This window comes from Ranitomeya variabilis, chromosome 6 (assembly GCF_051348905.1).
Source record: "Ranitomeya variabilis isolate aRanVar5 chromosome 6, aRanVar5.hap1, whole genome shotgun sequence".
NCBI lineage: Eukaryota > Metazoa > Chordata > Amphibia > Anura > Dendrobatidae > Ranitomeya > Ranitomeya variabilis.
Genome location: NC_135237.1, coordinates 313,904,784 through 313,976,872, shown reverse-complemented (window position 1 = coordinate 313,976,872; position 72,089 = coordinate 313,904,784).

The following is a 72,089-nucleotide window of genomic DNA, read 5'->3' as shown; positions in this document are numbered from 1 at the left end:
TTCCGCCCCTGTGTTGCGTCAGCCTGATGTTGCTCTTCCTTTTCAGGTTGAGGTCGACGCTTCTGAAATCGGAGCTGGGGCGGTTTTGTCGCAGAGAAGTTCCGATTGCTCCGTGATGAGACCTTGTGCTTTTTTCTCGCGTAAATTTTCGCCCGCCGAGCGGAATTATGATGTTGGGAATCGGGAGCTTTTGGCCATGAAGTGGGCTTTTGAGGAGTGGCGTCATTGGCTTGAGGGGGCTAGACATCAGGTGGTGGTATTGACTGACCACAAAAATCTAATTTATCTTGAGTCCGCCAGACGCCTGAATCCTAGACAGGCGCGCTGGTCGTTGTTTTTCTCTCGGTTTAATTTTGTGGTGTCCTACCTGCCGGGTTCTAAGAATGTTAAGGCGGATGCCCTTTCTAGGAGTTTTGAGCCTGACTCCCCTGGTAATTCTGAACCTACAGGTATCCTTAAGGATGGAGTGATATTGTCTGCCGTTTCTCCAGACCTGCGGGGGGCCTTGCAGGAGTTTCAGGCGGATAGACCTGATCGTTGCCCACCTGGTAGACTGTTTGTTCCTGATGATTGGACCAGTAAAGTCATTTCTGAGGTTCATTCTTCTGCGTTGGCAGGTCATCCTGGAATCTTTGGTACCAGGGATTTGGTGGCAAGGTCCTTCTGGTGGCCTTCCCTGTCTCGAGATGTGCGAGGCTTCGTGCAGTCTTGTGACGTTTGTGCTCGGGCCAAGCCTTGTTGTTCTCGGGCTAGTGGATTGTTGTTGCCCTTGCCTATCCCGAAGAGGCCCTGGACGCACATCTCGATGGATTTTATTTCGGATCTTCCTGTTTCTCAGAAGATGTCTGTCATCTGGGTGGTGTGTGATCGTTTCTCTAAGATGGTCCATTTGGTTCCCCTGCCTAAGTTGCCTTCTTCTTCCGAGTTGGTTCCTCTGTTTTTTCAAAATGTGGTCCGTTTGCATGGTATTCCGGAGAATATCGTTTCTGACAGAGGTACCCAATTCATGTCTAGATTTTGGCGAGCATTCTGTGCTAGGATGGGCATAGATTTGTCTTTTTCGTCTGCTTTCCATCCTCAGACTAATGGCCAGACCGAGCGGACGAATCAGACCTTGGAGACATATTTGAGGTGTTTTGTGTCTGCAGATCAGGATGATTGGGTTGCTTTTTTGCCTTTAGCGGAGTTTGCCCTCAATAATCGGGCCAGTTCTGCCACCTTGGTGTCTCCCTTTTTCTGTAATTCGGGGTTTCATCCTCGATTTTCTTCTGGTCAGGTGGAATCTTCGGATTGTCCTGGAGTGGATGCTGTGGTGGAGAGGTTGCATCAGATTTGGGGGCAGGTAGTGGACAATTTGAAGTTGTCCCAGGAGAAGACTCAGCTTTTTGCCAACCGCCGGCGTCGGGTTGGTCCTCGGCTTTGTGTTGGGGACTTGGTGTGGTTGTCTTCTCGTTTTGTCCCTATGAGGGTTTCTTCTCCCAAGTTTAAGCCTCGGTTCATCGGCCCGTACAAGATATTGGAGATTCTTAACCCTGTGTCCTTCCGTTTGGACCTCCCTGCATCTTTTTCTATTCATAATGTTTTTCATCGGTCATTATTGCGCAGGTATGAGGTACCGGTTGTGCCTTCCGTTGAGCCTCCTGCTCCGGTGTTGGTTGAGGGCGAGTTGGAGTATGTTGTGGAAAAAATCTTGGACTCCCGTGTTTCCAGACGGAAACTCCAGTATCTGGTCAAATGGAAGGGATACGGTCAGGAGGATAATTCTTGGGTGACTGCCTCTGATGTTCATGCCTCCGATTTGGTCCGTGCCTTTCATAGGGCTCATCCTGATCGCCCTGGTGGTTCTGGTGAGGGTTCGGTGCCCCCTCCTTGAGGGGGGGGTACTGTTGTGAAATTGGATTTTGGGCTCCCCCGGTGGCCACTGGTGGAATTGAACTGGTGTCATCATCCTCTCTGTTCACCTGTTTCCATCAGGATGTGGGAGTCGCTATTTAGCCTTGCTCCTCTGTCACTTTCATGCCGGTCAACATTGTAATCAGAAGCCTTTCTGTGCATGTTCCTGCTGCTAGACAACTCCCAGCTAAGTTGGACTTAGTCCTTGTTTGTTTTTGCATTTTGTTCCAGTTCACAGCTGTAGTTTCGTTTCTGTGTCTGGAAAGCTCTTGTGATCTGAAATTGCCACTCTGATGTTATGAGTTAATACTAGAGTCTTAAAGTAATTTCAGGATGGTATTTTGATAGGGTTTTCAGCTGACCATGAAAGTGCCCTTTCTGTCTTCCTGCTATCTAGTAAGCGGACCTCAATTTTGCTAAACCTATTTTCATACTACGTTTGTCATTTCATCTAAAATCACCGCCAATATTTGTGGGGGCCTCTGTCTGCCTTTCGGGGAAATTTCTCTAGAGGTGAGCCAGGACTATATTTTCCTCTGCCAGGATTAGTTAGTCCTCCGGCCGGCGCTGGGCGTCTAGGGATAAAACGCAGGCTACGCTACCCGGCTACTGTTAGTTGTGCGGCAGGTTTAGTTCATGGTCAGTTTAGTTTCCATCCTTCCAAGAGCTAGTTCGTATGTTTGCTGGGCTATGTTCTCTTGCCATTGAGAACCATAACAGACAACAAAGTAGTGGGAAAGTGGAAAGACTAAATGGGACACTTAAACTGAAAATTCAAAGGCCATGGCAGACACAGGAAAGAGCGGGGTAGAGTGCTTGTCTCTTGCACTCTTGTCAGTTAGACACACTCCAAATAGAAAGACAGGCTCGTCTCCTTTTGTAGTCCTGTTTAGTAGTTTGCCAGAGACTGGTCTGTACTTCCTACAGGCGCTACAAATGCAACACGGTGCTATGACAGCCCATGTCCAGGCCTGCAGAAAAGACTTAATGTGGTGCATAAACATGTGTTTTCATCCATTCCAGATCCTAATGCCAGTGCAGACGTACATCAGCTGAATCCAGGTGATTGGGTGGTCATACACAGACACGTGAGAAGGAGCCTAGATCCACGGTTTGACGGCCAGTTGTAAAGTCCAGCTCACCACATTCACTTGAGGGAAAGCCCACCTGGATCCATGCCAGTCACTGCAAAAAGATCGTTTCACCAGCAGAATAACTGTTCTCCTAATCACCTTGCTGGCAGTGGTAGGATGTTTGCACCTTACAGAGACACTGGATAAACTTTTAAGTGTTGACAAGGACAACAAACTTATTCAACATCTTGCTTTTCTCATAAAAGATGCAGAAGGACAAAAACTGCTGGACTGTTGGATCTGTATACACAGCCCAGTATCTGCAAGGACTATGCTGTACTTAGCCTTACCCCTGGAGCCAAGGAAGGTATTAACACCACACCGCATACACAATGAGACTTGGACTCAGATTTTCTAGGTTCCTTAAGGTTCTTAATGAGACTAATACAATATAGAGACTCCTTTTTAAATCCAGCCGATTGGATTATTTTTGGTATTTTACAGACTTGTATGCAAATCTTGTTGCTTTGCTTATTGTTTTATGTAGCCGTAAAAGCGCTAATATATGTATTACCTAAGGCTGAACCTTCTGTAGAGTATCATAGGCCCCGTATGGCCACTGCTGACGGGGGAGTTGAGTGTCCACACTGAGGGTGGATGGGCGAAGCAGGTAGAAAGCCCCCTTGTGGGTACTAGACCCATGAGACAGTAGCTCCTTTGTGGACATCAGCTAACCCCGTAGCAAAGGTTATACCATTTACAAAAGGGTGAAATTGTTATAGAAGGGTTAATAGTTTGCCTTTAAGTGCCTCTTGACTTTAAGTGTTAGAATTACTAGAATCTGTTGACTCAGTAGTCTGATGGTCTCCTTTAAAGAGACTATACTTCTTATCAATGTATGTTCTTAATAGTCAGCAACATGTTCTGGGTTATGGTAAATAAAGGATGACCCTGGGTGATGGTGGGGGCTACATGAGTTACATTGAAATGCATTTGTTGTAGATGGTATAAAACATTGCTTTGGCTTTTTATATATCAGATAAAAGTGACTTGCTCACAGGATATGTGTGAGGTGACTTTTTGTCTCCAAGCGCGCTTGTAAAATAACGGGCGTAACTACTTGATTTGGGTCTCACTGGTGATCTGTCAGCTGACATTGGGTCAGAATGAAAACAGCTTCGACAAGAATAATGACATTGATGTTTTTATTGAAGAAATAAACAAGAGTGATTGGGGTCTGTCCTTTTCTCCTATTTACAATTCCAACAGCATTAATTATCTGGATATCACTATTTTTTTAAAAGGAAATACCATTCTGACAAAAACTTTTTTTTAAAGATGTGGATATAAACTGCTATATCAGCTACAAGAGCAGCCATTATATTAAATGGCTTAATAATATACCTGGCAATCAATTGCAGAGAATAATGCGAAATTGTAGCCTGGAAAATAACTATAGGGAACAGGCTAATATTTTGAAAAATAGATTTTTATCCCAAAACTGGAAAAATATTGGCATATTTTACTAGATTACTCAATTATTGGTGCTCATTTACCCAGAAACTCAAGTATCACCTTCCGTAGAGCCCCCACTATTAAAAATATTCTAGATCCTAGTCCTCTAAAACCCCCAATAATTCAATAGGTAGAATAGTGAATATTGCAGTGAGAGGCATATTCAAATGTGGATCCAGAAACTGTCTCTGTTGTCAGACCATTAATCATAGTGCAAGCACCTTTACTTCTACAACTACAAAAGAAAGTTTCCCCATTAAACAATATCTCAATGGCTTGACCGAGAATTTCACAAGAAAAACAATGGTGTGCTGGGTTTTAGCATAACTTTATTGTTTCATGAGTTATTTACAAGTTTTTGACCACTTATAAAATGTGTTCAAAGTGCTGCCCATTGTGTTGGATTGTCAATGCAACCCTCTTCTCCCACTCTTGACACACTGATAGCAACACCACCGAAGAAATGCTAGCACAGGCTTCCAGTATCCATTGTTTCAGCTGCTGTACATCTTGTTTCTTCACAGCATAGACAATTGTCTTCAGGTGACCCCAAAGATAAAAGTCTAAGGGGGTCAGATAGGGAGACCATGGTGGCCATTCAACTGGCCCACGATGACCAATCCACTTTCCAAGAAACTTCATGTAGGAATGCTCGGACCTTACACACATGATGTGGTGGTGCACCGCATTTCTTCTGCAGTGTTGCTATCAGTGTTTCAAGAGTGGGAGAAGAGGGTTGCAGTGACAATCCAACACAATGGGCAGCACTTTGAACACATTTTATAAGTGGTCATAAACTTGTAAATAACTCATGAAATAATACAGTTACGTTAAAATCAAGCACACCATTGTTTTTCTTGTGAAATTCTCAATAGGTTTAATGTCTTCCCATTGAAAAAAATAAGGTTGGATCCAAAATGGCTGACTTCAAAATATACGCCATGGTCACTACCCCTCCCATATACTAATGTGCCACAAATAGGAAGTTGATATCACCAACCATTCCCATTTTATTTAGGTGTATCCATATAAATGGCACACCCTGTGTGTATACTCACACAAGGTAGAAAGTATTTGTAAAGTGTAAAGGAAATGATGAGTAAACTGTGAAATATTTGGATTAGGGAAAATCGCCACAAACACTTTATAATATCTGTGTATTCGTACCGAATAATGGGTTCAATGCAAGTCAATGGGAAAGCCGAATATTTTTCTGCTGGACCCAACAAATAGGTCTGGGGGCATGGGGAAAAGCTGAAATGGATGGGATAGATAGATAGATACTGTAGATAGATAGATAGATAGATAGATAGATAGATAGATAGATAGATAGATAGATAGATTGATCTGAAAAGCTGGCAATTCGTCTGCCGTGTACAGTAAAATCAGAGCACGACAGATTAGAATAGAATAGATAGACTAGATATACACATAGAATAGATAAGTGTATAGGTGTCAGTGGCGCACATACATATACACTGCTCAAAAAAATAAAGGGAACACTAAAATCCCACATCCTAGATATCACTGAATGAAATATTCCAGTTGTAAATCTTTATTCATTACATAGTGGAATGTGTTGAGAACAATAAAACCGAAAAAAGATCAACCTAATTCACAACTAATATCCCACGGAGGTCTAGAGTTGGAATGATGCTCAAAATCAAAGTGGAAAATGAAGTTACAGGCTGATCCAACTTCAGTGGAAATGCCTCAATCAAGGAAATGGTGCTCAGTAGTGTGCGTGGCCTCCATGTGTCTGTATGATCTCCCTACAACACCTGGGCATGCTCCTGATGAGGCATCTGATGGGCTCCTGAGGGATCTCCTCCCAGACCTGGACTAAAGTATCCGCGAGACATGATGTCTTAGATGTGTTCAATCGGATTCAGGTCTGGGGAACGGGTGGGCCAGTCCATAGCTTCAATGTCTTCATCTTGCAGGAACTGCTGACACACTCCAGCCACATGAGGTCTGGCATTGTCCTGCATTAGGAGGAACCTAGGGCCAACCGCACCAGCATATGGTCTCACAAGGGTTCTGAGGATCTCATCTCAGTACCTAATGGCAGACAGGCTACCTCTCGTGAGCACATGGATGGCTGTGCGGCCCTCCAAAGAAATGCCACCCCACACCATTACTGACCCACTGCCAAACCGATCATGCTGAAGGATGTTGCAGGCAGCAGATCCCTCTCCACAGTGTCTCCATACTCTGTCACGTCTGTCACATTTGCTCAGTGTGAACCTGCTTTCATTTGTGAAGAGCACAGGGCACCAGTGGCGACTTTGTCAATCCTGGTGTTCTGTGGCAAATGCCAAGTGTCCTGCACGGTGTTGGGCTGTTAGCACAACCCCCATCTGTGGACGTCGGGCACTCAGACCATCCTCATGGAGTCGGTTTATAAACGTTTGTGCAGATACATGCACATTTGTGGCCTGCTGGAGGTAATTTTGCAGGAATCTGGCAGTGCTCCTCCTGTTCCTCCTTGCACAAAGGCTGAGGTAGCGGTCCTGCTGCTGGGTTGATGCCCTCCTATGGCCCCCTCCATGTCTCCTGGTGTACTGACCTGTCTCCTGGTAGCGCCTCTGGACTCTGGACGCTATGCTGACAGACACAGCAAACCTTCTTGCCGCAGCTCACATTGATGTGCCATCCTGGATGAGCTGCACTACCTGAGCCAGTTGTGTGGGTTGTAGAGTCTATCTCATGCTACCACGAGTGTGAAAGCACAACCAACATTCAAAAGTGACCAAAACATCAGCCAGAAAGCATTGGTACTGAGATGTGGTCTGTCGTCCCCACCTGCAGAACCACTCCTTTATTGAGTGTGTCTTGATAATTGCCAATAATTTCCATCTGTTGTCAATTCCATTTGCACAACAGCATGTGAAATTGATTGTCAAACAGTGTTGCTTCCTAGGTGGACAGTTTGATTTCACAGAAGTTTGATTTACTTGGAGTTATATTCTGTTGTTTAAGTGTTCCCTTTATTTTTTTGAGCAGTGTATATATACAGGTGCATGTCACAAAATTAGAATATCATCAAAAAGTTAATTTATTTCAATTCTTCAATTCAAAATGTGAAACTCATATATTATATAGAGTCATTACAAACAGAGTGATGTATTTGAAGAGTTTATTTCTGTTCATCTTGATGATTATGGCTTACAGCTAGTGTTGAGCATTCCGATACCGCAAGTATCGGGTATCGGCCGATATTTGCGGTATCGGAATTCCGATACCGAGATCCGATACTTTTTTTGTATCGGGAATCGGTATCAGGATCGATATAATGTGTAAAATAAAGAATTAAAATAAAAAATATTGATATACTCACCTCTCCGACGCAGCCTGCACCTTACCGAGGGAACCGGCAGCCTTCTTTGCTTAAAATGCGCGCGTTTACTGCCTTCCGTGACGTCACGGCTTCTGATTGGTCGCGTGCCTCCCATGTGACCGCGACGCGACCAATCACAAGCCGTGACGTAATTTTCAGGTCCTGAATGCCTAATTCTAGGCATTCAGGACCTGAAAATTAGGTCACGGCTTGTGATTGGTCGCTTGCCGCCCAAACGCGCGCATTTTAAGCAAAAAAGGCTGCCGGTTCCCTCGGTAAGGTGCAGGCTGCGTCGGAGAGGTGAGTATATCAATATTTTTTATTTTAATTCTTTATTTTACACATTAATATGGATCCCAGGGCCTGAAGGAGAGTTTCCTCTCCTTCAGACCCTGGGAACCATCAGGGATACCGTCCGATACTTGAGTCCCATTGACTTGTATTGGTATCGGGTATCGGTATCGGATTAGATCCGATACTTTGCCGGTATCGGCCGATACTTTCCGATACCAATACTTTCAAGTATCGGACGGTATCGCTCAACACTACTTACAGCCAATGAAAACCAAAAAGTTATTCTCTCATTAAATTAGAATACTTTATAACACCAGCTTGAAAAAATGATTTTAAAATCTGAAATGTTGGCCTACTGAAATGTATATTCACTATTATGAAACGGAAAAAATGGAGTTCATGTCCACAAATAGTTAAATAGTTTATTCTTTAATTACAAAAATATGCCAAACAACATATTATAATTAACTTGAATAAAAATTAGAACAATTAGACAAGAATGGCTATAGCACAGACCAAAAGAACGATACGTCCAGGTAAACTACTGATTAAGTGCATGGTAGAGGTTGGAAGGGAAGGAGCGCCGTTTGACTTTTCAATGCAAAATTGGCTGGAATTGAAATCAGATGCCATGTCACATTTGCAGAGCCCCTGATGTGCCTAAACATTGAAACCCCCCCCACAAGTAAAACCATTTTGGAATCTAGACCCCCCAAGGAACTTATCTAGATGTGTGGTGAGCACTTTTAACCCCCAAGTGCTTCACAGAAGTGTATACCGTAGAGCTGTAAAAATCAACAAATAGGAAACAGGAGAAATTGGACTTCAATGGTTATTGTGCATTTTGTCCTGAATACACTGATACCCAATAAGTAGGGGTAAACCATTGTTTGGGCGCATGGCAGAGCTCAGAAGGGATGGAGCGCCGTTTAACTTTTCAGTGCAAAATTTTCAGGAATTGAGATCAGACTTCATGTTGCGTTTGCAGAGGCCCTGATGTGCCTAAACAGTGGAAACCCCACACAAGTAACACCATTTTGGAAACTAGATCCCCTAAGGAAATTATCTAGATGTGTGGTGAGCACTTTGAACCCCCAAGTGCTCCACAGAAGCTTATAATGGAGAGCCGTAAAAATAAAAAATCATATTTTTTTCACAAAAATTATTTTTTCTCCTCCAATTTTTTATTTTCCTAAGGGTAACAGGAGAATTTGGACCTCAAAAGTTGTTGTGCGATTTGTCCTGAGTATGCTGATACCCCACTAGTGTTGAGCATTCCGATACCGCAAGTATCGGGTATCGGCCGATACTTGCGGTATCGGAATTCCGATACCGGGATTCCGATACTTGCCGCGTATCGGATACCGGAATCGGAAGTTCCCAGATTCAAACTGCACGAAATCAGCCAATGAGACTGATTCCAAGTGTGGGCACATCCTGTTCAGCATGGAGGGCATGAAACTACTGGCAAGGCTGTGATTGGCTGCTGAAATGATGTCATGATGCAGTTTAAAAGTCGCTGGCGCCATTTTGCGATCACTCTGCTGTGAATTCAGTTAGTGACAGGACGCTGTTTGCTGACTGAGGGCCAGTTTAGAGATAGCGATTTGCTTCTTTGTGCTTTTCCAAGGCTAATTTAGCAACCGCTGCGTTCACCTACTATTCACCTTGCTTTTGCCTTGCAGCGCTGTTTTCACAGCGATCTGCAAGGTCTGTGTGTGTGTGTGTGTGTGAGTGCAGCCCACTCTCTAGTCTGAGTGCAGCCACATAGGCCATCCATAGCTGGTTGTATTCAGTTCAGGGAGGGTGGTTCATTGCCTCATACTGTTCTTTTTTTTTTTTTTTTCAAGTAGTGTAGTCTGCTGCTAATTTTATCAATAAAATCCTATTAGTGTCTTTCCACCCGTCTCCAGCTAATTTGTGGAAAAACACTACATAGGATAACGTAGAGGAGGGTTTTTGGGCCTTGCAGCGCCGTTTACGGCTGTCTGCACGGTCTCCGTGTGACTGCAGCTCGCCCTGTAGTCTGTGAGCAGCCATAGCCTGGTTGTCTCCAGCCCAGGGTTCTTCACTGCGTCATACCGTAAAATCAATTTTCCTTTTCTTTTAAGTAGTGTAGTCTGCTGCTAATTTTTTCAAAAAAATCCTATTAGTGTCTTTCCACCCGTCTCCAGCTAATTTGTGGAAAAACACTACATAGGATAACGTAGAGGAGGGTTTTTGGGCCTTGCAGCGCCGTTTACGGCTGTCTGCATGGTCTCCGTGTGACTGCAGCTCGCCCTGTAGTCTGTGAGCAGCCATAGCCTGGTTGTCTCCAGCCCAGGGTTCTTCACTGCGTCATACCGTAAAATCAATTTTCCTTTTCTTTTAAGTAGTGTAGTCTGCTGCTAATTTTATCAATAAAATCCTATTAGTGTCTTTCCACCCGTCTCCAGCTAATTTGTGGAAAAACACTACATAGGATAACGTAGAGGAGGGTTTTTGGGCCTTGCAGCGCCGTTTACGGCTGTCTGCACGGTCTCCGTGTGACTGCAGCTCGCCCTGTAGTCTGTGAGCAGCCATAGCCTGGTTGTCTCCAGCCCAGGGTTCTTCACTGCGTCATACCGTAAAATCAATTTTCCTTTTCTTTTAAGTAGTGTAGTCTGCTGCTAATTTTTTCAAAAAAATCCTATTAGTGTCTTTCCACCCGTCTCCAGCTAATTTGTGGAAAAACACTACATAGGATAACGTAGAGGAGGGTTTTTGGGCCTTGCAGCGCCGTTTACGGCTGTCTGCACGGACTCCGTGTGACTGCAGCTCTCTCTGTTGTCAGTTCAGCCCCCAAAAAATAACAAAATAATAAAGTTCACCAAACACACCAGTGACACCACTTTACATTTGTGTAGGCCACATTAGCTCATATTAAAGTCTAGTCCACACTTTAGAAAATTAGTTAGGAGTTGTTCAGGAATAAGCACACAAAGCCGTTAGTACTTTTCTGCTTATCTTTATCAGTCAACCAAGATGAAGAAGGCAGTGAGTAAGGCACGTGGGCGTGGGCGCGGAGCAGGGAGGGGACGTGGGGATTCTGTGCCTGCTGCGGGCACCGGTGACTCACCAGCACCCACTTTCACCAGGGAACAGTCATTCATGCGTAGCTTTGTCGCAGAGCGCCGTACACCGCTGTTGCGTGAAGACCAAATTGAAGCCGTTGTCGGATTGATGGCAGCTAATGCATCAACTTCAATTAGTGCCACATCCTCTCAGACACAGAGCACTGGAGAGCAGCCATCTGTCTCTTCACCACCTGCCAAATTGCCCAGGCAGACAGAGAGCCCAGGACAGGAGCCGTCTCTACTTCTGTTCTCTGAATCTCTTGGCTCAGAAACAGGGGGCCAGCCAAGCAGCATTGGAGAAATGGAAGAAGAGGCAGGGTGCAGTGATGCCCAACAGCTTTTTCTCTCTGAGTCTGAAGAGGCGGGTGGGCCAGTGGCTCCGGACACCACATCGCAGGCTGCATCCGCTGATGATGACACTCAGGTGCCACTTACTGGTGCGTGCTCTGCTGCTGAGACTACCCAGGAGGAGCAGTTGGGGGCAGAGGGTAGTGTAGATGATGAGGTCCTTGACCCATCTTGGCGTGAGGGACAGGAAGGTGGTGGGAGCAGCTCTGAGGAAGAGATTCCCCGTACGGCCCAAAGAGGGAGAGGGAGGGGGAAGACTGCGGATCCTGCAGCCTCCGCTTTGGCACCCGTTAGGAGCATGTCTCTTCCAAAAGCCAAAAAGGGCGCTCCCAAGACTTGCAGTGCCTGGGCCTTTTTTGACACAGTTGCAGATGACATTTGCTATGTCAAATGCAAGGTGTGTCATCAGAAAGTCAAAAGAGGTCGAAATGTCAGCAGCCTCAATACCTCCAACATGTGGAAACATGTGCGCAACAGGCACGCGGCGTTGTTAGAAAAACACACTGAAGAGCTAGGCCAACCAACAGCGGCAGCTACCACCTCTTCAGCTCGTGTTGCCTCTTCCTCCAGCTCACACGCAGCTGGTTCGGCTTCCTCCCAGGATCGCCGTGGAAGAACCTCTGGCCCTGTTGTCCAGAGACCTGCTGTAATTCCACCCGCAGCACCACTTTCCCAGTCATCCACACACTCCCAGCCCAGTGTACAGCCATCGGTAGTACAGGCATGGGAGAAAAGGCGGCCTTTCTCGGCAAACCACCCGCGAGCACAGGCTCTGACTGCAGGCATTGCCAAACTTCTGTCACTGGAAATGCTGTCATTCAGGCTGGTGGAGACTGACAGCTTCCGTGACTTGATGTCATTGGCAGTCCCACAGTACAATGTGCCCAGCCGCTTTTATTTCAGCAGGCAAGCCGTCCCTGCCCTGCACAAGCATGTGGAGGGACACATAAAACATGCGCTACTGAACGCCGTCAGTAGCAAGGTCCACCTCACCACCGATGCGTGGACCAGTCAACATGGACAGGGGCGATACCTTTCCCTCACTGCCCATTGGGTTAATGTCGTTGAGCCGGGTACAGACCGTGCGAGTGGCGCAGGACGTGTCCTGCCCACTCCAAGGATTGCAGGAATCCATTCTGTACGCATTGACTCCTCCTCTTACACCAGTTCCTCAGAATCATCGCTGCAGGAGCCGTCACAGTCCACCTCCACATGGACCCGTGATGAACGTTTACCTGTTACGACCGACATGAGCACAGCCGTGGCCAAATGTCAACAGGCCATCTTGAAATTAATTTCTTTGGGGAATCAAAGCCACACAGCGCAGGAGCTCTGGAATGCCATCAAGCAGGAGAGCGATGTGTGGTTTGTGCCAGCGAATCTCCAGCCAGGCATGGTAGTGTGTGATAATGGCCGAAATCTGGTGGCAGCTCTGGGCCTCGGCAACCTCACTCACATCCCTTGTCTGGCACATGTGCTCAATTTGGTCGTGCAGAGTTTTTTGAGGGACTATCCGGATCTTGATGCACTGCTGCACAAGGTCCGCCTAGAGTGTGCTCACTTGCGGCGTTCCACCACGGCAAAAGCGCGCATTGCGGCTCTGCAGCGCCGACACTGCCTGCCGGAACATCGCATCATATGTGACCTACCTACCAGGTGGAATTCCACGTTACATATGTTGGAGCGGTTGTGTGAGCAGCAGCAAACTGTAATGGAGTACCAGCTGCATCAGGCGCAAAGAAGTCGCACTCAGCGCCGTTCAGACTTCACAACCACAGAGTGGGCCACTATGAATGACGTCTGCCAGGTTTTGCGTCCCTTTGATTATTCCATGCGGATGGCGAGTGCAGATGATGCACTAGTCAGCATGACTGTCCCCCTTATCTGCCTGCTTGAAAAATCACTGCAAGCGCTAAGGGATGATGTTGTGGAAGAGGTGGAGGATGAGGATTCACCATTTCCATCATCTTCTGGACAGTCAGCGCCACGTGGTTCCTCACAAACGCATAGGCAGGGGACAGTTTGTGAGGAGGATGAGGAGGAGTCAATGGAGGAGGAAGACATCCGTCCAGAGGAGGGAGTTACAGAATTGTCCAGTACTCAGTGTGTACAGCGAGGGTGGGGTGATGACGAGCGGGCAGAGATCACGCCTCCAGCAGGGGACAGCGTTTCTTGGGCAGTTGGCAGTCTGCAGCACATGGTGGATTACATGCTGCAGTGCTTGAGAAACGACCGCCGCATCGCCCACATTCTCAACATGTCTGAATATTGGGTGTTCACCCTCCTCGATCCTCGCTACCGGGACAACGTAGAAAGCCTCATCACACCGTTGAACCGGGAGCGAAAAATGCGGGAGTACCAAGACACACTGGTGAATTCCATCATCTTCTCCATTCCAAGTGAGAGAAGTCCTGCTAGTGCATTACAAAGCAGCTCAGTGCGTCCAGGCAGTGGTGGAGGCTCTGCACAAAGAGGGAGCAGAAGCAGTGCCTCTGCCCAAGGCAAGAGCAGTATGGCCCAACTGTGGCACAGTTTTCTGTGCCCACCACAAAAGTCAACACCATCACAGACGGCTCCAGTCAGCAGGAGGCAACGATTCCGTCAGATGGTGACAGACTACATGTCTTGCCCACTTGCTGTACTCCCAGACGGCTCTTCCCCTTTCAAGTTTTGGGTCTCAAAGCTGGATACATGGCCAGAGCTAAGCCAGTATGCATTGGAGGTGCTGGCTTGCCCTGCGGCTAGTGTATTATCGGAACGCGTCTTTAGTGCTGCAGGTGGTGTACTAACTGACCGTCGCATGCGACTATCCTCCGATAACGTTGACCGGCTTACTTTCCTGAAAATGAACAAGGCCTGGATCTCGCAGGAATTTGCCACTCCTCTTCCTGATTAAATAATTAGGTGACTGTCTACGTTATCCAGGTCTCCTGTTGTGTTCATCTTTCTACCACCTGAACTTAAATTCCTGGGCTCCAACACCACAAGTTGAGGCTCAGAAGTGCCGTCTGCACAGTCAAAACATACGACCCAGTGTTATTGGGTTTCAGTAACGTCAGCTGATCCCCAGCTGTGTAGCCGGCAAAGTGTCCTGCGACCGCCACGCAGACACAACAACTGAAATGTAAGGGAACCTGTCCCCCCCCCCCAAGGTGTTTGTTACTGAAAGAGCCACCTTGTGCAGCAGTAATGCTGCACAAGGAAAAGGTAGCTATTTTTGTTTAGCTCCTTGCACACGCAGAACTTAACACACTTATAAAATGTGTCCACTGATACCGTAAAACCGTCCCGGAGGTGGGACTTTCCTTCGTAATATGACGCAGCACAGCTGTCATTCCTACCCCCTTGGCGCCGTGCCCCGGCTCCTCAGCGTTGTTTAAATCTGTCCCGGAGCCTGTGCTGTTATGTTATCCCTTGGCCAGGCACACTTAGCGCTTCCCATCTTCTGACATCATTTGGTGTCAGGCTGGCTGCGCCTGTGCGGCTGCGCTGGCCGAGAGCCCGCCTCGCATTGTGTTCTGATTTCATCCCACTGGGGGCCTGAGATCCATGGACATGCGCAGTGCATATCTGAACCTCCACCTCTCACTCATCTCCCTACGCCTTCTTCAGACTATGCGCCGTCAGCTGATCCTTAATAGCATGCCACGGCCGTGAGGCCGCACAGTCTGAAGAAGCCGTAGGGAGGGGAGTGAGAGACGAGGATATGCACTGCGCATGGCCACAGATCCCAGGCCCGCGGTGGGATTACATTAGACGACACTGCGAGGCGGGCTCTCGGCCAGCGCGGCCGCACAGGCGCAGCCAGCCTGACACCAAATGATGTCAGAAGATGGGCAGCGCTAAGTGTGCCTGGCCAAGGGATAACATAACAGCGCAGGTTCCGGGACAGATTTAAACAACGCTGAGGAGCCAGGGCACGGCGCCAAGGGGGTAGGAATGACAGCTGTGCTGCGTCATATTACGAAGGAAAGTCCCACCTCCGGGACGGTTTTACGGTATCAGTGGACACATTTTATAAGTGTGTTAAGTTCTGTGTTTGCAAGGAGCATAATGAAAAGAGCCACCTTTTCCTTTTGCATCTTTTGTGCTGCACAAGCTGGCTCTTTCAGCTACAAACGCCTTGGGGGGGGGTTAAAGGTTCCCTTTCTCCAATCAGGCTTCGGCCTACATTGTGTTCCTCTGCTTCTCCTGCTGTCCCTGGGCTCCAACACCGCTAGTTGTTGCCTGGTAGTGCTGTACGCACAGTCAACAGTCGCTCCTCTGTTATTGGGGTACAGTAACGTCAGCTGTTCCCCTGCTGTGTGTGTGGCAATCCCTCCTATCTCCTCCACCTCCCCCTCCTGTCCCTGGGCTCCAACACCGCTAGTTGCCATCCAGAAGTGCTGTACGCACAGTCCCAACAGTCCCTCCTCTGTTATTGGGGTTCAGTAACGTCAGCTGTTCCCCTGCTGTGTGTGTGGCAATCCCTCCTACCTCCTCCACCTCCCCCTCCTGTCCCTGGGCTCCAACACCGCTAGTTGTTGCCTGTTAGTGCTGTACGCACAGTCCCGACAGTCCCTCCTCTGTTATTGGGGTACAGTAACGTCAGCTGTTCCCCTGCTGTGTGTGTGGCAATCCCTCCTATCTCCTCCACCTCCCCCTCCTGTCCCTGGGCTCCAACACCGCTAGTTGTTGCCTGGTAGTGCTGTACGCACAGTCCCGACAGTCCCTCCGCTGTTATTGGGGTACAGTAACGTCAGCTGTTCCCCTCCTGTGTGTGTGGCAATCCCTCCTATCTCCTCCACCTCCCCCTCCTGTCCCTGGGCTCCAACACCGCTAGTTGTTGCCTGGTAGTGCTGTACGCACAGTCCCGACAGTCCCTCCTCTGTTATTGGGGTTCAGTAACGTCAGCTGTTCCCCTGCTGTGTGTGTGGCAATCCCTCCTATCTCCTCCACCTTCCCCTCCTGTCCCTGGGCTCCAACACCGCTAGTTGTTGCCTGTTAGTGCTGTACGCACAGTCCCGACAGTCCCTCCTCTGTTATTGGGGTACAGTAACGTCAGCTGTTCCCCTGCTGTGTGTGTGGCAATCCCTCCTATCTCCTCCACCTCCCCCTCCTGTCCCTGGGCTCCAACACCGCTAGTTGTTGCCTGGTAGTGCTGTACGCACAGTCCCGACAGTCCCTCCTCTGTTATTGGGGTTCAGTAACGTCAGCTGTTCCCCTGCTGTGTGTGTGGCAATCCCTCCTATCTCCTCCACCTTCCCCTCCTGTCCCTGGGCTCCAACACCGCTAGTTGTTGCCTGGTAGTGCTTTACGCACAGTCCCGACAGTCCCTCCTCTGTTATTGGGGTTCAGTAACGTCAGCTGTTCCCCTGCTGTGTGTGTGGCAATCCCTCCTATCTCCTCCACCTTCCCCTCCTGTCCCTGGGCTCCAACACCGCTAGTTGTTGCCTGTTAGTGCTGTACGCACAGTCCCGACAGTCCCTCCTCTGTTATTGGGGTACAGTAACGTCAGCTGTTCCCCTGCTGTGTGTGTGGCAATCCCTCCTATCTCCTCCACCTCCCCCTCCTGTCCCTGGGCTCCAACACCGCTAGTTGTTGCCTGTTAGTGCTGTACGCACAGTCCCGACAGTCCCTCCGCTGTTATTGGGGTACAGTAACGTCAGCTGTTCCCCTCCTGTGTGTGTGGCAATCCCTCCTATCTCCTCCACCTCCCCCTCCTGTCCCTGGGCTCCAACACCGCTAGTTGTTGCCTGGTAGTGCTGTACGCACAGTCCCGACAGTCCCTCCTCTGTTATTGGGGTTCAGTAACGTCAGCTGTTCCCCTGCTGTGTGTGTGGCAATCCCTCCTATCTCCTCCACCTTCCCCTCCTGTCCCTGGGCTCCAACACCGCTAGTTGTTGCCTGTTAGTGCTGTACGCACAGTCCCGACAGTCCCTCCTCTGTTATTGGGGTACAGTAACGTCAGCTGTTCCCCTGCTGTGTGTGTGGCAATCCCTCCTATCTCCTCCACCTTCCCCTCCTGTCCCTGGGCTCCAACACCGCTAGTTGTTGCCTGGTAGTGCTGTATGCACAGTCCCGACAGTCCCTCCTCTGTTATTGGGGTTCAGTAACGTCCGCTGTTCCCCTGCTGTGTGTGTGGCAATCCCTCCTATCTCCTCCACCTTCCCCTCCTGTCCCTGTGCTCCAACACCGCTAGTTGTTGCCTGTTAGTGCTGTACGCACAGTCCCGACAGTCCCTCCTCTGTTATTGGGGTACAGTAACGTCAGCTGTTCCCCTGCTGTGTGTGTGGCAATCCCTCCTATCTCCTCCATCTTCCCCTCCTGTCCCTGGGCTCCAACACCGCTAGTTGTTGCCTGTTAGTGCTGTACGCACAGTCCCGACAGTCCCTCCTCTGTTATTGGGGTACAGTAACGTCAGCTGTTCCCCTGCTGTGTGTGTGGCAATCCCTCCTATCTCCTCCACCTTCCCCTCCTGTCCCTGGGCTCCAACACCGCTAGTTGTTGCCTGGTAGTGCTGTACGCACAGTCCCGACAGTCCCTCCTCTGTTATTGGGGTTCAGTAATGTCAGCTGTTCCCCTGCTGTGTGTGTGGCAATCCCTCCTATCTCCTCCACCTTCCCCTCCTGTCCCTGGGCTCCAACACCGCTAGTTGTTGCCTGTTAGTGCTGTACGCACAGTCCCGACAGTCCCTCCTCTGTTATTGGGGTACAGTAACGTCAGCTGTTCCCCTGCTGTGTGTGTGGAAATCCCTCCTATCTCCTCCACCTTCCCCTCCTGTCCCTGGGCTCCAACACCGCTAGTTGTTGCCTGGTAGTGCTGTACGCACAGTCCCGACAGTCCCTCCTCTGTTATTGGGGTTCAGTAACGTCAGCTGTTCCCCTGCTGTGTGTGTGGCAATCCCTCCTATCTCCTCCACCTTCCCCTCCTGTCCCTGGGCTCCAACACCGCTAGTTGTTGCCTGGTAGTGCTGTACGCACAGTCCCGACAGTCCCTCCTCTGTTATTGGGGTACAGTAATGTCAGCTGTTCCCCTGCTGTGTGTGTGGCAATCCCTCCTATCTCCTCCACCTTCCCCTCCTGTCCCTGGGCTCCAACACCGCTAGTTGTTGCCTGTTAGTGCTGTACGCACAGTCCCGACAGTCCCTCCTCTGTTATTGGGGTTCAGTAACGTCAGCTGTTCCCCTGCTGTGTGTGTGGCAAACCTCCTATCTCCTCCACCTTCCCCTCCTGTCCCTGGGCTCCAACACCGCTAGTTGTTGCCTGTTAGTGCTGTACGCACAGTCCCGACAGTCCCTCCTCTGTTATTGGTGTACAGTAACGTCAGCTGTTCCCCTGCTGTGTGTGTGGCAATCCCTCCTATCTCCTCCACCTTCCCCTCCTGTCCCTGGGCTCCAACACCGCTAGATGTTGCCTGTTAGTGCTGTACGCACAGTCCCGACAGTCCCTCCTCTGTTATTGGGGTTCAGTAACGTCAGCTGTTCCCCTGCTGTGTGTGTGGCAATCCCTCCTATCTCCTCCACCTCCTCCTCCTCCTCCTGTCCCTGGGCTCCAACACCGCTAGTTGCTGTCCAGAAGTGCTGTACGCACAGAGCCAAACACCTCGCCAATGTGTTAGTGGGGTTCAGCACCGCCAGCTGTTCCCCTGCTGTGTATACGGCAACGTGTACTGCGACCGCCACGCAGGCACAACAAGTTAAATTTAAGGGAACCTGTCCCCCCCCCAGGCGTTTGTTACTGAAGGAGCCACCTTGTGCAGCAGTAATGATGCAAAGGGAAAAAGTGCCTCTTTTCGTGGTGCTCCTTGCACATGCTGAACCTAACACTTATGAAAAGTGTCCCCTCCTACCGTGATACCGTCCGGTAGGTGGAACTTTCCTTTGTGATGTGACGCAGCACAGCCGTCATTCTTACCCCCTTGTCGCCGTGCGCCGCCTCCTCAGCGTTGTTTGAATCAGTCCCGGAGCCTGCGCTGTTAGGTTAGCCCTTGGCCATGCACACATTTTGCGCTGCCCGTCTTCTGACATCATTTGGTGTCAGACTGGCTGCACCTGTGCGGCTGCGCTGGCCGAGATCCCGCCTCGCAGTGTCGTCTAATGTAATCCCACCGCGGGCCTGGGATCCGTGGCCATGCGCAGTGCATATCTGAACCTCCACCTCTCACTCATCTCCCTACGGCTTCTTCAGACTGTGCGGTGTCAGCTGATCCCTAATAGCATGCCACGGCCGTGACACCGCACAGTCTGAAGAAGCCGTAGGGAGGGGAGTGAGAGGTGAGGATATGCACTGCGCATGGCCACGGATCCCAGGCCCGCGGTGGGATTACATTAGACGACACTGCGAGGCGGGCTCTCGGCCAGCGCAGCCGCACAGGCGCAGCCAGTCTGACACCAAATGATGTCAGAAGACGGGCAGCGCAAAATGTGTGCATGGCCAAGGGCTAACCTAACAGCGCAGGCTCCGGGACTGATTCAAACAACGCTGAGGAGGCGGCGCACGGCGACAAGGGGGTAAGAATGACGGCTGTGCTGCGTCACATCACAAAGGAAAGTTCCACCTACCGGACGGTATCACGGTAGGAGGGGACACTTTTCATAAGTGTTAGGTTCAGCATGTGCAAGGACCATAATTAAAAGAGCTAAGTTAACCTTTTCCGGCATTACTGCTGTACACGATGGCTCTTTCAGCTACAAACGCCTGGGGGGTTAAAGGTTCCCTTTCAACTTGCACCAGTGCAGGCTTCGGCCTACACTCTGCTCCCTCTCCTCCTCCTGCTGACCCTGGGCTCTAACACCGCCAGTTGGGGCCCAGATGTGCGAGCTGCACAGAGAAAAACACCAGCCAATGTGTCAGTGGGGTTCAGCACCGCCAGCTGTTCCCCTGCTGTGCAGCCAGCAACGTGTCCTGCAACAGCCACGCAGACACAAGAACTGAAATTGAAGGGAACCTGTCCCCCCTCCCCCAGGTGTTGCTACGTTTTTCAGCCACCTTGTACGACAGTAATGCTGCATGTGTGCAAGGTGGCTCAGAAACTTATTCTCCTTGCCCATGTTGAACTGAACACGTCTAAAATGAGTCCTCTGCGACCATTAAAACGTCCCTCAGGTGTGATTTTCCTTTGTGTTGACACGCAACAAGCTCCTTGGTAGCGCTGCCCGTCTTCTGGCATCATTGTTTGGCTGCCTGCGCCTCTGCGGCCGCCTTGCCCCACACAACGCCCCTCGGTGTCTTATTTATTTGGACTGCGAGGGTGTGATTGACGGGCATGAACGGTGCATTTCTTCGCCTATCCCTCATCTCCTTCCGCCTTCTTCGGACTGTGCGGCTTCATGGCCGTGGCATGCGATAAGGGATCAGCTGACGCCGCATAGTCTGAGGCAGGTGTAAGAACCCAAGCGAGAGGCAAACATATGTACTGTGCCAGGCCATGAATCCCAGCCCCGCAGTGTTTTAACAATGTTAAGACACTGCGGGGCTGGGATTCATGGTCATCGCGAACCGCACCGGCCGACATCAAATGTTGTCAGAGGACGGGCAGCGCTAACAGCGCAAGGCCAAGGGATAACACGACAGCGCAGACTCCTGTGCAACAAATAACGAAACTCAGGAGGCCGCGCAAAGCACCAAGGTGGCATTTTTGTCAGCTGTGCTGCATCTCATTACGAAGGGAACTCACGCCTCCAACACAGTTTGACTGTATAAAGGGCTAAATGTTATACGTGTTTTATTCGGCGTGTGCAAGGAGAAAAATGAAAAGAGCAACCTTTGACTTGTGCAGCACTACTGCTGCATAAGCTGTGGCTCTTCTAGTTTGTAACCCCTGAGGGGGGGTTAAAGGTTACTTTTAAAATCGGTTCAATTAGGCTTCGGCCTACACTCTGCTCCACCTGCAGAGCCCGGGCTCCAACACCGCTAGTTGCTGTCCGGAAGAGCTGGCTGCACAGAGCCAAACACCTCGCCAATGTGTCAGTGGGGTTCAGCACCGCCAGCTGTTCCCCTGCTGTGTAGCCGGCAACGTGTCCTGCGACCGCCACGCAGACACAACAGACCCAAAGCTGCCGCCAGTGCAGGCTTCGGCCTACACTCCCCTCCCCCTGCTCCTCCTCCTGCTCCTCCTCCTCCTGCTGACCCTGGGCTCTAACACCGCCAGTTGGGGCCCAGATGTGCTAGCTGCACAGAGAAAAACACCAGCCAATGTGTCAGTGGGGTCCAGCACCGCCAGCTGTTCCCCTGCTGTGTAGCCGGCAATGTGTCCTGCGACAGCCACGCAGACACAAGAACTGAAATTGAAGGGAACCTGTCCCCCCTCCCCCAGGTGTTTCTATGTTTTACAGCCACCTTGTACAGCAGTAATGCTGCATGTGTGCAAGGTGGCTCGGAAACTTATTCTCCTTGCCCATGGGGAACTGAACACGTCTAAAATGAGTCCTCTGAGACCATTAAAACGTCCCTCAGGTGTGATTTTCCTTTGTATTGACACGCAACAAGCTCCTTGGTAGCGCTGCCCGTCTTCTGGCATCATTGTTTGGCTGGCTGCGCCTCTGCCGCCGCCTTGCCCCACACAACGCCCCTCGGTGTCTTATTTATTTTGACTGCGAGGGTGTGATTGACGGGCATGAACGGTGCATTTCTTCGCCTATCCCTCATCACCTTCCGCCTTCTTCGGACTGTGCGGCTTCATGGCCGTGGCATGCGATAAGGGATCAGCTGACACCGCATAGTCTGAGGCAGGTGTAAGAACCCAAGCGAGAGGCGAACATATGTACTGCACCAGGCCATGAATCCCAGCCCCGCAGTGTTTTAACAATGTTAAGACACTGCGGGGCTGGGATTCATGGTCATCGCGAACCGCACAGGCCGACATCAAATGTTGTCAGAGGACGGGCAGCGCTAACAGCGCAAGGCCAAGGGATAACACGACAGCGCAGACTCCTGTGCAACAAATAACGAAGCTCAGGAGGCCGCGCAAAGCACCAAGGTGGCATTTTTGTCAGCTGTGCTGCGTCTCATTACGAAGGGAACTCACGCCTCCAACACAGTTTGACTGTATAAAGGGCTAAATGTTATACGTGTTTCATTCAGCGTGTGCAAGGAGAAAAATGAAAAGAGCAACCTTTGACTTGTGCAGCACTACTGCTGCATAAGCTGTGGCTCTTCTAGTTTGTAACCCCTGAGGGGGGTTAAAGGTTACCTTTGAAATCGGTTCAATTAGGCTTCGGCCTACACTCTGCTCCACCGGCAGAGCCCGGGCTCCAACAACGCTAGTTGCTGTCCGGAAGTGCTGGCTGCACAGAGCCAAACACCTCGCCAATGTGTCAGTGGGGTTCAGCACCGCCAGCTGTTCCCCTGCTGTGTAGCCGGCAACGTGTCCTGCGACCGCCACGCAGGCACAACAGACCCAAAGCTGCCGCCAGTGCAGGCTTCGGCCTACACTCCCCTCCCCCTGCTCCTCCTTCTGCTGACCCTGGGCTCTAACACCGCCAGTTGGGGCTCTAGGAAGACAAGCTTGAATAGGTCCCCATCCTGGTTCCAGTACCGTCAGCTGGTTCCGGGCAGAGCCTTTGGCTTAGGTGCCTACCTCTGGGTATCCGAGTTCCACCAACGTCAGGTGGTCCTTGGTAGTGCTTTCAGGCATGGGTACCTCCTGCTTTGTAACCGGGTTCCAGTAACGTCAGCTGGTCCTCGGTAGTTCCATTGGCTCTTGGACCTTCGGCTACCCATCCGGGTTCCTGTACCGTCAGCTGGTTCTCGGCAGTGTCTTTTGCTCTTGTACCTTCTGCTCCCCATCCTGGTTCCAGTACCGTCAGCTGGTTCCAGGCAGAGCCTTTGGCTTAGGTGCCTCCCTCTGGGTATCCGAGTTCCACCAACGTCAGGTGGTCCTTGGTAGTGCTTTCAGGCACGGGTACCTCCTGCTTAGTAACCGGGTTCCAGTAACGTCAGCTGGTCCTCGGTAGTTCCATTGGCTCTTGGACCTTCGGCTACCCATCCGGGTTCCAGTACCGTCAGCTGGTTCTCGGCAGTGTCTTTTGCTCTTGTACCTTCTGCTCCCCATCCTGGTTCCAGTACCGTCAGCTGGTTCCGGGCAGAGCCTTTGGCTTAGGTGCCTCCCTCTGGGTATCCGAGTTCCACCAACATCAGGTGGTCCTTGGTAGTGCTTTCAGGCACGGGTACCTCCTGCTTAGTAACCGGGTTCCAGTAACGTCAGCTGGTCCACGGTAGTTCCATTGGCTCTTGGACCTTCGGGTAGCCATCCAAGTTCCAGTTCCATCAGCTGTTTCTCGGCATTTTCTCAGCCTTCTTGTACCTTCTGCTACATTTCCAAGTTCAAGACCCTAAAGACGATGACCCGGAAGACCACCCCTAAGATGATGACGACACCAGAGACGACAACCACCGAGATGACGACGACCCTGGAGACGATGACCCTGAAGATGACCCCGATGACGACGACCCCGATGACGACGACCCCGGAGACGACGACCCTGGAGACGACGACGACATGGGAGACCGAGAAGCAGAAGAACAAGAGGCTGCAGAACAAAGAGCAGAAGAACATTAAGCATAAGACTAAATATCAGAGCAAAAGATATTATCTAAATTATAAGCAGAAGAAGACTAAGCAGTGTATGGGGGTGAGTCCGTTCCTCCTCGTGGTGCCCCTGGATAAAGCCTGATGCTGCAGGCCAAACTGAACGCGGACAAATGTACCTCTTTTGTGACAGGCAGAACGGAAGGTGTAATCTTCAAACTTTTATAGATAACAACTACGGGAATGCCTGTCACAAATAAGAATATGATGAAGAAGTTGAATATGAAAAAGATAATAGTTAAATAAAAAGAATATGAACAATGTAAAAAAAAAAAAAATAGAGGTAGAAGAAGATGAATAAGGTGAAGATAGTTGATGTCAAAGAAGCTGATGATGAGGATAATGAAGAAGAAAGTGTGGGAGAAGTAAAAAAGAAGGTGAAGGACGTGGAAGTAGTGAAACATCAATATCTGACAAAATAAAAAAAAAAATAGTCAAAATCTTTCTAACGCCGACCGTCATAAAAAAAAACAAAAAAACCTGCTATTCTATTTATTTGGGCTAAACCTCTGTGCCTTTAATGTCTCCGCCACCTCCCCCAATACATCCTACATTATTCTTAGTTGTTTTCCTTCATGTAGAATGAACCTACAAGGAAAGAAAGGGTTTATTTTAATTCCGATATTTTCGTCCCATTGACTTGCATTGGCATCGGGTATCGGTATCGGATTAGATCCGATACTTTGACGGTATCGGCCGATACTTTCCGATACCGATACTTTCCGATATCGGAAGGTATCGCTCAACACTATACCCCACGTATTGGGGTAAACCACTGATCCGACGCATGGAACAGCTCAGAATGGAAGGAGTGTCGTTTTACTTTTACAACTCAAAATTGGCTGGAATTAAGATTGGACGCCATGTCGCGTTTGGAGAGCCCCTGTTGTGCCTAAACAGTGGAAACCACCCACAAGTGACACCATTTTGGAAACTAGACCCCTAAGGAACTTATCTAGATGTGTGGTGAGCACTTTGAACACCCAAGTGCTCCACAGAAGCTTATAATGGAGAGCCGTAAAATAAATCACATTTTTTTTTCACAAAAATGATCTTTTCACCCCCAATTTTTTATTTTCCAAAGGGAAGCAGGAGAAATTGGACCCCTAAAGTTGTTGTGCAATTTGTCCTGAGTATGCTGATGCCCCATATGTGGGGGTAAACCACTGTTTGGGTGCATGGCAGAGCTTAGAAGGGAAAGAGCGCCAGATTTTACTGTTATGGTTTGCAGGTGCCATGACCCACTGAGAGAGCCCATGAGGTGCCAAAATAGCAGAACCCCCCATAAGTGACCCCATTTTACAAACTAAACTTCTCAATGAATTCATCTAGGGGTGCATTGATCATATTGACACCATGGGTGTGTCACAGAATTTTATACCATTGGGCAGTGAGGACAAAATAACTACATTTTTACCACCAAAATTTTGTTTTAGCCAAAGAATTTACATTTTCACACAAGAAGTGGGAAAGAAGGCAACAAAATTTGGCCCACAATTTCAACTAAATGTGGCAATACCCCATATGTGGCTGTACAGTGCTACTTAGCCATGTGAAGAGACTCGGAAGGAACAGAGCACTATTTGCCTATTCAAATTAATGGGTCTGTGCACATGTCAGTGTGTTTCCACAGAGTTTGTGTCCATGGAAAAAACACGCAGACATGTCTATTTTTTAATGTCAGCACATGGCATAAAACGTCCCGCACATGTGCATTCACATAACACACATGGATGTCATCCATGTGACATGCATCGGCACCAGGGAACAAGCGCTACAGTAAGCGCTGTTCCCCTGTGGTGGGTGCTGAACATGGCTCTCCTCATTCTTCTCTGCTCTGCTGGTGATCGACGCGAGCAGGGGAGAATGATGAAAGTTACATTTAAGTAATAAAAGAGACAACAGGCGGCGGCTGATGTGACTATTACTCCCATCAGCCTACCCCTGCTGCTGCTAATAACAGTGACAGCAGGAATGACAGATAGGAGTATTCATCTGCCACTCCTGTGCTTTAAATAAATACGGTAATTTAAAAAAAACAGTGTGGGTTGCAAAAAAACCATGTAGGGGATACAGCTAGCATTAGGGAGAAGGTGCTCTGATCAGTTGAGACTACAGTAGTACTTTTTGGGTTAAATGCAAAATGTGTGTGGCAGAAAATTAACATTACACATCACCCTGAAAACACCATCCCCACTGTCAAACATGATGGTGGCAGCATCATGCTATAAAGGTTGTGAAATACTTGAGCCCGGGGCATAGGTTTACATTGCAGCAGGACAATGACCCTAACCATTCTGCTAAAACTACAATGGAATCGTTTAGATGAAGCATATCCATATGTTTGAATCCAGACCTAGATCGCATTGAGAATCTTTGCCAAGACTTGAAAATTGCTGTTCACTGAAGCTCTTCATCCAGTCTAACTGGCCTAGAGCTAGTTTTCAAGGAAGCAAGGGCAAAAATGTCAGCCTTTAGAAGTGCAAAGCTGGTAGAAACATACCCCCAAAAGACTTGCAGCCGTAATTGCAGTGAAAAGTGGTCTTCCAAAGTTTTGACTCAGCGGGGCTGAATACAAATGCATGTCACAATTTTCAGATTTTTATTTTTAAAATATTTAGAACATAATCTTTACACTTCACAAATACTTATTACTTTGTGTTGGTATATCACATACAATCCCAATAAAATACATTTAAGTTTGTGGGTGTTTTGTTAAAAAATGTGGAAAAAGTTCACGGGGTTTAAAGGGAACCTGTCACCACGTTTTTGGAAGATGGGATAAAAATAGCGTTAAATAGGGGCAGAGGTGGGCGTTACATTAGTGTGTGTGTTATGCGTTTATTACCCACCTAAGTTGCCGAAATAACTTTGCAAAGTCTCCGTTTTCGCCTGTCAATCAGGCTGGTCAGGTCACATGGGCGTGGTGTCTTCCCCCAGATTTGGCGTAGTTTTCCGTTGGTGGCGTAGTGGTGTGCGCATGCCCAAAGTCCGGAATCCTCTTCCAGGGGATTTAAAATAGCGCGGTGTTCGTTATTGCATTGGTGATCGGTGGGCGCGGCCATCTTCCTTTGGCCGCGCGTGCGCAGAAGCGGCGCTCTGCTGGCCGCGGCTTCAGGAAAATGGCCGCGGGATGCCGCGCGTGCGCAGATGGATATCGCGGCGGCCATTTTCCTGAAGCCGCGGCCAGCAGAGCGCCGCTTCTGCGCACGCGCGGCCAAAGGAAGATGGCCGCGCCCACCGATCACCAATGCAATAACGAACACCGCGCTATTTTAAATCCCCTGGAAGAGGATTCCGGACTTTGGGCATGCGCACACCACTACGCCACCAACGGAAAACTACGCCAAATCTGGGGGAAGACAACGCCCATGCGACCTGACCAGCCTGATTGACAGGCGAAAACGGAGACTTTGCAAAGTTATTTCGGCAACTTAGGTGGGTAATAAACGCATAACACACACACTAATGTAACGCCCACCTCTGCCCCTATTTAACGCTATTTTTATCCCATCTTCCAAAAACGTGGTGACAGGTTCCCTTTAAATCATTGTTCAAGGCACTATATACTGTGTATAAAGTATAAATAGTGTTGATCTACAATTAGGCAATAAACAAACAATAAACAATTTTACATATTTGTAATATATAAATATTACTAATTTATAGTATATTTAATAATGTACTGTATTTATTTATATAGCTATATATTTCTGTTTTCTTCATTCTGCATTTGTAAAGCATATCACTGCCCTCTAGTGGACAATATCTATTTATTTCAAGCTTATTGAAAAACATCTGCGATATTTAGTGTATATGCTCATCATTAAACTATATATAAGATACAAGCATTATTTTATTTATGGAAATAATGCTAGTTATGCATTTCTCATTGTTTTTGCATGCATTTCACCAATAAGATCACGATCTTTGGTCACTTCTACACCTGTGAAACAAATGTTTCTTTTACAAAATGGATTGACATAAGTAGATTAATAATACATATACATTTTAGAAAAGTGTTTTATTAAGACAGTTTTTATACCCAAACTATTGGATGGAAACATTGTTTATTCATTTATTAAATAATCTATTTACAAATTTTGTAAACAATACAAATGACAAATAACTTGAATTATGTCCAATTTTTTTTTGCTAAAGTATATCTCTTCCTTTGTTGGATGGAGTCTTTATACATAGGGGCTAAGATAAAGCTCTCAGTGTACCATTTAAAGGGAGTCTGTCACTTCCAAAACTCAAATTAAACTGTTTATACAGTTTCATAGGGACTTTGCTTCATATAACAATCACACCTGCTGTGTAGGTTTCATTTTTCTACTTTTTCATAAAAACCATTTGATTACATATGTTAATTACAGTTTTCAAGAAGAAAAAATTCAGTGAGACCATGGTTGCACATTTTTTTTTGAAGCAGGTCATAAAGTATGTGATCTTAGGAGGATGAGTGTGGAAGAGATGCACAAGAGATTGAAAGTTAACCATTTATTACAATGGAAATGTAAATCAGGTAGACTAGGGTTGAAACCTATCTCTATAGTCTGTGATTTTTTGCACCTGGCTGACTTTGCATATAACAAAGCTAACCAGAGTGACCAGAGTGGATTTGTGCTTGAGCGGAAGAGAGAGACAAGGTAAAATCTCTCTCTGAGAAGAGACTGCAAAGGTCATGCACTCCAAACTTCAATCAGTGGTTGCCATGGATGATAGCTGTTTTGTTTTCTCGGATTGGGCCAGGGTCTGTGTTGTCTAGCTAGCTCCCGGACAAGAATAGAGATTTACGTCTATACATTTGTTTTGGTGCTGTGCAACCAGTGAAAACTAAACGTCTAATTGTTTTGTTGCAAGAATCCAGTGCCTGTATAAACGCTATATATTGCCTACCTGAGAGTGAATCTCTGCAATTGGTGGAGAATGCGAGCATAAAATCCCAGAGAGCACAGGTGATTGCAATGTAAAGATTAAACGTCATGGGATAATGCAGCTACAGCATTTGTGGCACCCCACGGTCCTGGTCGTCACAGTGGCATTGCTTTCCTCATGGAGAGAGTGATGTTAAGTTTGGAGGCAAGAAGGGATAACTGTTACCAGGTAAACACAAGCATGCAACACATTCACACTCCAGGCCACCAGGGGGAGCTTTTGATCCTATTTACTAGGTGACTCCCCATATATAAGGTAGTTTTGGAGGGAAAGGGAGAAAAGTTCTTGCCAGGAAACAGACTGGATCAGTCTGAGGCAGAAGAGGGTTTATGGAGCTGTGTAGCCGCAGAGCAGCAGTTCCCGGAAAGAGATATAGAGAAAGCCGAATTGATTGCAGTGAGCGTGCAGGAAAGCAAAGCACAGGAGAGGATACCAGGGGGAGACCAGCCACGAGCATGCTGCCTCCTTCTGCGGAGCAGATAACCAGTTGCTAGAACACCGAGGTTGTGAGGACTCTCTATGACTCACATCAGAGACCGGCAGGACACGGTGACAACTTTAGAGCCCGGGGAGTGCTAGAGTCCCTATAAACAGACTCAAGTCACCAGTCATACGGGTTATGTCCTATCCTATATGGGGGACAGAGAGAGAGAGAGAACATCTGGGAGGACCTTATCTGAAGCCTTAGGCAGTAAGGGACTACAACACCATGGCTCTAGAGGAAGGCTTTGATTTCCACGTGGATAAGGGGACTCCTAACTTGCCTCCAAGCCGGCCGGACCCTGCCTGCCCTGTGATCTGTTGCCCTGGACTGTGGCTGCCTGAAGTCGACAGTAAACAAGGTAAAGAGACTGCAAACCTGTGTCCTCATTCTTTATTGCGCCATTCTCCGTCTTCCGTCTACACACCGGGAGCCCTGGGGATATACTTCACCTATGGGAAGATATACAATCTAGCTGCCATAACATCACCCCAGAGGACCCCCTTAAAGCAGCGTCGGTCCCCACTGACCGAATACTACAGGTGGCATCACAAACATAAACTTTATTCCCTTTGAAGACCTTTCCCTTTTACATGGGCACCCTGGGCCACGGACCTGGTCGCCACTATGACATCCCCCTGTGAACTCAGGACCCGGTACTGAGTACCCCGTGGCCCTGGCGGGGTGACTCATCTTGGCATCACAAACAGGATGGACTGACCCAGCAAATCGGATTATGTGCACCTAAAAGACTGTGCCTAACTGTGTTGCGCTAAGAGACTGTATATTGTGATTTGCCGCCAAAACCGCCGCTATGAGATCATACCTGATATATGCCGAACTGACAGGACAGATGGGTGACCGAGCCTGACCCCGACGCACGCTTCGGAGCGGGCAGCTCCTTCCTCAGGGGGTGAGTGCAATATAAGCAATGTATGTATATACACACCTACTCACCGGAAGTGTGTATGCGTCCAGCGTGCCACACCAGGACAGCGAACGGCGCGGAGTCCCCATCATGGCCGCCGGCGCCGGAAACACGTGGGGCCGGATCTCATGTTGAGCCGTTATTGTTTTCCATGCTGCGGCATTATGCCTATATTGTTACCGTTCCCTATGCTGTGGCACTATGCCAATATTGTTATGTTCAGCAGCTAGGGGTTTTCTCTGTATAGAGGCATACTACTTTGGTTCAGGCAGGTTTAGTATGGGTGATCCTGCCCGTTTTGGCTGCTAGGAGCACACCTTTTTCTCCCTTTTATGCATCACTGTACTGTATCTGGTGGTTTTTAACATTATCTAATAAAATTAGATTTTTATATGGGACTTTATGGTTGCGTTTTCCTTCTTTTTGTTGTTTGAGCTATGTTTGGTAGCTGGTCCCCATTGGTCCTTCATGCATATTTAGTATTGATTAGCCCCAATTTTACGGATCTGTATTCTTTGTATGTGGCTTTAATATGCTTGCTTCAATAATATTTCTATGTTATATTACTTCTGTGTTATGCACAGGTTCATGTATTGAGGCTATTATGAACTACAGAGCAAGAGAAAAAGTCTGGCTCAACCAGCTGGATCAGGTTTTTGGTGCAGGAGGGGGAGATGATATGCAGCAGAATGTGGATCACACTTGGGATGAACAATGTGCGCAGATGCAAACCTATCTCCTTAAAAGGTCACGTCTATGGTGGAATCGGTCATTGCTGGAGAAATATGTTTCATCCAGTATAATTCCACGTGGATTGAGAGTTAAGGCTGTTCCTACTTTCCCGGTTAATGATGAACAGTTTATCTTGAAATGTGAAGAAGCATGTAATATGTGCTCGATGACCCTTCTACAATTACTAATTAATTTAAATTCGACTGATATTGCAGAACTTGGCAATAAAATCGACGCTGCCCAAGTAGAAATTAAGAAGGGTTGTCCTAGTGATAAGCTAGCACAATTTGAATCCGAATTGGATAAAACCATGAACCAATTGGTGAAGAGGATTCAGGACAACCATACTTCTAAATTTAATAGAGATCTTAAAGATTATAAAAATAAGAGAGTATATCTTTGGAGAAACAGTAGTAACTACAAATTATATAGAGTACCATCCAATACTTCTTTTACTTCTGTCAGTGGTGTGTCTGATGCTTCCTCTGTTTCAACATCATCGTATGGCGGCGAATCCCATAGATTGAGAGATCATGCCTTCCATCCCTATAAGAGAGGGCCATCTGCTGTATCCTCTGTGAACAGGCATGACAACAAGGTAATTAATTTGACCAACCATGCTCTCACTGATACTGATTTATCTCTTCTTGGGAGGGGTCTGTCCTTTTCACCCACACCGGGGTTTGACACCTTTTCAGCGGTAAAAGATTTGCATATTTTTGCAAGGTCGTTGTTTTTCAAAAGATACTTCTATAATGATGAATTTCAAAAACTCTTCCCAACAGAGGAGGAACAAGAGGCAATAAAGATTCTGGAGGAATTGGCCGATGAGCATAACAACGAAGGAGGTAAGATCCCTCCATCCATCCGTCCGCGCTCCACCAAGTTTCCCCCTTTTTCATCATGTCCCAGTATCGATCTCTTTGTCCGGGTGGTCTCTAATGAGTTTCTTAATATTCCTAAATTTTGTAGTAGGGATAATCTTACCAGGAAAGAAAGAACTCGGTTGAAGTTTCTACAAGAACTACCCGACGTGGTGCTGAAGCCAGCTGACAAGGGTGGTAACATCGTTGTCTGGCCCAAGCAAATGTACGAGAGGGAAGCCTTTAAGCAATTGAATAATACCACCTGCTATAGGAAATTAACATATAATCCCCTCTCGGCATTTGCTTCAAAATTGGAATCTATTATCAAAAGGGCCCTTGACAGCGATGTTATCACCAAAGATTTGGCTTCTGCACTACTGGTAAAAGAACCTACAATTGCTACCTTATATCTTCTACCTAAGGTACATAAAGATGCCCTGATGCCACCCGGCAGACCGATCGTGTCTGGGAGGGGTAATTTTATTGAACGGGTTAACGGATGGATTGATTATTATTTGCAGCCATTGGTTTCTACTTTGCCCTCGTTCCTTAAAGACACTGGCGATTTGCTGCGCAGGGTCGATGGATTGTGTTTAGATAGTGATACTCTATTGGCTTCTGCGGATGTTGAATCCCTCTATACTAATATTAGACATCATGATGGTATTAGAGCTGTTCGATTCTTTCTTGCAACACCTACATTATCTCCAGCCTTGAGGGATCTCATTTTGGAGCTTTAAGGGTACGTGTCCACGGTCAGGATGGCTGGCGGTATCGTCGGAGCGGCAAAGCCGCTCGGCGCTAAGCCCCGACCCCTTCTGGGATGCGATGATGCCGGATGTGTTCATTGTACACATCCGGGATCATCGCACCCCTCGCATAGGGCCCTGTGTTATTCCTTGCGGCGACGCAGCGACGCCGCAATGAACACGGGCATGCTGCGATCTGAAAAGACGCGCAGCATGTCCGGAGTTGCAGGGCCGCCGCGTGCGTGTTTCCACGCATAGTGGACACGGGATTTCAAAAAATCCCCTCCACTATGCTGGAACATCTGGATGCTGCGTGTTTGATGCTGCGGCCCCACGCAGCGTCAAACACGCAGCGTTTCCTGACCGTGGACACGTACCCTTAGAGTTCACTTTGACACACAACTTTTTTGTGTTCAAAGGTTCGTTCTATCTGCAGGTCCAGGGGACAGCCATGGGAGCGGCCTTTGCACCCTCCTATGCCTGTCTTTTCCTGGGCCTGTGGGAGAGGGACCTTTTCCTGTCAGACAAACAGGGGTCGATTGATCGTCTCCTTCTTTGGACATGTTATATCGACGATATCTTCTTTGTCTGGCAGGGCACCTCCATCGACCTGGCGAAGTTCATAGCCAGTTTGAATAACAACGACCTCAATATACGCTTGACCCCGGTGTGGGATGGCAGGAGGATTGACTTCTTGGATGTCACGATTTGGAGGGATGCGGGGGGTATGATTAGGACGGATATTTTCCATAAACCTACTTCTACAAATACCCTCCTGCATGCCTCATCATGCCATCCTTCACATATGATCAGGGCCATACCTGTTGGCCAGTTTTTGCGTCTGAGACGTATTTGCTCAGATGTACAAGACTTTGAGACTCAGGCAAAAGACCTTGTGTCGCGCTTTGTATCCAGAGGGTACAGCAGACGAGTTATAAAAAAAGCCTATCATAGGGCTAAATACTCGGACCGCAATAATCTTCTGTATAACAACACCACAGATAGATCTAGAGGAGGTAATCAGATTAGGTTTGTCATGTCTTACCATTCCCAACATGTAGGGGTACGCGTGGCAATGAAGAGGGCCTGGCCAATTTTACAGGCTGATCCAATCATTAACCCCTTAGTGACAGAGCCAATTTGGTACTTAATGACCGAGCCAATTTTTACAATTCTGACCACTGTCACTTTAAGAGGTTATAACTCTGGAACGCTTTATCGGATCCCGCTGATTCTGAGACTGTTTTTTTGTGACATATTGTACGTCAAGTTAGTGATAACATTTCTTTGATATTACTTGCGATTATTTATGAAAAAAACGGAAATATGGCGAAAATTTTTAAAATTTTGCAATTTTCAAATTTTATATTTTTATGCCCTTAAATCAGAGAGATATGTGACGAAAAATAGTTAATAAATAACATTTCCCATATGTCTACTTTACAACAGCACAATTTTGGAAACAAAATTTTTTTTTGTTAGGGAGTTATAAGGGTTAAAAGTTGACCAGCAATTTCTCATTTTTACAACACCATGTTTTTTTTAGGGACCACATCACCTTTGAAGTCATTTTGAGGGGTCTATATAATAGAAAATAACCAAGTGTGACACCATTCTAAAAACTGCACCTCTCAAGCTGCTCAAAACCACATTCAAGAAGTTTATTAACCCTTTACGTACTTCACAGGAACTGAAACAATGTGGAAGAAAAAAATGAACATTTAACTTTTTTTTGCAAACATTTTACTTCAGAACCATTTTTTTTAATTTTCACAAGTGTAAAAACAGAAATTTAACCACAAATTTTGTTGTGCAATTTCTCTTGAGTACGCCGATACCCCATATGTGGAGGTAAACCACTGTTTGGGCGCACCGCAGAGCTTGGAAGAGAAGGAGTGCCGTTTGATTGTTTCAATGCAGAATTGGCTGGAATTGAGACGCCATGTCGCGTTTGGAGAGCCCCTAATGTACCTAAACAGTGGAAACCCCCCACAAGTGACACCATTTTGGAAACTAGACCCCTTAAGGAACTTATCTAGATGTGTGGTGAGCACTTTGAACCCCCAGGTGCTTCACAAAAGTTTATAACGTAGAGCCGTGAAAATAAAAAATCTCATTTGTTTTCACAAAAATGATTTTTTCACCCACAAATTCTTATTTTCACAAGGGTAACAGGAGAAATTAGACCACAAAAGTTGTTGTGCAATTTCTCCTGAGTACGTCGATACCCAATATGTGGAGGTAAACCACTGTTTGGGCGCACCGCAGAGCTTGGAAGTGAAGCAGCACCGTTTGACTTTTTCAATATAGAATTGGCTGGAATTGAGATCGGACGCCATGTCACGTTTGGAGAGCCCCTGTTGTGCCTAAACAGTGGAAACCCCCACAAATGACACCATTTTGGAAACTAGACCCCTTAAGATACATATCTAGATGTGTGGTGAGCACTTTGAACCCCCAGGTGCTTCACAGAAGTTTATAACGTAGAGCCGTGAAAATAAAAAAATCGCATTTTTTCTACAAAAATGATCTTTTTGCCTCCAAATTTTTATTTTACCAAGGGTAACAGGAGAAAATGGACCCCAGAAGTTGTTGTACAAGTTGTCCTGAGTACGCCGACACCCCATATGTGGGGGTAAACCACTGTTTGGGCGCATGGCTGAGCTCGGAAGCAAAGGAGCGCCATTTGACTTTTCAATGCAAAATTGACTGGAATTGAGATCGGACGCCATGTCGCGTTTGGAGAGCCCCTGATGTGCCTAAACAGTAGAAACCCCCCAAAAGTGACCCCATTTCGGAAACTAGACCCCCCCATGGAACTTATCTAGATGTGTAGTGAGAACTTTGAATGCCCAAGTGCATCACAGAAGTTTATAATGCAGAGTCGTGAAAATAAAAAATATTTTTTTTTTAACAAAAAAGATTTTTTAGCCCCCAAGTTTTTATTTTCACAAGGGTAACAAGAGACATTGGACCCCAAAAGTTGTTGTCCAATTTGTCCTGAGTATGCTGGTACCCCTTATGTGGGGGTAAACCACTGTTTGGGCGCATGGCTGAGCTCGGAAGGGAAGGAGCGCCGTTTTGGAATGCAGACTTTGATAGAAATGTCTGCGGGCGTTATGTTGCGTTTGCAGTCCCCTAATGTACCTAAACAGTAGAAACCCCCAACAAGTGACCCCATTTTGGAAAATAGACCACCCAAGGAACTTATCTAGATATATGGTGAGAACTTTGAATGCCCAAGTGCTTCACGGAAGTTTATAATGCAGAGTAGTGAAAATAAAAAATATATTTTTTTCCCACAAAAAAGATTTTTTAGCCCCCAAATTTTTATTTTCACAAGGGTAACAAGAGAAATTGGACCCCAAAAGTTGTCCAATTTGTCCTGAGTATGCTGGTACCCAATATGTGGGGGTAAACCACTGTTTGGGCGCACGGCAGAGCTCGGAAGGGAAGGAGCGCCATTTTGGAATGCAGGCTTTTGATAGAATGGTCTGCGGGCGTTATGTTGCATTTGCTGAGCCACTGATGTACCTAAACAGTAGAAACCCCCCACAGGTAACCCCATTTTGGAAACTAGACCCCCCAAGGAACTTATCTGGATATGTGGTGAGAACTTTGAATGCCCAGGTGCTTCACAGAAGTTTATAATGCAGAGTAGTGAAAATAGAAAATATTTTTTTTTTCCACAAAAAAGATTTTTTAGCCCCCAAGTTTTTATCTTCACAAGGTTAACAAGAGAAATTGGATGCCAATAGTTGTTCTCCAATTTGTCCTGAGTATGCTGGTACCCCATATGTGGGGGTAAACCACTGTTTGGGCACACGGCAGAGCTCGGAAGAGAAGGAGCGCCATTTTGGAATTCAGACTTTGATAGAATTGTCTGTGGGTGTTATGTTGCGTTTGCAGAGCCCCTGATGTACCTAAACAGTAGAAACCCACCACAAGTGACGAAATTTTGGAAACTAGACCCCCTAAGGAACTTATCTAGATATGTGGTGAGAACTTTAAATGCTCAAGTGCTTCACAGAAGTTTATAATGCAGAGTAGTGAAAATGAAAAAAAAAAATTTTTCCCACAAAAAAGATTTTTAGCCCCCAAGTTTTTATTTTCACAAGGGTAACAGGAGAAAATGGACCGCAAAAGTTGTTATCCAATTTATCCCGAGTACGCTGATGCCCCATATGTGGGGGTAAACCACTGTTTGGGCGCACGGCAGAGTTCAGAAGGGAGGGAGCACCAAGGGAACCCAGTGGACGTAGTGTATATGGACTTTTCCAAAGCTTTTGATACGGTGCCACACAAAAGGTTGTTACATAAAATGAGAGTAATGGGGATAGGGGAAAATATGTGTAAGTGGGTTGAGAGCTGGCTCAGGGATAGGAAACAAAGGGTGGTTATTAATGGAGCACACTCGGACTGGGTTGCGGTTAGCAGTGGGGTACCACAGGGGTCAGTATTGGGCCCTCTTCTTCTTTTCAACATATTTATTAATGACCTTGTAGGGGGCATTCAGAGTAGAATTTCAATATTTGCAGATGACACTAAACTCTGCAGGGTAATCAATACAGAGGAGGACAATTTTATATTACAGGATGATTTATGTAAACTAGAAGCTTGGGCTGATAAATGGCAAATGAGCTTTAATGGGGATAAATGTAAGGTCATGCACTTGGGTAGAAGTAATAAGATGTATAACTATGTGCTTAATTCTAAAACTCTGGGCAAAACCGTCAATGAAAAAGACCTGGGTATATGGGTGGATGACAAACTCATATTCAGTGGCCAGTGTCAGGCAGCTGCTACAAAGGCAAATAAAATAATGGGGTGTATTAAAAGAGGCATAGATGCTCATGAGGAGAACATAATTTTACCTCTATACAAGTCACTAGTTCGACCACACTTAGAATACTGTGCACAGTTCTGGTCTCCGGTGTATAAGAAAGACATAGCTGAACTGGAGCGGGTGCAGAGAAGAGCGACCAAGGTTATTAGAGGACTGGGGGGTCTGCAATACCAAGATAGGTTATTACACTTGGGGCTATTTAGTTTGGAAAAACGAAGACTAAGGGGTGATCTTATTTTAATGTATAAATATATGAGGGGACAGTACAAAGACCTTTCTGATGATCTTTTTAATCATAGACCTGAGACAGGGACAAGGGGGCATCTTCTACGTCTGGAGGAAAGAAGGTTTAAGCATAATAACAGACGCGGATTCTTTACTGTAAGAGCAGTGAGACTATGGAACTCTCTGCCGTATGATGTTGTAATGAGTGATCCATTAATTAAATTTAAGAGGGGACTGGATACCTTTCTGGAAAAGTATAATGTTACAGGGTATACATACTAGATTCCTTGATAAGGCGTTGATCCAGGGAACTAGTCTGATTGCCGTATGTGGAGTCGGGAAGGAATTTTTTTCCCCATGGTGGAGTTACTCTTTGCCACATGGTTTTTTTTGCCTTCCTCTGGATCAACATGTTAGGGCATGTTAGGTTAGGCTATGGGTTGAACTAGATGGACTTACAGTCTTCCTTCAACCTTAATAACTATGTAACTATTTGACTTTTTTAGCGCAAAATTGGCTGTCGTGTTTGGAGACCCCCTGATGTACCTAAACAGTGGAAACCCCCCAATTCTAACTCCAACCCTAACTCCAACACACCCCTAACCCTAATCTCAATTCGATCCATAATCCTAATCACAACCCTAACGATAATCACAACCCTAACCCCAAAACAGCCCTAATCTCAACCCTAACCATAACCCTAATCAAAACCCTAAATCCAACACACCCCTAACCCTAATCTCAACCCTAACCTCAAACCTAACCCTAATCCCAATACACCCCTAACCCTAATCCCAACCCTAACCTTAACCCTAATCCCAACCCTAACCCTAATCCCAACCCTAATCCCAAACGTAACCCTAATCCCAAACGTAACCCTAATACCAACCCTAATCCAAACCCTAACCCTAATCCCAACTCTAACCCTAACTTTAGCCCCAACCCTAACCCTAACTTTAGCCCCAACCCTAACCATAACTTTAGCCCCAACCCTAACCCTAATTTTAGCCCCAACCCTAGCCCTAACCCTAACTTTAGCCCCAACGCTAACCCTAAATTTAACCCTAACCCTAGCCCTAACTTTAGCCCCAACCCTAACCCTAAGGCTACTTTCACACTTGCGTTGTGTGGCATCCGTCGCAATCCGTCGTTTTGGACATAAAACGGATCCTGCAAATGTGCCCACAGGATGCCTTTTTTGCCCATAGACTTGTATTACCGACGGATGGCCACACGTCGCGTCCATCGTGCACTGGATCCGTTGTGTTTTGGCGGATCGTCGTCACAAAAAAAGTTAAATGTAACCTTTTTTTTTGCTGTTTTTTCAACACATCCGCTGCCCCATTGTGAGGTGCGGGGAGGCGGGGGCGGAGTTCCGGCCGCGCATGCGCGGTCGGAAATGGCAGACACGTCGCACAAAAAAGTTACATGTAGTGTTTTTTTGTGCTGACTGTCCGCCAAAGCACGACGCATCCGTCGCACGACGGATGTGACATGTGGCAATCCGTCGCAATGTGTCGCTAATGCAAGTCAATGGAGAAAAAATGCATCCTGCAAGCACTTTTGCAGGATGCGTTTTTTCTCCAACGACGCATTGCGACGGAAGCCAAAAAACGCTAGTGTGAAAGTAGCCTAACCCTAACCCTAACCCTAGCCCTAGCCCTAACCCTAAATTTAGCCCCAACCCTAACCCTAAATTTAGCCCCAACCCTAACCCTAACCCTAGCCCTAACCCTAACCCTAACCCTAATTTTAGCCCCAACTCCTCTCTCCTGCCGGCCGGCAGATGGCAGCAGATGGCGGGCGCACTGCGCATGCACCCGCCATTTTCTTTACCGAGGAAGAAGCCGGCTGGCAAGAGGAGACGCAGGAGGACCCAGGGACACTGGGTGAGTATGATAGGGTCCCCGAATCCCCCTATTTCTCTGTCCTCTGATGTGCGATCACAACAGAGGAGAGAGAATTACAGATCGCTTTTTTTTTTTTTGCGGTCGCCGGTAAACAGTTAATTACCGGTAGGGTTGAGCGAAACGGGTCGATCATTTTCAAAAGTCGCCGACTTTTGGCTAAGTCGGCGTCTCATGAAACCCGATCCGACCCCTGTGCTTGTCGGCCATGCGGTACGCGACTTTCGCGCCAAAGTCGCGTTTCAATGACGCGAAAAGCGCCATTTCTCAGCCAATGAAGGTGAACGCAGAGTGTGGGCAGCGTGATGACATAGATCCTGGTCCCCACCATCTTAGAGAAGGGCATTGCAGTGATTGGCTTGCTGTCTGCGGCTTCACAGGGGCTATAAAGGGGCGTTCCCGCCGACCGCCATCTTACTGCTGCTGATCTGAGCTTAGGGACAGGTTGCTGCCGCTTCGTCAGAAGCAGGGAGAGCGTTAGGCAGGGTCCACTAACCACCAAACCGCTTGTGCTGCAGCGATTTCCACTGTCCAACACCACCTTCGGTGTGCAGGGACTGTGGAAGCTATTTTTTTTTTTTTTTCCCCTCAGCGCTGTAGCTCATTGGGCTGCCCTAGAAGGCTCCGTGATAGCTGTATTGCTGTGTGTACGCCACTGTGGAAACCAACTGCTTTTTTCAAAGCACATATCCTCTTGTTCCTTCCTTTCTGCACAGCTATCTTTTTTGTTTGTCCACACTTTTTATTTAATTTGTGCATCAGTCCACTCCTATTGCTGCCTGCCATACCTGGCTTACATTACTGCAGGGAGATAGTAATTGTAGGACAGTCCCTGTTTTTTTTTTGTTTTTTTTGTGGGAGATTAAGATTGGCATTTCTGCTACAGTGCCATCCCTGTGTGTGCCATCTCTCACTGAGTGGGCCATAGAAAGCCTATTTATTTTTTCCGTGATTTGTGTTCTAAATTCTACCTCAACACAAAAACACTACATCAATCAGTGGGAGAAAAATATTGGCCTCAGTCAGGGCTTGTGTGCCACTGCTGTGTGTGCTATCTCTCATTCAGTGGGCTATAGCAAGCCTATTTTTTTTTTTTTTTTTTTAAATATTATTGGGTTTCTAAAGTCTCCCTTAAAAAACAAAAAATACATAAAAAAACAGTGGGAGAGTAATATTGCCCTTTCAGCTTGTGTGCCAGGCTTGACTCCTGGGTGTGCCACCTCTCTCCCTCTCATTCAGTGGGCCATAGAAAGCCTATTTATTTTTTTTTTTAAATATTATTGGGTTTCTAAAGTCTCCCTTAAAAAACAAAAAATACATTAAAAAACAGTGGGAGAGTAATATTGCCCTTTCAGCTTGTGTGCCAGTCTTGACTCCTGGGTGTGCCACCTCTCTCTCATTCAGTGGGCCATAGAAAGCATTTTTTTTTTTTCCTTGATTTGTGTTCTAAAATCTACCTCAACACAAAAACACTACATCAATCAGTGGGAGAAAAATATTGGCCTCAGTCAGGGCTTGTGTGCCACTGCTGTGTGTGCTATCTCTCATTCAGTGGGCTATAGAAAGCCTATTTATTTATTTATTATTTTTCTTATTATTTGGTTTCTAAAGTCTCCCTGAAAAAAAAAAAAAAAACATAAAAAAACAGTGGGAGAGTAATATTGCCCTTTCAGCTTGTGTGCCAGTCTTGACTCCTGGGTGTGCCACCTCTCTCCCTCTCATTCAGTGGGCCATAGAAAGCCTATTTATTTTTTTTTTTAAATATTATTGGGTTTCTAAAGTCTCCCTTAAAAAACAAAAAATACATAAAAAAACAGTGGGAGAGTAATATTGCCCTTTCAGCTTGTGTGCCAGGCTTGACTCCTGGGTGTGCCACCTCTCTCCCTCTCATTCAGTGGGCCATAGAAAGCCTATTTATTTTTTTTTTTAAATATTATTGGGTTTCTAAAGTCTCCCTTAAAAAAACAAAAAATACATAAAAAAACAGTGGGAGAGTAATATTGCCCTTTCAGCTTGTGTGCCAGGCTTGACTCCTGGGTGTGCCACCTCTCTCCCTCTCATTCAGTGGGCCATAGAAAGCCTATTTATTTTTTTTTTTAAATATTATTGGGTTTCTAAAGTCTCCCTGAAAAAACAAAAAATACATAAAAAAACAGTGGGAGAGTAATATTGGCCTTTCAGCTTGTGTGCCAGTCTTGACTCCTGGGTGTGCCACCTCTCTCTCATTCAGTGGGCCATAGAAAGCATTTTTTTTTTTTTCCTTGATTTGTGTTCTAAAATCTACCTCAACACAAAAACACTACATCAATCAGTGGGAGAAAAATATTGGCCTCAGTCAGGGCTTGTGTGCCACTGCTGTGTGTGCTATCTCTCATTCAGTGGGCTATAGAAAGCCTATTTATTTATTTATTATTTTTCTTATTATTTGGTTTCTAAAGTCTCCCTGAAAAAAAAAAAAAAAACATAAAAAAACAGTGGGAGAGTAATATTGCCCTTTCAGCTTGTGTGCCAGTCTTGACTCCTGGGTGTGCCACCTCTCTCCCTCTCATTCAGTGGGCCATAGAAAGCCTATTTATTTTTTTTTTTAAATATTATTGGGTTTCTAAAGTCTCCCTGAAAAAACAAAAAATACATAAAAAAACAGTGGGAGAGTAATATTGCCCTTTCAGCTTGTGTGCCAGTCTTGACTCCTGGGTGTGCCACCTCTCTCTCATTCAGTGGGCCATAGAAAGCATTTTTTTTTTTTCCTTGATTTGTGTTCTAAAATCTACCTCAACACAAAAACACTACATCAATCAGTGGGAGAAAAATATTGGCCTCAGTCAGGGCTTGTGTGCCACTGCTGTGTGTGCTATCTCTCATTCAGTGGGCTATAGAAAGCCTATTTATTTATTTATTATTTTTCTTATTATTTGGTTTCTAAAGTCTCCCTGAAAAAAAAAAAAAAACATAAAAAAACAGTGGGAGAGTAATATTGCCCTTTCAGCTTGTGTGCCAGTCTTGACTCCTGGGTGTGCCACCTCTCTCCCTCTCATTCAGTGGGCCATAGAAAGCCTATTTATTTATTTTTTTAAATATTATTGGGTTTCTAAAGTCTCCCTGAAAAAACAAAAAATACATAAAAAAACAGTGGGAGAGTAATATTGCCCTTTCAGCTTGTGTGCCAGTCTTGACTCCTGGGTGTGCCACCTCTCTCCCTCTCATTCAGTGGGCCATAGAAAGCCTATTTATTTTTTTTTTTAAATATTATTGGGTTTCTAAAGTCTCCCTTAAAAAACAAAAAATACATAAAAAAACAGTGGGAGAGTAATATTGCCCTTTCAGCTTGTGTGCCAGGCTTGACTCCTGGGTGTGCCACCTCTCTCCCTCTCATTCAGTGGGCCATAGAAAGCCTATTTATTTATTTTTTTAAATATTATTGGGTTTCTAAAGTCTCCCTTAAAAAACAAAAAATACATAAAAAAACAGTGGGAGAGTAATATTGCCCTTTCAGCTTGTGTGCCAGGCTTGACTCCTGGGTGTGCCACCTCTCTCCCTCTCATTCAGTGGGCCATAGAAAGCCTATTTATTTTTTTTTTTAAATATTATTGGGTTTCTAAAGTCTCCCTGAAAAAACAAAAAATACATAAAAAAACAGTGGGAGAGTAATATTGCCCTTTCAGCTTGTGTGCCAGTCTTGACTCCTGGGTGTGCCACCTCTCTCTCATTCAGTGGGCCATAGAAAGCATTTTTTTTTTTTTTCCTTGATTTGTGTTCTAAAATCTACCTCAACACAAAAACACTACATCAATCAGTGGGAGAAAAATATTGGCCTCAGTCAGGGCTTGTGTGCCACTGCTGTGTGTGCTATCTCTCATTCAGTGGGCTATAGAAAGCCTATTTATTTATTTATTTATTTTTTTTCTTATTATTTGGTTTCTAAAGTCTCCCTGAAAAAAAAAAAAAAACATAAAAAAACAGTGGGAGAGTAATATTGCCCTTTCAGCTTGTGTGCCAGTCTTGACTCCTGGGTGTGCCACCTCTCTCCCTCTCATTCAGTGGGCCATAGAAAGCCTATTTATTTATTTTTTTAAATATTATTGGGTTTCTAAAGTCTCCCTGAAAAAACAAAAAATACATAAAAAAACAGTGGGAGAGTAATATTGCCCTTTCAGCTTGTGTGCCAGTCTTGACTCCTGGGTGTGCCACCTCTCTCTCATTCAGTGGGCCATAGAAAGCATTTTTTTTTTTTTCCTTGATTTGTGTTCTAAAATCTACCTCAACACAAAAACACTACATCAATCAGTGGGAGAAAAATATTGGCCTCAGTCAGGGCTTGTGTGCCACTGCTGTGTGTGCTATCTCTCATTCAGTGGGCTATAGAAAGCCTATTTATTTATTTATTATTTTTCTTATTATTTGGTTTCTAAAGTCTCCCTGAAAAAAAAAAAAAAAACATAAAAAAACAGTGGGAGAGTAATATTGCCCTTTCAGCTTGTGTGCCAGTCTTGACTCCTGGGTGTGCCACCTCTCTCCCTCTCATTCAGTGGGCCATAGAAAGCCTATTTATTTTTTTTTTTAAATATTATTGGGTTTCTAAAGTCTCCCTTAAAAAACAAAAAATACATAAAAAAACAGTGGGAGAGTAATATTGCCCTTTCAGCTTGTGTGCCAGGCTTGACTCCTGGGTGTGCCACCTCTCTCCCTCTCATTCAGTGGGCCATAGAAAGCCTATTTATTTTTTTTTTTAAATATTATTGGGTTTCTAAAGTCTCCCTGAAAAAACAAAAAATACATAAAAAAACAGTGGGAGAGTAATATTGCCCTTTCAGCTTGTGTGCCAGTCTTGACTCCTGGGTGTGCCACCTCTCTCTCTCATTCAGTGGGCTATAGAAAGCCTATTTTTTTTTATTTTTTTTTTAATATTATTTGGTTTCTAAAGTCTCCCTGAAATAAAAAAAAAACTTAAAAAAACAGTGGGAGAGTAATATTGCCCTTTCAGCTTGTGCGCCAGTCTTGACTCCTGGGTGTGCCACCTCTCTCTCTCTAATTGTGGGCCATAGAAAGCCTTTTTTTTTTTTTTTTTTTTTTTAATATTATTTGGTTTCTAAAGTCTCCCTGAGAAAAAAAAATAAATAAATTAGGTGGGAGATTAATATTGACATTAGTGCTTGAGTGACAGTCCTGCGTGTGTGTCATCTCTGTGATTTTGTGCCACAGAAAACAGAGTGTGTAACATTGTGCCTGATTTTCCTTGTGGTCTCACCAACCTGTTAAGGGATATTGAAATCATACTGAAGTTATAGCTCACCGTGTAAGTTGTTTGACAGCAACAAATAAAGTTACTTTGGTTAAGATTTTAAAACAATGAGGAAGTCTGGTGCAAGAGGTCGTCGTGGGCGTTCATTGTCAGCTGGTAATGATGGTAGTGGTAGTGGAGCATCAGGTGGTCGTGGGGATAAAAATATTCCACCTAAGTCTGGAGCTGTGGAGCCAGTTTCGTCGTCAGGCTACACAAGGCCTCGAACGCTCTCTTTTCTGGGAGTAGGAAAACCGCTTTTAAAGGCGGAGCAGCAACAGCAAGTTTTGGCTTACATTGCAGACTCAGCCTCTAGCTCTTTTGCCTCCTCTTCCGAAACTGGTAAATGTAAAAGCACCGCGTCGCTTGTGGATGTTCACGGTCAGGGACAAGTCGCTTCCTTGTCCTCCTCAGCAAAAACTACAACAAGAGAGAAGGATGCAGCAGGCGACACAACGGGTCACTCCATGGAGCTCTTTACACATACCGTCCCTGGCTTAGAAAGTGAAACATTTAACAGGCCATGCCCATTACAAGTATATTCTGACATGGAGTGCACTCCTTTGACTCAGACCACCACATTGCCCTCTCAGGGTACAGATCCACAATCAGACCCTGATGAGACTATGTTGCCCCGCCACGAACGCTATACCACCGACCGACACAGTGACACAGACGAAGTTGCACACGAGCTCGAAGAGGAGGTAATAGATGACCCAGTTATTGACCCCGATTGGCAGCCATTGGGGGAACAGGGTGCAGGCGGCAGTAGTTCAGAAGCGGAGGTGGAGGAGGGGCCGCAGCAGGCATCAACATCGCAACAGGTTCCATCTGCCGGGCCCGTATCTGGCCCAAAACGCGTGTCAAAGCCAAAACCTGTTGGAGCACAGCGTTGCCATCCGGTTAAAGCTCAGTCTGCAATCCCTGAAAAGGGATCCGAGTCTAGGAAGAGTGCAGTCTGGCATTTTTTTAAACAACATCCAACTGATCAGCGCAAAGTCATCTGTCAAAAATGTTCAACTAGCTTAAGCAGAGGTCAGAATCTGAAAAGTCTAAATACTAGTTGCATGCATAGACACTTAACCACCATGCATTTTCAAGCCTGGACTAACTACCAAACGTCCCTCAAGGTTGTAGCACCCTCGGCCAATGAAGCTAGTCAGCAACGCAACATCCCTTCCGTCACTGTAAGGCCACCATTTTCCGCACCACCGGCAGTATCTGTGCAGGTTTCTTTGCCAGCCAAAAGCAGTCAGGGTCAGGGAATCACCAGTTTTGTAGGAGGAAATATTGCATCTAGGGCACCGGCGGAAACAATACCGTCTCCAACCGTCTCTCAGTCTGCCATGTACACCGGCACACCCGAAAGTTCCACGATCTCCAGCTCTCCAGTCCAGCTCACCCTACATGAGACTCTGGTTAGAAAAAGGAAGTACTTATCCTCGCATCCGCGTACACAGTGTTTTAACGCCCACATAGCTAGACTAATCTCGTTAGAGATGATGCCCTACCGGTTAGTTGAAAGCGAAGCTTTCAAAGCCCTGATGGAGTACGCTGAACCACGATACGAGCTACCCAGTCGACACTTTTTTTCCAGAAAAGCCATCCCAGCCCTGCACCAGCATGTTAAACAGCGCATCGTCCATGCACTCAGGCAATCTGTGAGTACAAAGGTGCACCTGACTACAGATGCATGGACCAGTAGGCATGGCCAGGGACGTTATGTGTCCATCACGGCACACTGGGTGAATGTGGTGGATGCAGGGTCCACAGGCGACATCAATTTAGGGACAGTTGTGCCTAGCCCACGGTCTAGGAAACAGTTGGCTGTAGGCGTTCGCACCCCCTCCTCCTCCTCCTCCTCGTCCTCCTGCAGAAGCTACAGCTCTTCCACAGAACGCAGTCTGCCAACCACTCCATCGGCAGATGACACTGTTGCACACCAGTTGTCCCATTATGGGCCAGCTACTGCCAAGCGTCAGCAGGCTGTATTGGCTATGAAGTGCTTGGGCGACAACAGACACACCGCGGAAGTTCTGTCCAAGTTCTTGCAACAAGAAACGCAGTCGTGGCTGGGCACAGTAGATCTTGAGGCAGGCAAGGTAGTGAGTGATAACGGAAGGAATTTCATGGCTGCCATCTCCCTTTCCCAACTGAAACACATTCCTTGCCTGGCTCACACCTTAAACCTGGTGGTGCAGTGCTTATTGAAAACTTATCCTGGGTTCTCCGACCTGCTCCTCAAAGTGCGTGCACTTTGCTCACATATCCGACGTTCGCCTGTACACGCCAGCCGTATGCAGACCTATCAGCGGTCTTTGAACCTTCCCCAGCATCGCCTAATCATAGACGTTGCAACAAGGTGGAACTCAACACTGCACATGCTTCAGAGACTGTGCGAACAGAGGCGTGCTGTTATTTATTTGTGGGAGGATACACGGGCAGGCAGTAGGATGGCAGACATGGAGTTGTCAGGTGTGCAGTGGTCTAAGATACAAGACATGTGTCAAGTCCTTCAGTGTTTTGAGGAATGCACACGGCTGGTTAGTGCAGACAACGCCGTAATAAGCATGAGCATCCCCCTAATGCGTCTGCTGATACAAAGTTTGACGCACATAAAGGAGCAGGCGTCTGCACCAGAGGAAGAGGAAAGCCTTGATGACAGTCAGCCATTGTCTGGTCAGGGCAGTGTACAGGACGAGGTAGCGGGCGAAGAGGAGGTGGAGGACAAGGAGGATGATGGGGATGAGTATATTTTTAATGCCGAACCTTTCCCGGGGGCACAGGAAATTGGTTGCGTGTCACGGCCGGGTTCTGGTTTTTTGAGGGACACAAGTGACGTAGATTTGCCTGCAACTGCCCCTCAACCAATCACAACCGGAGATTTGACAACTGGAACTTTGGCCCACATGGCGGATTATGCCTTACGTATCCTAAAAAGGGACACACGCATTACGAAAATGATGAACGATGACGATTACTGGTTGGCCTGCCTCCTTGATCCACGCTATAAAGGCAAATTGCAAAATATTATGCCACATGAGAACTTGGAACTAATATTAGCAACCAAACAATCAACTCTTGTTGACCGTTTGCTTCAGGCATTCCCAGCACACAGCGCACGTGATCGTTCTCACACGAGCTCCAGGGGGCAGCAGACTAGGAGTGTTAGGGGTGCACACATCAGAAGTGGCGTTGGACAGAGGGGTTTTCTGACCAGGTTGTGGAGTGATTTTGCTATGACCGCAGACAGGACAGGTACTGCTGCATCAATTGAAAGTGACAGGAGACAACATTTGTCCAGTATGGTTACTAACTATTTTTCATCCCTTATCGATGTTCTCCCTCAACCGTCATTCCCATTTGATTACTGGGCCTCCAAATTAGACACCTGGCCAGAATTGGCAGAATATGCATTGCAGGAGCTTGCTTGCCCGGCAGCAAGTGTCCTATCAGAAAGAGTATTCAGTGCTGCAGGTTCAATATTAACCGAAAAAAGGACTCGTCTGGCTACCCAAAATGTTGACGATCTAACATTCATTAAAATGAACCACAACTGGATTTCGAAATCTTTTGCCCCACCTTGCCCGGCCGACACCTAGCTTTCCTATGAAAGGCTCTTGCCTGTGAATTACTTTTCTAATGTCTAATTTGCTGCAGCTGATTGTACAGCATACGACATGTTTACACCTCCCTAAATGGCCAAACTCCCCACACGGGGCCGTGGTATCGCGACTTGGCGCAAGCACCCGTGAGACTGCTGTTTGTCTGAAGAGGTGGGTGTGCTCGCTTTTGGTTGACGGCATTGCTACTGGGTCCCTCATAGTACAATGTAGTGTCTCTGGCGGTGGTGGTGTGCACCCAACGTCAGACACACCGTTGTAACATGAGGGGCCCTGGGGCGGTCCCGCCGGCCTCTAGAGAGTTCCCCCCTACCCCAGCTCAAAATGTGCTCTACCACATGCAAAATTATGTCGCACAGCTCCACCAATCTTTAGTCTATTCGCTGACATCATTCAATGTCTGGCACTGACAATACAAATTTGTAGACATCTACGATGCAACTTAAAGTAGTCTGTGTCTGTGTCCTATATTGGCACCATTAAATAGTTACTGCCAAATTACTATGTCAGAAACTCAGCAGATGAGCCCACCCCTGTACCTAAGTATGCCACCTTTTTTTTGTTTTGGTTGTTTTGCGAGACATTAACATCTATTTATATTTTGGGAGTACTGGGACAGACACTCCTTGCACTACTCCTCCACTCACCACCAAGCTGCCCGTGTATCCATGTAACCGCTGTAAAACTGCCATGAGCCTATTGTTTGTTATGTTAGGCCTTTGATAGCCTGTCTGCGGTCCCTACTTTAAATACTCCTCCACTCACCACCAAGCTGCCTGCCCGTCTATCCATGTAACCGCTGTAAAACTGCAATGAGCCTATTGTTTGTTATTTTAGGCCTTTGATAGCCTGTCTGCGGCCCCTACTTGCAATACTCCTCCACTGACCACAATGCTGCCTGGAGTGCCTGCCTGTGTATCCATGTAACCGATGTAAAACTGCCATGACTGCCTACTGTTTGTTATTTTAGGCCTTTGATAGCCTGTCTGCAGCCCCTACTTGCAATACTCCTCCACTGACCACACCAATGCTGCCCGTGTACCCCTGGAACCTATTTAAAAGTTCATAGAGCCTAGTTATATATTTTATTTACTATTAATAAGGCCATGATGGACTACGCTGTACCACGCTACAAGCTAACCAGTCGACACTTCTTTTGCGAGAAAAGCCATCCCAACCCTCCACCAGCATGTAGAAGACCGCATTGTCCATGCACTCTGGCAATCTGTGAGTACAAAGGTGCACCTGACAACAGACGCATGGACCTGTAGGCATGGCCACGGAAGATTACGTGTCCATTACGGCGCAATGGGTTAATGTGGTGGATGCATGGTCCACAGGGGACAGCCTACTAAGTCTGTCTGCAGTCCCTAATTCAAATTGTCCTCCACTGTCTAAATCGGAGCTTCCACCTTCTGGCTTTCGGCCTATAGTATCAGAAATTAAACTGCATTTGGCCTTCAACTTTGGTTAGGGCCTACTAACGGCTTCTGCCCCTCCCTGGTGTTGCCCTCAACTAAATAAAGCTGAGCTTCAAGCTTCTGCTCCAAATTACCATTTTAAAAAATGCAATAGGCTTTTCCGGCCTACTAAAGGTGTCTGTCTGTGTGCCCCTGCCTGGTGTTGCCCTCAACTAAATAAAGCTGAGCTTCAACCTTCTGCTCCAAATTACCATTTTAAAAAATGCAATAGGCTTTTCCGGCCTACTAAAGGTGTCTGTCTGTGTGCCCCTGCCTGGTGTTGTCCTCAACTAAATAAAGCTGAGCTTCAACCTTCCGGCTCTCATTAAGTGGTTTTAAAAAAAAAAAATGGTGGTTAGGGCCTACTAACGGCTTCTGCCCCTCCCTGGTGTTGCCCTCAACTAAATAAAGCTGAGCTTCAACCTTCTGCTCCAAATTACCATTTTAAAAAATGCAATAGGCTTTTCCGGCCTACTAAAGGTGTCTGTCTGTGTGCCCCTGCCTGGTGTTGTCCTCAACTAAATAAAGCTGAGCTTCAACCTTCCGGCTCTCATTAAGTGGTTTTAAAAAAAAAAATGGTGGTTAGGGCCTACTAACGGCTTCTGCCCCTCCCTGGTGTTGTCCTCAACTAAATAAAGCTGAGCTTCAACCTTCTGCTCCAAATTACCATTTTAAAAAATGCAATAGGCTTTTCCGGCCTACTAAAGGTGTCTGTCTGTGTGCCCCTGCCTGGTGTTGTCCTCAACTAAATAAAGCTGAGCTTCAACCTTCTGCTCCAAATTACCATTTTAAAAAATGCAATAGGCTTTTCCGGCCTACTAAAGGTGTCTGTCTGTGTGCCCCTGCCTGGTGTTGTCCTCAACTAAATAAAGCTGAGCTTCAACCTTCCGGCTCTCATTAAGTGGTTTTAAAAAAAAAAAATGGTGGTTAGGGCCTACTAACGGCTTCTGCCCCTCCCTGGTGTTGCCCTCAACTAAATAAAGCTGAGCTTCAACCTTCTGCTCCAAATTACCATTTTAAAAAATGCAATAGGCTTTTCCGGCCTACTAAAGGTGTCTGTCTGTGTGCCCCTGCCTGGTGTTGTCCTCAACTAAATAAAGCTGAGCTTCAACCTTCTGCTCCAAACTACCATTTTAAAAAATGCAATAGGCTTTTCCGGCCTACTAAAGGTGTCTGTCTGTGTGCCCCTGCCTGGTGTTGTCCTCAACTAAATAAAGCTGAGCTTCAACCTTCTGCTCCAAATTACCATTTTAAAAAATGCAATAGGCTTTTCCGGCCTACTAAAGGTGTCTGTCTGTGTGCCCCTGCCTGGTGTTGTCCTCAACTAAATAAAGCTGAGCTTCAACCTTCCGGCTCTCATTAAGTGGTTTTAAAAAAAAAAAATGGTGGTTAGGGCCTACTAACGGCTTCTGCCCCTCCCTGGTGTTGCCCTCAACTAAATAAAGCTGAGCTTCAACCTTCTGCTCCAAATTACCATTTTAAAAAATGCAATAGGCTTTTCCGGCCTACTAAAGGTGTCTGTCTGTGTGCCCCTGCCTGGTGTTGTCCTCAACTAAATAAAGCTGAGCTTCAACCTTCCGGCTCTCATTAAGTGGTTTTAAAAAAAAAAAATGGTGGTTAGGGCCTACTAACGGCTTCTGCCCCTCCCTGGTGTTGCCCTCAACTAAATAAAGCTGAGCTTCAACCTTCTGCTCCAAATTACCATTTTAAAAAATGCAATAGGCTTTTCCGGCCTACTAAAGGTGTCTGTCTGTGTGCCCCTGCCTGGTGTTGTCCTCAACTAAATAAAGCTGAGCTTCAACCTTCCGGCTCTCATTAAGTGGTTTTAAAAAAAAAAATGGTGGTTAGGGCCTACTAACGGCTTCTGCCCCTCCCTGGTGTTGTCCTCAACTAAATAAAGCTGAGCTTCAACCTTCTGCTCCAAATTACTATTTTAAAAAATGCAATAGGCTTTTCCGGCCTACTAAAGGTGTCTGTCTGTGTGCCCCTGCCTGGTGTTGTCCTCAACTAAATAAAGCTGAGCTTCAACCTTCCGGCTCTCATTAAGTGGTTTTAAAAAAAAAAAATGGTGGTTAGGGCCTACTAACGGCTTCTGCCCCTCCCTGGTGTTGTCCTCAACTAAATAAAGCTGAGCTTCAACCTTCTGCTCCAAATTACCATTTTAAAAAATGCAATAGGCTTTTCCGGCCTACTAAAGGTGTCTGTCTGTGTGCCCCTGCCTGGTGTTGTCCTCAACTAAATAAAGCTGAGCTTCAACCTTCTGCTCCAAATTACCATTTTAAAAAATGCAATAGGCTTTTCCGGCCTACTAAAGGTGTCTGTCTGTGTGCCCCTGCCTGGTGTTGTCCTCAACTAAATAAAGCTGAGCTTCAACCTTCTGCTCCAAATTACCATTTTAAAAAATGCAATAGGCTTTTCCGGCCTACTAAAGGTGTCTGTCTGTGTGCCCCTGCCTGGTGTTGTCCTCAACTAAATAAAGCTGAGCTTCAACCTTCCGGCTCTCATTAAGTGGTTTTAAAAAAAAAAAATGGTGGTTAGGGCCTACTAACGGCTTCTGCCCCTCCCTGGTGTTGCCCTCAACTAAATAAAGCTGAGCTTCAACCTTCTGCTCCAAATTACCATTTTAAAAAATGCAATAGGCTTTTCCGGCCTACTAAAGGTGTCTGTCTGTGTGCCCCTGCCTGGTGTTGTCCTCAACTAAATAAAGCTGAGCTTCAACCTTCCGGCTCTCATTAAGTGGTTTTAAAAAAAAAAAATGGTGGTTAGGGCCTACTAACGGCTTCTGCCCCTCCCTGGTGTTGCCCTCAACTAAATAAAGCTGAGCTTCAACCTTCTGCTCCAAATTACCATTTTAAAAAATGCAATAGGCTTTTCCGGCCTACTAAAGGTGTCTGTCTGTGTGCCCCTGCCTGGTGTTGTCCTCAACTAAATAAAGCTGAGCTTCAACCTTCCGGCTCTCATTAAGTGGTTTTAAAAAAAAAAAATGGTGGTTAGGGCCTACTAACGGCTTCTGCCCCTCCCTGGTGTTGTCCTCAACTAAATAAAGCTGAGCTTCAACCTTCTGCTCCAAATTACCATTTTAAAAAATGCAATAGGCTTTTCCGGCCTACTAAAGGTGTCTGTCTGTGTGCCCCTGCCTGGTGTTGTCCTCAACTAAATAAAGCTGAGCTTCAAACTTCTGCTCCAAATTACCATTTTAAAAAATGCAATAGGCTTTTCCGGCCTACTAAAGGTGTCTGTCTGTGTGCCCCTGCCTGGTGTTGTCCTCAACTAAATAAAGCTGAGCTTCAACCTTCCGGCTCTCATTAAGTGGTTTTAAAAAAAAAAATGGTGGTTAGGGCCTACTAACGGCTTCTGCCCCTCCCTGGTGTTGCCCTCAACTAAATAAAGCTGAGCTTCAACCTTCTGCTCCAAATTACCATTTTAAAAAATGCAATAGGCTTTTCCGGCCTACTAAAGGTGTCTGCCCCTCCCTGGTGTTGTCCTCAACTGAACAAAGCTGAGCTTCCACATTCTGGCTTTCGCCCTATACTATCAGATATTAAACTGCATTTGGCCTACTAGTGTGGTTAGGCCCTTGAAACAGTGTCTGCTGCTCTTGGGTTTGCTACTCCACTGAACAAAGCAATGCCGCCTGTTTAGTCCTGTTACCAATTTTGAACTGCATGTAGCCTACTTTATTCTTTGGCCCTATATCTGTTTCCTCCTCATCCTGCCCATTGCCCAGCCACTGCTAAATGAGTCTGCTGGTACATTGACCTAGACCACTACATTCCCCTTGTACTCTACACAGCCAGAATCTGACCCTGCTGAAAGTAAGGTTCCCCTTCCCGCATGTTATACCACCTTACACAGGGACAAAGAGGAAGGTGCAGATGAAAGTGCAGGTTCCTTCATCAGGTGGGGGGGCATACTCGTTGGCGACGTCACTGGCACAGGGCCCCTCAGAGTACGCAAAAGTGTCGCTGCTGGTGGGAGGCGCCCCCGCCATGCAAACACACCGCCGTACTTTGAGGGGCCCTGTGCCAGTGGCAATGCGAACGAGTGGGCCCCCCCTGCTTGCTCAGGATCACAGCACTTGCAACTTTTAAATACTTACCTTTCCCTGCAACACCGCCGTGACGTAGTCCGCATTTCCTGGGCCCACGAAAAACTTGAGCCAGCCCTACTCCCCCCACAACTTTCCCCCAATTCCCTATGCCCAACTATTATTATACAGTTAATTAAGATTGGCAAGCTTCAGAAACAAGAATGGATGTTTTTGGCATTAAAATGGGCACTGTAGGTGTTTTCCTGGCCTCCACTCACTGCCGACTATGCTTCCCCATTGACTTGCATTGGGTTTCGTGTTTCGGTCGATCCCCGACTTTTAGCGATAATCGGCCGACTGCACTCGACTCGACTCTGGACAAAATCGGGTTTCCCAAAACCCTACTCGATCTTAAAAAAATGAAAGTCGCTCAACCCTAATTACCGGCGATCGCAAAACAGGGGTCGGTAAAAACCGACCCCGATCGTGTTCTTTGGGGTCTCGGCTACCCCCGGCAGCCGAGACCCCAAAGATCTTCCGGGTGCCGGGCAGCGGGCGCACTGCGCATGCGCCCGCCATTTTTTCCCAGAAAAAAGATGGCGGCGACCATCGGGAGCCACGAGGAGCACCGGGGGAGATAGGTGAATATTGGGGGGCTATCGGGGGCCATCGGGGACACTATTTCTCTGTCCTCCGATGTGCGATCACATCGGAGGACAGAGAAATTAAATGGCAAATCGCGTTTGTTGTTGTTTAGTTGCGACCGCCGGTAAACGGTTAATTACCGGCGATCGCAACTCGGGGGTCGGTAAAAACCCCCCGAATCATGTTCTCTGGGGTCTCGGCTACCCTCGGCAACCGAGACCCCAGAGAAAATCCGACTCTGGGGGGCGCTATTCACTTTTTCCACAGCGCCGTTAATTAACGGCGCTGTGGTTTAAGTACCCTTAGCAGCCGCCGTTAAAAGGCGTATCGGCGGTCGTTAAGGGGTTAAAAAGTTCCTTCCGGCCCAACCATTGATTACATACCGGCGGGCTAGGAACTTGAGGGATCAGCTTACCAGGAGCCATTATGTTGGCCAGTCCGTACCCACATTTCTCAGTAGCACTGCTGTGCGGGGTGGTTGTGTTCCATGTGGCAAATGCGTTGCATGCCCGAACATTGAACGTTGCTCATCCTTCTCTAATTCTGATGGTACCAAGGACTTTGTTATCAAGAAGCGTATAACATGTATCTCTAGATACGTGATTTATTATGCTACTTGTCCTTGTGATTTAACCCCTTCCCGACCTGTGACACAGCGTATGCGTCATGAAAGTCGGTGCCAATCCGACCTGTGACGCATATGCTGTGTCACAGAATGATCGCGTCCCTGCAGATCGGGTGAAGGGGTTAACTCCGATTTTACCCGATCTGCAGAGACAGGGGGAGTGGTACTTCAGCCCAGGGGGGGTGGCTTCACCCCCCCCGTGGCTACGATCGCTCTGATTGGCTGTTGAAAGTGAAACTGCCAATCAGAGCGATTTGTAATATTTCACCTATGAAAATGGTGAAATATTACAATCCAGCCATGGCCGATGCTGCAATAGCATCTGCCATGGCTGGAGACCCCGATCTGCCCCCACCCCACCCCACCGATCACCTCCCCAGTCGTCCTTTTTGCCCCGATCTCCGTTCCGCTCCCCTCCTCCCTCCTGTCGGCTCCCCCGGTCCTCCTGTCCGCTCCCCAGGTCCTCCGATACCCCCCCCGTGTTCCAATCCCACCCCCCCATACTTACCTAGCTCCGATGTCCCTCCCGGTGTCCGGCCGTCTTCTTCATGGGCGCCGCCATCTTGGAAAATGGCGGGCGCATGCGCAGTGCGCCCGCCGAATCTGCCAGCCGGCAGATTCGTTCCTGCACATTTTGGTCGCTGTGATAAGTTCTATCACAGCGATCAAAATAAAAAAAATAGTAAATAAATCCCCCCCCCCCTTTATCACCCCCATAATAAAATATAGAAAATATAATTATTTTTTTTTCCATTAGGGTTAGGGGTAGGGTTAGGGGTAGGGTTAGGGGTAGGGTTAGGGGTAGGGTTGCACTTAAGGTTGCACTTAGGGTTGCACTTAGGGCTAGGGTTGCACTTAGGGTTGCACTTAGGGTTGCACTTAGGGTTGCACTTAGGGCTAGGGTTGCACTTAGGGTTGCACTTAGGGCTAGGGTTGCACTTAGGGTTGCACTTATGGTTGCACTTAGGGCTAGGGTTGCACTTAGGGTTGCACTTATGGTTGCACTTAGGGTTGCACTTAGGGCTAGGGTTGCACTTAGGGTTGCACTTAGGGTTGCACTTAGGGCTAGGGTTGCACTTATGGTTGCACTTAGGGTTGCACTTAGGGCTAGGGTTGCACTTAGGGTTGCACTTAGGGTTGCACTTAGGGCTAGGGTTGCACTTAGGGTTGCACTTAGGGTTGCACTTAGGACTAGGGTTGCACTTAGGGTTGCACTTAGGGTTGCACTTAGGGCTAGGGTTGCACTTAGGGTTGCACTTAGGGCTAGGGTTGCACTTAGGGCTAGGGATGCACTTAGGGCTAGGGATGCACTTAGGACTAGGGTTGCACTTAGGGCTAGGGTTAGAATTAGGGTTAGAATTAGGGTTAGGGTTGGAATTAGGGTTAGAATTAGGCTATGTGCACACGGTGCGGATTTGGCTGCGGATCCGCAGCGGATTGGTCGCTGCGGATTCGTATCAGTTTTCCATCACGTTTACAGTACCACGTAAACCTATGGAAAACCAAATCCGCTGTGCCCATGGTGCGGAAAATACAGCGCGGAAACGCTGCGTTGTATTTTCCGCAGCATGTCAATTCTTTGTGCAATTCCGCAGCGTTTTACACCTGCTCCATAATAGGAATCCGCAGGTGAAATCCACACAAAAAACACTGGAAATCCGCGGTAAATCAGCAGGTAAAGCGCAGTGCGTTTTACCTGCAGATTTTTCAAAAACTGCGGAAAAATCCACACAAATCCGCAACGTGAGCACATAGCCTTAGGGTTAGGGTTGGAATTAGCGGTAAGACTAGGGTTAGGGGTGTGTTGGGGTTAGGGTTGTGGTTAGGGTTGGGATTAGAGTTAGGGGTGTGTTGGGGTTAGTGTTGGAGTTAGAATTGAGGGGTTTCCACTTTTTAGGCACATCAGGGGGTCTCCAAACGCAACACGGTGCCACCATTGATTCCAGCCAATCTTGCGTTGAAAAAGTAAAATGGTGCTCTCTCCCTTCCGAGCCCCGACGTGTGCCCAAACAGTGGTTTACCCCCACATATGGGGTACCAGCGTACTCAGGAGAAACTGATCAACAACTTTTGGGGTCCAATTTCTCCTGTAACCCTTGGAAAAATAAAAAATTGCGGGCTAAAAAATTATTTTTGAGGAAAGAAAAATGATTTTTTATTTTCACGGCTCTGCGTTATAAACTTCTGTGAAGCACTTGGGGGTTCAAAGTGCTCACCACACATCTAGATAAGTTCCCTTGGGGGTTTAGTTTCCAAAATGGGGTCACTTGTGGGGGGTTTCTACTGTTTAGGCACATCAGGGGCTCTGCAAACGCAACGTGACGCCCGCAGAGCATTCCATCAAAGTCTGCATTTCAAAACATCACTACTTCACTTCCGAACCCCGACGTGTGCCCAAACAGTGGTTTACCCCCACATATGGGGTATCAGCGTACTCAGGAGAAACTGGACAACAACTCTTGGGGTCAAATTTCTCCTGTTACCCTTGGGAAAATAAAAAAATCAGGACTAAAAAATTTTTTTTGAGGAAAGAAAACGTATTTATTATTTTGACGGCTCTGCGTTATAAACTTCTGTGAAGCACTTAGGGGTTCAAAGTGCTCACCACACATCTAGATAAGTTCCTTTGGGGGTCCAGTTTCCAAAATGGGGTCACTTGTGGGGGTTTCTACTGTTTAGGCACATCAGGGGCTCTGCAAACGCAACGTGACGCCCGCAGAGCATTCCATCAAAGTCTGCATTTCAAAACGTCACTACTTCCCTTACGAACCCCGACGTGTGCCCAAACAGTGGTTTACCCCCACATATGGGGTATCAGCGTACTCAGGAGAAACTGGACAACAACTATTGGGGTCAAATTTCCCCTGTTACCCTTTGGAAAATAAAAAATTCAGGGCTAAAAAAAATTTTTTGAGAAAAGAAATTTTTTTTTTATTTTCATGGCTCTGCGTTATAAACTTCTGTGAAGCACTTGGGGGTTCAAAGTGCTCACCACACATCTAGATTAGTTCCTTTGGAGGTCTAGTTTCCAAAATGGGGGCACTTATGGGGAGGCTCCAATGTTTAGGCACACAGGGGCTCTCCAAACGCGACATGGTGTCCGCTAATGATTGGAGCAAATTTTCCATTCAAAAAGCCAAATGGCGTGCCTTTCCTTCCAAGCCCTGCCGTGCACCCAAACAGTGGTTTACCCCCACATATGGGGTATCATCGTACTCAGGACAAACTGGACAACAACATTTGGGGTCCAATTTCTCCTGTTACCCTTGGGAAAATAAAAAATTCTGGGCTAAAAATCATTTTTGAGGAAAGAAAAATTATTTTTTATTTTCACGGCTCTGCGTTATAAACTTCTGTGAAGCACTTGTTGGTTTAAAGTGCTCACTATGCATCTAGATAAGTTCCTTGGGGGGTCTAGTTTCCAAAATGGGGTCACTTGTGGGGGAGCTCCAATGTTTAGGCACACAGGGGCTCTCCAAACGCGACATCGTGTCCGCTAACGATTGGAGCTAATTTTCCATTCAAAAAGTCAAATGACGCGCCTTCCCTTCCGAGCCTTGCCATGCGCCCAAACAGTGGTTTACCCCCACATATGAGGTATCGGCGTACTCAGGAGAAATTTCCCAACAAATTTTAGGATCCATTTTATCCTGTTGCCCATGTGAAAATTAAAAAATTGGGGCTAAAATAATTTTTTTGTGAAAAAAAAGTACTTTATCATTTTTACGGATCAATTTGTGAAGCACCTGGGGGTTTAAAGTGCTCACTATGCATCTAGATAAGTTCCTTGGGGCGTCTCCTTTCCAAAATGGGGTCACTTGTGGGGGAGCTCCAATGTTTAGGCACACGGGGGCTCTCCAAACGCGACATGGTATCCGCTAAAGATTGGAGCCAATTTTTCATTCAAAAAGTCAAATGGCGCTCCTTCCCTTCCGAGCCCTGCCGTGCGCCCAAACAGTGGTTTACCCCCACATATGAGGTATCAGCGTACTCAGGACAAATTGGACAACAACATCCGTGGTCCAGTTTCTCCTTTTACCCTTGGGAAAATAAAAAATTGTTGCTAAAAGTTCATTTTTGTGACTAAAAAGTTAAATGTTCATTTTTTCTTTCCATGTTGCTTCTGCTGCTGTGAAACACCTGAAGGGTTAATAAACTTCTTGAATGTGTTTTTGAGCACCTTGAGGGGTGCAGTTTTTAGAATGGTGTCACTTTTGGGTATTTTCAGCCATATAGAACCCTCAAACTGACTTCAAATGTGAGGTGGTCCCTAAAAAAAATGGTTTTGTAAATTTTGTTGTAAAAATGAGAAATCACTGGTCAAATTTTAACCCTTATAACTTCCTAGCAAAAAAAAAATTAGTTTCCAAAATTGTGCTGATGTAAAGTAGACATGTGGGAAATGTTATTTATTAACTATTTTGTGTCACATAACTCTCTGGTTTAACAGAATAAAAATTCAAAATGTGAAAATTGCAAAAATTTTCAAAATTTTCGCCAAATTTCCATTTTTTTCACAAATAAACGCAGAAATTATCGACACTAACATGAAGCCAAATATGTCACGAAAAAACAGTCTCAGAATTGCTAGGATCCGTTGAAGCGTTCCCGAGTTATTACATCATAAAGGGACACTGGTCAGAATTGCAAAAAACGGCAAGGTCATTAAGGCCAAAATAGGCTGGGTCATGAAGGGGTTAATATTAGTGTTGAGCGATACTTTCCGATATCGGAAAGTATCGGTATCGGAAAGTATCGGCCGATACCGTCAAAATATCGGATCTAATCCGATACCGATACCCGATCCCAATGCAAGTCAATGGGACGAAAATATCGGAATTAAAATAAACCCTTTCTTTCCTTGTAGGTTCATTCTACATGAAGGAAAACAACTAAGAATAATGTAGGATGTATTGGGGGACGTGGCGGAGACATTAAAGGCACAGAGGTTTAGCCCAATGTAATAGAATAGCAGGTTTTTTTATTTTTTTATGACGTTCGGCGGTAGAAAGATTTTGACTATGTTAATTTTTTTTTATTTTGTCAGATATTGATGTTTCACTACTTCCACGCCCTTCACCTTCTTTTTTACTTCTCCCACACTTTCTTCTTCATTATCCTCATCATCAGCTTCTTTGACATCAACTTCTTCACCTTATTCATCTTCTTCTTCATCTTCTACCTATTATTTTTTTTCTTACATTGTTCATATTCTTTTTATTTTACTATTATCTTCATCATATTCTACTTCTTCATCATATTCTTATTTGTGACAGGCATTCCCGTAGTTGTTATCTATAAAAGTTTGAAGATTACACCTTCCGTTCTGCCTGTCACAAAAGAGTTACATTTGTCCGCGTTCAGTTTGGCCTGCAGCATCAGGCTTTATCCAGGGGCACCACGAGGAGGAACGGACTCACCCCCATACACTGCTTAGTCTTCTTCTGCTTATAATTTAGATAATATTTTTTGCTCTGATATTTAGTGTTATGCGTAATGTTCTTCTGCTCTTTGTTCTGCAGCCTCTTGTTCTTCTGCTTCTCGGTCTTCCAGGTCGTCATCGTCTCCGGGGTCGTCGTCATCACGGTGGTTGTCGTCTCTGGTGTCGTCGTCATCTTAGGGGTGGTCTTCCGGGTCATCGTGTTTAGTCTCTTGAACTTGGAAATGTAGCAGAAGGTACAAGAAGGCTGAGAAAATGCCGAGAACCAGCTGATGGAACTGGAACTCGGATGGCTACCCGAAGGTCCAAGAGCCAATGGAACTACCGAGGACCAGCTGACGTTACTGGAACCCGGTTACTAAGCAGGAGGTACCCGTGCCTGAAAGCACTACCAAGGACCACCTGACGTTGGTGGAACTCGGATACCCAGAGGGAGGCACCTAAGCCAAAGGCTCTGCCCGGAACCAGCTGACGGTACTGGAACCAGGATGGGGAGCAGAAGGTACAAGAGCAAAAGACACTGCCGAGAACCAGCTGACGGTGCTGGAACCCGGATGGGTAGCCGAAGGTCCAAGAGCCAATGGAACTACCGAAGACCAGCTGACGTTACTGGAACCCGGTTACTAAGCAGGAGGTACCCGTGCCTGAAAGCACTACCAAGGACCACCTGACGTTGGTGGAACTCGGATACCCAGAGGGAGGCACCTAAGCCAAAGGCTCTGCCCGGAGCCAGCTGACGGTACTGGAACCAGGATGGGGAGCAGAAGGTACAAGAGCAAGTGTCTGCGTGGCTTTTGCAGGACACGATGCCGGCTGCACAGCAGGGGAACAGCTGGTTGTGCTGAACCCCACTGACACATTGGCTGGTGTTTTTCTCTGTGCAGCTAGCAGTACCGGGCCCCAACTGGCGTTGTTAGAGCCCGGGGTCAGCAGGAGGAGGAGATGGAGCAGAGTGTAGGCCGAAGCCTGCACTGGCAGCAGCTTTGGGTCTGTTGTGCCTGCGTGGCTGTTGCAGGACACGTTGCCGGCTGCACAGCAGGGGAACAGCTGGCGGTGCTGAACCCCACTGACACATTGGCTGGTGTTTGGCTCTGTGCAGCTAGCAGTACCGGGCCCCAACTGGCGGTGTTGGAGCCCGGGCTCTGCAGGGGGAGCAGAGTGTAGGCCGAAGCCTACTTGAACCAATTTCAAAGGTAACCTTTAACCCCCCCTCAGGGGTTACAAAGTAGAAGAGCCACAGCTTATGCAGCAGTAGTGCTGCACAAGTCAAAGGTTGCTCTTTTAATTTTGCTCCTTGCACACGCTGAATGAAACACGTATAACATTTAGCCCTTTATACAGTCAAACTGTGTTGGAGGCGCGAGTTCCCTTTGTAATGAGACGCAGCACAGATGTCAAGAATCCCACCTTGGTGCTGGGTGCAGTGTTGTGAAATTGGATTCTGGGCTCCCCCGGTGGCCACTTGTGGAATTGTCCTTGTGTGCGTCATCCCCTCTGTTCACCTGCTCCTATCAGGATGTGGGAGTCGCTATATAACCTTGCTCCTCTGTCAGTTTCATGCCGGTCAACAATGTAATCAGAAGCCTTTCTGTGCATGTTCCTGCTACTAGACAACTCCCAGCTAAGTTGGACTTTTGTCCTTGTGTGTTTTTGCATTTTGTTCCTGTTCACAGCTGCTGTTTCGTTACTGTGTCTGGAAAGCTCTTGTGAGCGGAAATTGCCACTCTGGTGTTATGAGTTAATGCTAGAGTCTTAAAGTAATTTCTGGATGGTGTTTTGATAGGGTTTTCTGCTGACCATGAAAGTGCCCTTTCTGTCTTCTTTCTATCTAGTAAGCGGACCTCGATTTTTGCTAAACCTATTTTCATACTACGTTTGTCATTTCATCTAAAATCACCGCCAATATATGTGGGGGCCTCTGTCTGCCTTTTGGGAAAATTTCTCTAGAGGTGAGCCAGGACTGTCTTTTCCTCTGCTAGGATTAGGTAGTTCTCCGGCTGGCGCTGGGCATCTAGGGATAAAAAAACGTAGGCATGCTACCCGGCCACTTCTAGTTGTGCGGCAGGTTTAGTTCATGGTCAGTATAGTTTCCATCTTCCAAGAGCTAGTTCTCATATATGCTGGGCTATGTTCTCTCGCCATTGAGAATCATGACAGTTTGACCGGCCCCAAAAAAAAAGGGTTAAATTACTGGCTGAGAAAGGAGAGAAAAAAGAAGTCTGCTACAATTTTTTTTTTTTTTTTTTTTTTTTCCTCTAGTTCTGAGTGTGCTCTTAATTGAATCACTTGCTAGTCTGCCTATACTGCAGCCTTCCTCTCTTTCTCTCCTTCTTATCCTTGAATGGCTCTGTGTTCACCTGTTTCAAATGGATCTTCAGAGTGTAGCTACAGGTTTGAATAATCTCGCCACAAAGGTACAAAATTTGCAAGATTTCGTTGTTCATGCACCTATGTCTGAGCCTAGAATTCCTTTGCCTGAATTCTTCTCGGGGAATAGATCTCACTTTCAAAATTTTAAAAATAATTGCAAATTGTTTTTGTCCCTGAAGTCTCGCTCTGCCGGAGACCCTGCACAGCAGGTCAGGATTGTAATTTCCTTGCTCCGGGGCGACCCTCAAGACTGGGCTTTTGCATTGGCACCAGGGGATCCTGCGTTGCTCAATGTGGATGCGTTTTTTCTGGCCTTGGGGTTGCTTTATGAGGAACCTCATTTAGAGCTTCAGGCGGAAAAGGCCTTGATGTCCTTGTCTCAGGGGCAAGATGAAGCTGAAATATACTGCCAAAAATTCCGCAAATGGTCTGTGCTTACTCAGTGGAATGAGTGCGCCCTGGCGGCGATTTTCAGAGAAGGTCTCTCTGATGCCATTAAGGATGTTATGGTGGGGTTCCCTGTGCCTGCGAGTCTGAATGAGTCCATGACGATGGCTATTCAGATCGATAGGCGTCTGCGGGAGCGCAAACCTGTGCACCATTTGGCGGTGTCTACTGAGAAAACGCCAGAAAATATGCAATGTGATAGAATTCTGTCCAGAAGCGAGCGGCAGAATTTTAGACGAAAAAATGGGTTGTGCTTCTATTGTGGTGATTCAACTCATGTTATATCAGCATGCTTTAAGCGTACTAAGAAGCCTGACAAGTCTGTTTCAATTAGCACTTTACAGTCTAAGTTTATTCTATCTGTGACCCTGATTTGTTCTTTGTCATCTATTACCGCGGACGCCTATGTCGACTCTGGCGCTGCTTTGAGTCTTATGGATTGGTCCTTTGCCAAACGCTGTGGGTATGATTTGGAGCCATTGGAGGCTCCGATACCTCTGAAAGGGATTGACTCCACCCCATTGGCTAGTAATAAACCACAATACTGGACACAAGTGACTATGCGTGTTAATCCGGATCACCAGGAGGTTATTCGCTTTCTGGTGCTGTATAATCTACATGATGTTTTGGTGCTGGGATTGCCATGGCTGCAATCTCATAACCCAGTCCTCGACTGGAGAGCTATGTCTGTGTTAAGCTGGGGATGTAAAGGAACTCATGGGGACGTACCTTTGGTTTCCATTTCATCATCTATTCCCTCTGAGATTCCTGAATTCTTGTCTGACTTTCGTGACGTTTTTGAAGAACCCAAGGTTGGTTCACTACCTCCGCACCGGGAGTGCGATTGTGCCATAGACTTGATCCCGGGTAGTAAATACCCTAAGGGTCGTTTATTTAATCTGTCTGTGCCTGAACACGCGGCTATGCGAGAATATATAAAGGAGTCCTTGGAAAAGGGACATATTCGTCCTTCGTCATCTCCCTTAGGAGCCGGTTTTTTCTTTGTGTCTAAGAAAGACGGCTCTTTGAGGCCGTGTATTGATTATCGACTTTTGAATAAAATCACGGTTAAATATCAATATCCGTTACCACTGCTTACTGATTTGTTTGCTCGTATAAAGGGGGCCAAGTGGTTCTCTAAGATTGATCTCCGTGGGGCGTATAATTTGGTGCGAATCAAGCAGGGGGATGAGTGGAAAACCGCATTTAATACGCCCGAGGGCCATTTTGAGTATTTGGTGATGCCTTTTGGTCTTTCAAATGCCCCTTCAGTCTTCCAGTCCTTTATGCATGACATTTTCCGCGATTATTTGGACAAATTTATGATTGTGTATCTGGATGATATTCTGATTTTTTCGGATGACTGGGACTCTCATGTCCAGCAGGTCAGGAGGGTTTTTCAGGTTTTGCGGTCTAATTCCTTGTGTGTGAAGGGTTCTAAGTGTGTTTTTGGGGTTCAAAAGATTTCCTTCTTGGGATACATTTTTTCCCCCTCTTCCATCGAGATGGATCCTGTCAAGGTTCAGGCTATTGGTGATTGGACGCAACCCTCTTCTCTTAAGAGTCTTCAGAAATTTTTGGGCTTTGCTAACTTTTATCGTCGATTTATTGCTGGTTTTTCTGATGTTGTAAAACCATTGACTGATTTGACTAAGAAGGGTGCTGATGTTGCTGATTGGTCCCCTGATGCTGTGGAGGCCTTTCGGGAGCTCAAGCGCCGCTTTTCTTCCGCCCCAGTGTTGCGTCAGCCTGATGTTGCTCTTCCTTTTCAGGTTGAGGTCGACGCTTCTGAAATCGGAGCTGGGGTGGTGTTGTCGCAGAGAAGTTCCGACTGCTCCGTGATGAGACCTTGTGCTTTTTTTTCCCGTAAATTTTCGCCCGCCGAGCGGAATTATGATATTGGGAATCGGGAGCTTTTGGCCATGAAGTGGGCTTTTGAGGAGTGGCGTCACTGGCTTGAGGGGGCCAGACATCAGGTGGTGGTATTGACTGACCACAAAAATTTAATTTACCTTGAGTCTGCCAGGCGCCTGAATCCTAGACAGGCGCGCTGGTCGTTGTTTTTCTCTCGGTTTAATTTTGTGGTGTCTTACCTACCGGGTTCTAAGAATGTTAAGGCGGATGCCCTTTCTAGGAGTTTTGAGCCTGACTCCCCTGGTAATTCTGAGCCCACAGGTATCCTTAAAGATGGAGTGATATTGTCTGCCGTTTCTCCAGACCTGCGGCGGGCCTTGCAGGAGTTTCAGGCGGATAGACCTGATCGTTGCCCACCTGGTAGACTGTTTGTTCCTGATGATTGGACCAGTAGAGTCATCTCTGAGGTTCATTCTTCTGCGTTGGCAGGTCATCCTGGAATCTTTGGTACCAGGGATTTGGTGGCAAGGTCCTTCTGGTGGCCTTCCCTGTCACGAGATGTGCGAGGCTTTGTGCAGTCTTGTGACGTTTGTGCTCGGGCCAAGCCTTGTTGTTCTCGGGCTAGTGGATTGTTGTTACCCTTGCCTATCCCGAAGAGGCCTTGGACGCACATCTCGATGGATTTTATTTCGGATCTGCCTGTTTCTCATAAGATGTCTGTCATCTGGGTGGTGTGTGACCGTTTCTCTAAGATGGTCCATCTGGTTCCCTTGCCTAAGTTGCCTTCTTCTTCCGAGTTGGTTCCTCTGTTTTTTCAAAATGTTGTTCGTTTGCATGGTATTCCGGAAAATATCGTTTCTGACAGAGGGACCCAATTCGTGTCTAGATTTTGGCGGGCATTCTGTGCTAGGATGGGCATAGATTTGTCTTTTTCGTCTGCTTTCCATCCTCAGACTAATGGCCAGACCGAGCGGACTAATCAGACCTTGGAGACATATTTGAGGTGTTTTGTGTCTGCGGATCAGGATGATTGGGTTGCTTTTTTGCCTTTGGCGGAGTTCGCCCTCAATAATCGGGCCAGCTCTGCCACCTTGGTGTCCCCGTTTTTCTGTAATTCGGGGTTTCATCCTCGATTTTCCTCCGGTCAAGTGGAATCTTCGGATTGTCCTGGAGTGGATGCTGTGGTGGAGAGGTTGCATCAGATTTGGGGGCAGGTGGTGGACAATTTGAAGTTGTCCCAGGAGAAGACTCAGCTTTTTGCCAACCGCCGTCGTCGTGTTGGTCCTCGGCTTTGTGTTGGGGACTTGGTGTGGTTGTCTTCTCGTTTTGTCCCTATGAGGGTTTCTTCTCCTAAGTTTAAGCCTCGGTTCATCGGCCCGTACAAGATATTGGAGATTCTTAACCCTGTGTCCTTCCGTTTGGACCTCCCTGCATCCTTTTCGATTCATAATGTTTTTCATCGGTCATTGTTGCGCAGGTATGAGGTACCGGCTGTGCCTTCCGTTGAGCCTCCTGCTCCGGTGTTGGTTGAGGGTGAGTTGGAGTACGTTGTGGAAAAGATCTTGGACTCTCGTGTTTCCAGACGGAAACTCCAGTATCTGGTCAAATGGAAGGGATACGGTCAGGAGGATAATTCTTGGGTCACTGCCTCTGATGTTCATGCCTCCGATCTTGTCCGTGCCTTTCATAGGGCTCATCCTGATCGCCCTGGTGGTTCTGGTGAGGGTTCGGTGCCCCCTCCTTGAGGGGGGGGTACTGTTGTGAAATTGGATTCTGGGCTCCCCCGGTGGCCACTTGTGGAATTGTCCTTGTGTGCATCATCCCCTCTGTTCACCTGCTCCTATCAGGATGTGGGAGTCGCTATATAACCTTGCTCCTCTGTCAGTTTCATGCCGGTCAACAATGTAATCAGAAGCCTTTCTGTGCATGTTCCTGCTACTAGACAACTCCCAGCTAAGTTGGACTTTTGTCCTTGTGTGTTTTTGCATTTTGTTCCTGTTCACAGCTGCTGTTTCGTTACTGTGTCTGGAAAGCTCTTGTGAGCGGAAATTGCCACTCTGGTGTTATGAGTTAATGCTAGAGTCTTAAAGTAATTTCTGGATGGTGTTTTGATAGGGTTTTCTGCTGACCATGAAAGTGCCCTTTCTGTCTTCTTTCTATCTAGTAAGCGGACCTCGATTTTTGCTAAACCTATTTTCATACTACGTTTGTCATTTCATCTAAAATCACCGCCAATATATGTGGGGGCCTCTGTCTGCCTTTTGGGAAAATTTCTCTAGAGGTGAGCCAGGACTGTCTTTTCCTCTGCTAGGATTAGGTAGTTCTCCGGCTGGCGCTGGGCATCTAGGGATAAAAAAACGTAGGCATGCTACCCGGCCACTTCTAGTTGTGCGGCAGGTTTAGTTCATGGTCAGTATAGTTTCCATCTTCCAAGAGCTAGTTCTCATATATGCTGGGCTATGTTCTCTCGCCATTGAGAATCATGACAGTGCAGCCTCCTGAGCGTTGTTATTTGCTGTACAGGAGTCTGCGCTGTCGTGTTATCCCCTGGCCTAGCGCTGTTAGCGCTGCCCATCTTCTGACCTCATTTAATGTCGGCCGCTGCGGTTCGCGATGACCATGAATCCCAGCCCCGCGGTGTCTTAACATTGTTAAAACACTGCGGGGCTGTGATTCATGGCCTGGCGCAGCACATATGTTCGCCTCTCGCACTCGGGTCCTTACACCCGCTGCAGACTGTGCGGCGTCAGCTGATCCCTTATCGCATGCCACGGCCATGAAGCCGCACAGTCTGAAGAAGGCGGAAGGAGATGAGGGACAGGCGAACTGATGCACTGCTCATGCCCATCAATCACACCCTCGCAGTCCCAAGAAATAAGAGACCGAGGGGCGTTGTGTGGGTCAGGGCGGCCGCAGAGGCGCAGGCAGCCAAACAATGATGCCAGAAGATGGGCAGCGCTACCAAGGGGGTTGCAGCGTGTCATTACAAAGGAAAGTCACACCCCCGGGACGGTTAAATGGTCACACAGAGGACACATTTCAGACGTGTTTTCAGTTCCACATGTGCGAGGAGAATACGTTTATGAGCCACCTTGCACACATGCAGCATTACCGCTGTACAAGGTGGCCTTAAAAACGTACAAACGCCTGGGGGAGGGGGGACAGGTTCCCTTCAATTTCAGTTCTTGTGTCTGCGTGGCTTTTGCAGGACACGATGCCGGCTGCACAGCAGGGGAACAGCTGGCGGTGCTGAACCCCACTGACACATTGGCTGGTGTTTTTCTCTGTGCAGCTAGCAGTACCGGGCCCCAACTGGCGGTGTTAGAGCCCGGGGTCAGCAGGAGGAGGAGATGGAGCAGAGTGTAGGCCGAAGCCTGCACTGGCGGCAGCTTTGGGTCTGTTGTGCCTGCGTGGCTGTTGCAGGACACGTTGCCGGCTGCACAGCAGGGGAACAGCTGGCGGTGCTGAACCCCACTGACACATTGGCTGGTGTTTGGCTCTGTGCAGCTAGCAGTACCGGGCCCCAACTGGCGGTGTTGGAGCCCGGGCTCTGCAGGGGGAGCAGAGTGTAGGCCGAAGCCTACTTGAACCAATTTCAAAGGTAACCTTTAACCCCCCCTCAGGGGTTACAAAGTAGAAGAGCCACAGCTTATGCAGCAGTAGTGCTGCACAAGTCAAAGGTTGCTCTTTTAATTTTGCTCCTTGCACACGCTGAATGAAACACGTATAACATTTAGCCCTTTATACAGTCAAACTGTGTTGGAGGCGCGAGTTCCCTTTGTAATGAGACGCAGCACAGATGTCAAGAATCCCACCTTGGTGCTGGGTGCAGCCTCCTGAGCGTTGTTATTTGCTGTACAGGAGTCTGCGCTGTCGTGTTATCCCCTGGCCTAGCGCTGTTAGCGCTGCCCATCTTCTGACCTCATTTAATGTCGGCCGCTGCGGTTCGCGATGACCATGAATCCCAGCCCCGCGGTGTCTTAACATTGTTAAAACACTGCGGGGCTGTGATTCATGGCCTGGCGCAGCACATATGTTCGCCTCTCGCACTCGGGTCCTTACACCCGCTGCAGACTGTGCGGCGTCAGCTGATCCCTTATCGCATGCCGCGGCCATGAAGCCGCACAGTCTGAGGAAGGCGGAAGGAGATGAGGGACAGGCGAAGAAATGCACCGTTCATGCCCATCAATCACATCCTCGCAGTCCAAATAAATAAGACAACGAGGGGCGTTGTGTGGGGCAAGGCGGCCGCAGAGGCGCAGGCAGCCAAACAATGATGCCAGAAGACGGGCAGCGCTACCAAGGAGCTTGTTGCGTGTCAATACAAAGGAAAATCACACCTGAGGGACGTTTTAATGGTCGCAGAGGACTCATTTTTAGACGTGTTCACTTCAACATGGGCAAGGAGATTAAGTTTCTGAGCCACCTTGCACACATGCAGCATTACTGTCGTACAAGGTGGCTGTAAAACGTAAAAACGCCTGGGGGAGGGGGGACAGGTTTCCTTCAATTTCAGTTCTTGTGTCTGCGTGGCTGTTGCAGGACACGTTGCCGGCTACACAGCAGGGGAACAGCTGGCGGTGCTGAACCCCACTGACACATTGGCTGGTGTTTGGCTCTGTGCAGCTAGCACATCTGGGCCCCATCTGGCGGTGTTAGAGCCCAGGGTCAGCAGGAGGAGGAGAGGGAGCAGAGTGTAGGCCGAAGCCTGCACTGGAGCAAGTTGAAAGGGAAACTTTAACCCCCCCCCAGGCGTTTGTAGCTGAAAGAGCCATCGTGTACAGCACTAATGCTGGAAAAGGTAAACTTAGCTCTTTTAATTATGGTCCTTGCACATGCTGAACCTAACACTTATAAAAAGTGTCCCCTCCTACCGTGATACCGTCCGGTAGGTGGAACTTTCCTTTGTGATGTGACGCAGCACAGCCGTCATTCTTACCCCCTTGGCGCCGTGCGCCGCCTCCTCAGCGTTGTTTGAATCAGTCCCGGAGCCTGCGCTGTTAGGTTAGCCCTTGGCCATGCACACATTTTGCGCTGCCCGTCTTCTGACATCATTTGGTGTCAGGCTGGCTGCGCCTGTGCGGCCGCGCTGGCCGAGAGCCCGCCTCGTACTGTCTTCTGATTTAATCCCACTGGGGGCCAGAGATCCATGGACATGCGCAGTGCATATCTGAACCTCCACCTCTCACTCATCTCCCTATGGCTTCTTCTGACTGTGCGGTGTCACGGCCGTGGCATGCTATTAGGGACCAGCTGACATCGCACAGTTTGAATAAGCCGTAGGGAGATGAGTGAGAGGTGGAGGTTCAGATATGCACTGCGCATGTCCATGGATCTCTGGCCCCCAGTGGGATTAAATCAGAAGACAGTACGAGGCGGGCTCTCGGCCAGCGCGGCCGCACAGGCGCAGCCAGCCTGACACCAAATGATGTCAGAAGACAGGCAGCGCAAAATGTGTGCATGGCCAAGGGCTAACCTAACAGCGCAGGCTCCGGGACTGATTCAAACAACGCTGAGGAGGCGGCGCACGGCGCCAAGGGGGTAAGAATGACGGCTGTGCTGCGTCACATCACAAAGGAAAGTTCCACCTACCGGACGGTATCACGGTAGGAGGGGACACTTTTCATAAGTGTTAGGATCAGCATGTGCAAGGAGCACCACGAAAAGAGGCACTTTTTACCTTTGCATCATTACTGCTGCACAAGGTGGCTCCTTCAGTAACAAACGCCTGGGGGGGGGGACAGGTTCCCTTAAATTTAACTTGTTGTGCCTGCGTGGCGGTCGCAGTACACGTTGCCGGCTGCACAGCAGGGGAACAGCTGGCGGTGCTGAACCCCACTAACACATTGGCGAGGTGTTTGGCTCTGTGCGGACAGCACTTCTGGACGGCAACTGGCGGTGTTGGAGCCCAGGGACAGGTGGAGGAGGAGGAGGTAGGAGGAGGTAGGAGGGATTGCCACACACACAGCAGGGGAACAGCTGACGTTACTGAACCCCAATAACAGAGGAGGGACTGTTGACTGTGCGTACAGCACTTCTGGACGGCAACTGGTGGTGTTGGAGCCCAGGGTCAGGTGGAGGAGGAGGAGGTGGAGGAGGTAGGAGGGATTGCCACACACACAGCAGGGGAACAGCTGACGTTACTGAACCCCAATAACAGAGGAGGGACTGTTGACTGTGCGTACAGCACTTCTGGACGGCAACTGGCGGTGTTGGAGCCCAGGGTCAGGTGGAGGAGGAGGAGGTGGAGGAGGTAGGAGGGATTGCCACACACACAGCAGGGGAACAGCTGACGTTACTGAACCCCAATAACAGAGGAGGGACTGTTGACTGTGCGTACAGCACTTCTGGACGGCAACTGGCGGTGTTGGAGCCCAGGGTCAGGTGGAGGAGGAGGAGGTGGAGGAGGTAGGAGGGATTGCCACACACACAGCAGGGGAACAGCTGACGTTACTGAACCCCAATAACAGAGGAGGGACTGTTGACTGTGCGTACAGCACTTCTGGACGGCAAC